Source organism: Tiliqua scincoides, chromosome 3, assembly GCF_035046505.1.
Source record: "Tiliqua scincoides isolate rTilSci1 chromosome 3, rTilSci1.hap2, whole genome shotgun sequence".
Classification (NCBI taxonomy): Eukaryota; Metazoa; Chordata; class Lepidosauria; order Squamata; family Scincidae; genus Tiliqua; species Tiliqua scincoides.
The window spans coordinates 91,785,320-91,857,408 of record NC_089823.1 but is presented as its reverse complement, the minus strand read 5'-3'; the positions used below and the strand labels follow the sequence as shown (position 1 = coordinate 91,857,408).

Genomic DNA, 72,089 nt, shown 5'->3' with positions numbered 1-72,089 from the left:
AGGGACGGCTGCTGAGAAGAGTGGTGATGTTATTGTGGTGGCCTGACATGGCATGCAGGCATTTTGGACTGACATGCAAGATCAACCACCTTCATAAGGTGGCCAGTTCCTCCACAAACCTGTACAGGTTGAGTCTCATTATTCGCGTGGGTTCTGTTCCCAGAACTCACAGTGGATGGCAAAAATCAAACTATAGCAAATCAATTTAAAAAACAAAGTCAGTTTGCTCAGGTGATTTAAAAACAGCCTTGCTGACCTTTGTGATGTTAAGATGGAGTCATTAAGAGGACAATCCAACAATCAGTCTCCCTGCAGGCCCTTAGAAATGATTATCTTTCTTTCAGAGGAAGGGAGGGGGTCACTTGGAGAGAGAATGATTGATGGATTATCAGCTGACTGCCCTCTCTCTAACTGTTGTAAAGGACTGTTTTCCTTTAATTTAAAGGGCCCTTCTCATCCTGTTGAGATAAAAAATCTCTACAACAGTAAGAAAAGTATTTTAATGGGGTGCATTTTTCCCCTTCTCCAGGGATCAGCACATTCCTTCTCATTTGCAGTGGCCATTCATGTTGAGTCAAATCTGTGTATAAAAAAATCCATGTATAACAAGGTTGGACCTGTACTCTTGCATCGGTAGCTGCACCAAGATGTCAGTGGTTACCACAGGGGAGGTTAAATGGTATCATATATGAGGATGTTTGTGAGCATTTATTTCTCATATCCAGAGGACAACAGCTAAATCCTGTAAAGTCTTTGTTGCAGATGGAAATGAGGATTACATTCTGGTGTTTTAAAAACCAGACATCTGCCAAACATTTGCAAAATGGAACAAGGGTACAGAAAGGTCGGATGTGATCCTGCCAAAGAGAAAAAGGCTTGCTTGATTTAAATGGAAGTGTTGAGCCCGCATTTACTTTTTTCTCAGGAGGAGTGGAAAAGTTAACTTTGGCTGCAGCTTGGCCTAGAGCCTGTCACCAAGGAGATTGATTACCCTGAGATTATCTCTGCATTGTCCTCTTGCTCTCCTCTTGGCTTCTCCTGGCTGCTGAGATGTGCCTGAACAGCCCTGACCCCATGAGTGACCTGCAGATAAGGCAAGATTATTTACACTTCTTTTCTTGGCATAAATTTCTCACCTTATAGGCGAGTATCAACAGCATGTTAGACCAAAACACAAAATTCTGAAAACTGAGCTGCTTGCTATCTCTACAACAGGGATGAAAACTCTTTGGTTTGCAGTTTGAGAGTGTCAGGGAAAGGGACTCCTGGGAGAAGGTTGGCTGACCAAGGTGAGTACTGCCTAGTGGTGAGTGCAGATGCATCCCTCCCTGCTCCGTATTTTGCCATTACTAGAACATCAGTTGAATGGGGAACAAATCTTGGTAGGTATAATCCGCTCCCATCATCCCAGGTTACCAAGACCAGGCAGAGGGGAGGCCATTTGGGAAAAAACTCTCCCAAAAACTGCTCCCAAGACAGCACTGAATCCCAATGGTTCTTATTTTTTTTTTTTTAAATCAAGCCTCCAAGTAGCATCTGCAGGGGAAGAGACATGACATTCCACTGAATTACCTGTGAGTTTGGACCAAGAAGACCAAGTTTGGGGCAGAGTGAAGTTTCCAAACAAAGGACAAAGACAGCTTCCAAGGTTATGCCCCAACTGTTTTTAGCCACTGAACTAACATGGGTTTCTGGGAGGTTAAAAATGTCCAAAAATACAGGAAAATAAGCAAAAAATAGGAGGGGGAAAAAGGGGTATTCATCAAATAGAGCAGCCATTTTCAACCACTGTGCTGTGATACACTAGTGTGCCATGAGTGGTTCACAGGTGTGCCACAGGAATTTGGGGGAAGATCATTTATTAGTAGGACCAATGGGGATGTGAACGCCACTGGCAGCATGGTGTGCCTTGCCAGTTGTCAAAAGCCTTGACAATTTCAATGCCTTGTTAGTGTGCCACAAGATGAAAAGGATTGAAAATCACTGAACTAGAGATTGAGATCTGCACTATGGGACATGCTTTTGCATTTGGGCATTTCCTTTGGGCATTTCCTACACACAGGCAGGAGGAGTCAACAGAGTTTAGTATTTTGATTTGGAAGCAGGAAGGTGGGACAAGCATCATATTCTTTAGGGGTGGAAGAGAGCATAGAGGGAGCCTATTCTGCTGGTAAGCCTTACATACTCCAGAACATATTTGAGTTATTGAGACAGGCCTCTGGTTCTTGGAATTTAGAGTATATTGAATAAGTGGCACTAGATCCCAGGGACAAGGATTCATATCTATAGGGCATTTGTCATTTTATGTAATGTATACATACGTCATAGTGCCAAACCAGAATGCCAGATACCAGGGTCAACATCTGGGTGTACATAGCTTTGGGTGCCTTCTTTGTATATGCATGCATACACCCTGCCACCCTGCCTTGTCTCCCTCCCAGGCTTGTTTCCACCTACCTGGCATAGCTTCCTCACATACTGGACACTGGGCCAGCAGGCAGGCAGGTAGTTTTCATGGGGAGGGGCAGTAGGGCAGTTCTTCCTTTCCCGGCCTGCCCTGGTATGGTCCCAGTGACAGTGGGGTGCCATCACCTTTGGTAGCATCTGAGTCACATTAGCCTTGGAGAGGGAAGAAATAGATTTTCTTAAGGAATCTTCTAGAGTACTGCAAGTCCTGCAGCAGCCAATAAGGGGGTGAAGTGAGCTTATCAAGAATTGTGGGCTCGCATCGTTTGCCTGGATAGACCTGCTCTAAAAACAGAAGGAAGCAAAACACCACCCAATCCCTTTCAATTAAAGCTTTACTCAACAGAATTCTAATCTCTGTGTGATCAGACAAATCGACCTTTGGATCTGAGGTCTTCATAGGAAAGAAAACACCTTGATAGTTTGGGCTCATTCTTATTTTTACCCTGCTGATGCTAGTCTTTACTAATGTGGTTCAGAAACTGATCTGAAAAAGTCTGCTAACATGGAATGCAGTTTTCTGGGAACAAGTTGGGGAAAATAATATAACATTTGATTGAAAGTAAGCTCTAATTTTAAAGTCATCATCAGCATGTGATCCTCGGATTTTGGAGTTCTACACCCACAAATGTGGAGATCTGAGTTTTGTTTGCAGTTCTGCAAGATGTTATTTCCTCTAGGACAAACCTCCACACCAGGGGTGTCCAAAGTTTTTGGCAGGAGGGCCACATCAGCTCTCTGACACCGTGTCGGGGGCCGAATTAATTTACATTTCAAATTTGAATAAATTTACATAAATGAATATATTAAAGATGAACTTATATGAATGAATGAAGGTTTTGCAGTAGTTCAAGGCCTATAAAAGGCCTTGCACAAAGCAAGGCTAGCCTTTCCTTTCCTGCTGCTACTGCATCACAGACGTGAAACAACAAGCAATGGAGGGAGTCCTCATCCCACAGCTCACTTGACAGGTCAAACAGTTGCCCTCACCCTGAGAGCAGTTGCATCGGGCCAGTGTGGGCTCCAACAAATCTCTGGAGGGCCAGAGTCTCATTGGAGGCTAGGGGCTCCCTGAGGGCCACATAGGGAGGCCTTGAGGGCCGCAAGTGGCCCCCGGGCCGGGGTTTGGGCACCCCTGCTCCACACTACTGAGGCACCAATAGAATGTGGCCCATCAGTCATGTTTTCTTAGGTCAGTGGTTCCCAAATGTTTTAGCACCAGGACCCACTTTTTAAAATGACACTCTGTAGGGACCCACCTAACTTTATGAAACTTAAAAAAATTTCACTTTACTGGCCGCTCAAGCCTCTGTTAACTATGGGGGATCATCATCTTGAGCAGTGGTTCTCAAAGTTTTAGCACTGGGACCTACTAAAAAGTAGGATCTGGTAAAAGAATTAGAATCTGGTAAGACCCACCAGAAGTGATGTCATCATGCAGGAAAATTTTTAAGAATTCTAGGCTGTAAACCTACCCACATTTACTCAATAGTAAGCCCCATTTACTATTGTTGTTAAAAGCATATATACAGTAGCCTGTTAAAGTACAGAGCTGTAACATTTTCCCAGAAGCAGTCATATTTCATGGTAGCATCAACTCTAATATATTTAAATGAAATGAATGGGCTGAAATCGGCTCATATATTTAAATGAAATGAACCTGAAATCGGCTCAGTCCCAACCCACAGTTTGAGAAACACTGTATTTTGAGCATTTGTTAGTTCTGTGTTCATCGGATTGGGACAATTCTGGTGGCCTTGTGTTCATCTTTGCCTGACCTTCAATAAATGCCAAGGCACATGGACCAAGGCATGTTCACCTACTCACAAGTAAATGTACACATGCTGTTTCTTTCAGTTTTGATAAGGCTCAATGCATTTTCTTTATCAGCGTGTCAGTTTTGTGTGTGTTGTTGTTGGCAACCTTCAGTCTCGAAAGACTATGGTATCGTGCTCTGAATGGTGGTTCTGGAACAGCGTCTAGTGTGGCTGAAAAGGCCAATTTGGGAGTGACAATCCCTTCCACACCGGGAGCAAGTGCAGTCTGTCCCTGGTCTGTCTCCCTGGCTATGGGCCTTCCTTCTTTGCCTCTTAGCCTCAGACTGTTGGCCAAGTGTCTCTTCAAACTGGGAAAGGCCATGCTGCACAGCCTGCCTCCAAGCGGGCCGCTCAGAGGCCACTTGTTGAGGTCCATTCCTAAGGCCTTCAAATCCCTCTTGCTGATGTCCTTGTATCACAGCTGTGGTCTACCTATAGGGCGCTTTCTTGCACGAGTTCTCCATAGAGGAGATCCTTTGGGATCCAGCCATCATCCATTCTCACTACATGACCGAGCCAACGCAGGCGTCTCTGTTTCAGCAGTGCATACATGCTAGGGATTCCAGCACGTTCCAGGACTGTGTTGTTTGGAACTTTGTCCTGCCAGAAATCTGGTGGCAACCCACTGGTGAGTCCTGATGTACAGTTTGCGAACCACTGGCTTAGATGATCCATCAAGGATTCTATATAAACTTGCTTTTTCACTTGCATAGAACTGCATCCTCATGGGGATGCAAAATGGCAGACATAGTTTTGATATAAAATTAGCAAACTTTTCTGCAGTGCTGCTCTCCAAGCTAGTTTCTTTCCATACACATTTTCTCTTCCCCATTCTACAGTGTATCTCGCAAAATATTATTTGGCTACAATCTTTAAACTCCTCATTATGGCCCCATGAACTGCACTCAGCAAAGTAGTTTGAGGACTGCACCCTTTTTAATGTGCCCACCAAATGCCCTACAGACATCCAGGTGAAACATTTTTTAAAACCTCCAAAGTAATGGGAGACCTTTAATGTCTGAACACCCACTTGCTGACAGCTAGGAGAAAGAATCAAATATTTCTTTATGCCTACCTGCTGGCTACATTGTTATCAAAATGCGCAGATAGTGGTGTTCATTTGCCCCCTAAAAATATATGCACGAGTTTTAAACACTTCCAGATATTTGTGACAGCAGTCACATTTACATCTCAGACAGCCTTTTTAATCCATATTCCTAAACAAAACCTGAAGGCAAAGATTAAGTGATAGGAAGCTATTGGATATGAAAATCAGTAACAAAAGAAATTAAACAGTTTTTGCAGGTAGCTTTTCAAAGAGTGTTTTATTTTGTTTCCTTGAGTCTGGTTTCCTTGATGGGTGAAATGCTGTAGCAAAGAGTATTTAGATCCTAGTTTGGCTCCAGTTTGTATAAGTAAAGTCACAAAGTATGTACATAATGAGAACAAAACATTGTGCCTACAACTGCAAATGTGTAGAGTTGACTAAAATTACAGTTCAGCTCATTGGTCCCCTGATCCCCATGTCCAATTATCAGGCAGATTAAGATTCTTACTGGGTTTCCAAATTATAATTTGATTTTGCTTTATTAATTACATTTTACTACACAATATAACAATCAAGCAAGAGGCACATAGGAGCCCACTCACTGCTTGTGGCTCTTGCTGCCATAGATACTCGCATGTCCATCTAGTGGGTCTCCTGTACCGTAAATGTAATTAATGCATGCTAACATTCCGTTTAAGATTCTGTCCAAGATAGGATCAATTTAATTTGGCAGCACAAAAGGAGGCGAGGGGTGTGCCCACCAGCAAAACATCAGGATGAGTCGCCTTAACAATAAATCTGAAGGGTTTCAATAAAATCACCAACTAGGAGAAGAACCAAAATATAGAATTAATTCTGTCTTCGTAAAGTGGTTTGGAGGAGCCTGGTGTGAACGAAATACATTTTAGAGCGATTTCAAATTAAGATTCATTTGGTTGTGAGGTTTGTTAGAAACACTAACTTGCCTTGGTCTCGGTGACAAAACAAAACTGCCCTTGATAATTTGATTAAAAACTAGATGGAAGTTCAAATCCATATGCCCGAGCAATTGTTATTGTCTTTTTCCTGGAGAGAATTTAGACCCGAAGCCTTCAGAAACTAAACAATGCAAGGGAAGAGCAGCCGGTGTTTTGAGACTGGAACAGAGCAAACTATTCACAACAAATAATTTGTGTGATAAATTATGTCTCCCCCCTTCCTACACTCACATGCACACTTTCCACACTATTCTGTGTCATTTCCCCTCTTTTTTTCCTCTATTGCAGATTGATTTCTGAACAGTTATCTGCTGGCATTCAATAGCTAATTATAGTTGTGTGTAACACAGCTTATAAATGTTGCGTTAAATTTTTCCCTTAAGCAAGGCAAGGCTGTTTTATATCTCAGGAACCATATGAGGCAGAAAGAAAAGGGAAGCTACAGCAAGTGTGAAGAAAGCTTGCTTTTTTATGCTTTGTTGTTGCCATCTTTTTTCTGCTATACTTCACCCTTTCCCCCCCCCCCACTTCAAATTAGCAGAGAGCAAAGGCATTTGTACCACCTCATACATACATACATGCATTTCTCCCAACAAACTTGATTGGACCAGCAACTATTTCCTCACAGGTATGTTTTTGGAGTCTTTTCAGGGAAAAGATGCTGGGGGAACATTTAGTCTTAGGACATAGCAGGCAAGGAAATGGTTACTCTCTGCCTCGCTGCCACTTTTCCGTGCAATACTATTGTTAAAAATATTGATGTGCTGCTTTTTTCACAAAAAGTTGTTCACAAAGCAATTTAGGCAGCAAAATAAATGTAATAAAAAATAAAAATAAATAAATAATTCCATGCCCCCAAAGCAAAAGGGCAAAAAGATGCCAGCAATAGCCATTAGAAAAGTCTCCAGGGGATATATCCTCTCTAAGGACAAAACAGCTAGTGAGTTAACTTTACACATAATTCTATGTAACATGTATTTTGTCTCAGTGCACGTGTAGAAAATCTGCTGTGTTTCCTCCTTGACTTATTCATTCCTATCACCTTTCTTGGATATTAACAAGAAATTTTCTGCCACTATATCCTGCCACCATATCCTAACTCCGCTCCCCCTTGCCGTGGAGACCTGACACAGGTTTCCTTGAATCTACGCTTGCTCAATAGCAGGCACAGATCTGAGAAGACCCATTGGGGCCACCTGGGGAATTACACGGAGTAAGGGAGTGTAAGCTCCTTTACCCCAAGTCGACCCCACACCACTTCCCAGCATCATGGGATGCATCAGTAGCTGTTTCGGCGCTGCTGCAACCCTGGGCACTGGTAAGCACAGGATTGGGCTGCCTGTTTTCAATACCTTTTCAGAAGGATCTCTGGAATTTACATCATGGCAGCTGCACTTTTTCAGACTTCAAAAGAGGAAAAATGTTTCTCTTGGTTCATGGCAAAAGATCCACTGAAAGCTTCAAAATTTTGCAAATATTGCCTGCAAATATTTCTCTGTGCAAATTCAAAAAACGTTTTTCCAAGAAACTGCCAAATAAAACCAGGTCAGAAGTATTGCAGGTGGAGACATTTGCACAGAGTAAATCAGATAATCTAACAACAACATCTAAAACTACTACAACAATTACTACTACTGGTGGTGGTGGTAGTAGTAGTAGTAGCAGCAGCAGCAGCTGGAATTTCTGAACAGTTTGTTCGATGATCATTGAACAGTTTTGTGCAATCCTTCCAGTCACTCTACATGATATTAGGTTATCCCCACCTTGGAAATTGAGGGTCAGAGAAAGAATGACTTGCTAATAGTCACCCTAATGAGTTAATGGAAGAGGTAAGATTCAGATTAGAGACTTTCTGATCATCGCTCACTCTCCTAGCCTCACCACTACAATGTGGAAGAGGGAATTGAATCAACCATAGGCAAATAAGAAATATGTATTGTAGCATTAAATTGCCCATGTTCTTAATGCTGAATAATAAAGCAGAGTTCATGTGTGGTTCTTTAGATGGCATCAGAGTGATTTCGGTTCAAAGGTAGGCTTCAAATTCTTAGCTGAAAGGCGTACTGGATGGCCTTTAGCAAGTGAAACAAGTTGGGGAGGCTCCTCTCTTGCTATACTCACAGTACCACCTTGCTGGGCTTCTAGGTCATCCTCTCTATCCACTAGAGAAGGATCCTGTTGCCTAGCTTGGAGTGTCTTCCCCTGTTGCCTCAGGCTAGTTTTGAGAGAGGAAGGGGTTATATACCACTCACTTCTTTCTCCTCCTCTCCACAAGACAACCTACTCAGGCTACTGCCTCCTCCAGTGACTGTGGAGACAGATTCCACAACCTTACATCCAGCTGCTACTGCTTCATCTCTGGTGCTGACCGAACCCTTCTTTGGTGCCTGCCTTATAGGCATGTGCATTCTTGCCCCTTTTCCAGTCCAGAACCCGCCTGCATAGTGTCCCTGTCACCCCAGTAACAGGAAACCTACCTCGGGAGTAGCATAAATAGTCACAGGTCCTGAGTAACCCATCTTGTGCTTGCTGTGGGGTTAGTAACTGGTTTCGTAGCATTATACCACTTGATTGTCTAGGTAATCTCAGCATGCAGCTCAATGGCTGTACACAGGGGTGGATGACAGACCCTCCCATAGGACTTTGGGGGTGGAAGGACAGGGGCAGCAATGCTGCTCCCAGGCAGGATAAAACTGTAGTAAATAAACAGTTCACTGAAATGTGCAGTCTTATTTCTGCCCAACCCACAGGTGTACACAGTTTATCCCCGTTGCATATATGCAACATTGGGCAGAAATTGTTTAACAAGCAGTTGGCTTCTTGTAAGGACATTTAGAGTGAAATGAGACATATGAGGCAACTGCACATTCATTACCTACATGCCAGCCCTATTTGCACATAAAATGTGGGTGGAGAGCTACCTTTTTATGCCTAAAGGAGTGCAAGAGGAAAGGAAGCCAAACCCACCCCCTTCTCAGTCTCACCAACTTTCGCCTTGCCCAGCTCACTTCCACCATAGGTGAAGAAGGGGAAGGGGCAGATTTCACTTTCCTCCATGAAAAGGTAGATCCCCACCTCCTCTTGATTAGCATATGTTTGACAAACATGTGATTAACCCCCAAATGCCTACTTTGGCCCTTTGTCTTACTTGAGATTTGGCTCCAAGAAACTTCTAAAAGTCAGGACTAAATGAATGCACATCATAGCGGTGTTATGACCATTTAATCGTTTTTCCATAAGAAAAGATTAAAATGCTTTAGTTATGCTAGATTAAATGCTCACTCGATAATTGCAATGGACAGTATGCTTTCAGAATAGGAGAATTAAATTAAAAGAAAGACAACTGCGGAAAATGTACTAGTGGTAGAATTAGAGAGTGTTTCATCAGCTCCCAGTGCCTCCACTGTAATGAATCTGTCAAAAGATAATAATATTTTAGTGAAAGGTGCGATTGGATAAGTCACGTTATTTATTAACTGTTACCTTAAAATATCACTTTTGTCTTATTATTAAAGAGTGGTTAGAGTGCAGCAGGGATGCCTGACATAAAGCATTAAAAAAGGATTATGGCTCTAACAGGCCTTAGAGTATATTCAGTGTGCTGTAAACTCTGTAGCATAACTTGCTAATACCTGATGACTAGGGGCATTCAAAACACTGTAAACTAGCAGAGACTGTATCAGACTCTTTTAGATTGCTACCGTAATTCATCCAGTGCATTTAGAGAGTTCCCTGGAGCTATATTTGTCACAACAGTTTTAACCAGCCATCATCAACATCCTTAGCTTCTAACCTTGATTTTCAAAAAGCTGCAATTAAATACACCCTTTTGGGTTACTGAGGTGGGACTTGATAGAAGGGATGCAAGCTTGTGCAAAGCTCCCTGGGAAATGACATCCAGCCTGGATCAGCGAAACTGACAACTGCAAGCAAATCTTTGGAAGCCCAACAGCAAAGGCCCCCAGGCTGAAATTAGTATAAGGGACAGTAACGTTTTACATGGGAAAAGTCAAAGTGCTGAAATATAACTGTCATACTATGATGGCACTGGTGCTGATGATGATGATAATGAAGAAGAGGAGGTGGTAGTGGAGACCAGAACATTTTGGGAAGAAAGAAGGCATAGATAGTAGCTCTCCCCATCCATAATTCAGTAGCCAAGTTCTATAACTCAACTGGGTGTCCTCATAGTCTCCTCGTCGCCTGGTCGCTTAATGAAATACAGTGGGTGAGGTTCATACATGCCAAGTACTCTCAGGATCCATCACCAGAGTTCTGTGTTCTATGGCTCCATGTGACTTGCAGCATTCTTGGTTCCCTTAAAGCCTGTATCTGTAGCAGGAGGGGGAGGGATCTGTCATGACTTCATGAGTCCAATCCACCTCTCCAAGCAGCTTCCCCGCTTACAAACTGCCACCTGCAACTCTGGCACACCCTTCACTACTCCTCGTCCTTGTATCCCCAGCACTGCTTCACTCTCAGGAGTCATAAAGGGGAATTTTAAGGTACAACAATCCACTCCAATTCATGTTTACTCAGAGTGAAGTCCCCCTGTGTGCAACGAAAGTGTGTGTAGGATTGTAGCTTAAGAATCGAAACAAATGTACAGACAACTCATGTGAAACAACCTTTTTGGGGTTGTACCATTTTAGAGTGTAGAGGCAGAAACTGCACAAATTGTGTGTGTATGTGAGCGTGCATGTGTGTAAAATGGAGCAAGAGTGGGTGAAATGAAGAGGCACTGGGGACGAATCAGATCTGTGAAGGGGGCAGATTTGGCGGCAGCTGCGAAATCCGAACCCCCTTCTCTGGCTCAATCCACCTTCATGGGTCAACATGGACTTGTTTAAGTGATATTTCTAGCACAGGTCCAAGTTGACCCACTGGGCCAAAAAGGACTTACCCTGGGAGAATGGAACAAATATTCCCTTCCCAAGGAGGCCTCCCAAGGGTATAATTCTACACTGGTGCCACTCCATCATTGTGCAGGGGTTTGGTAGTATTGGGCCATAAGTCTTACAACTATTTCTGTGTGTTGGGTCCTTTCCAAAGTCAGAGGAGTCTTCCTGATTCTGTTAAGGAAGTAATATTCTTTCCAATATAGGTGTCACAGTACGCTGCAAAACATGCCTTCACTCTATTTTCTCTACAAGCTTGCAAGAAACAGGTATGTACTATATAAGTGATATTACTATTCAATTTATTTTTGCTTAATTTTGATCATCAGGGAAGGAAGCAGGGGGATGCAAATGACATATATGAGGGCTTTTGGGTCAAACTGCATTCTGGCTCCTCAGAACAGGATTGCAGCTGGATTTGGGATGTGTGGTGCACATGCATTCTTTGACACATCTGGGATCACCAGACCCCACTCTTGCGGAACCAAGATCTCACCTGCTACCCCACCTAGATGCAGGGTTTTGATGGAGAAAGGGAAAAAGGCAGAAGGGGAACAAAAGGATAGCCTTGTTTTTGCGATACAAACATTGCAAGTTTGCAAGGAAATTACAGCATTGCGACCGAAATGGGTTGTCAAGTCCTTGTCTCTTGTCAGTAAGACAGAAGTGCTATTTGTACTGCTGCTTGCGGAAACACTGCTTTGGGAAGAAAAAAAAATTGGTTTGAGGGCTTTAAAAAGCACATGCATGTGTGGATAAACCATAGGGGTGGTCTCTTTCATTCCCTTGCTAATTCCCTTCTAGAAATATGTCACTATATCAGAAGCACAGTTAAATTACTTCTCAAAGAAGGATTGCTAGAATTTTAAATTCCCTGAAGCTGCTGGTTTGGATTGCCATCCCTCTAGTATTGGCCTGGAGTCAGAGGCATCACAAGGCGGGAGTGGTTGGTACGGCCCATCCTGAGTGGGGCACTCTGGGGTTCAGTACAACATGGCCCAAGTTGGCACTGTCACTCAAGTCTTTGGCCCTCATCGTATTGTAAGCAACGAGGTCTGGAGCAGTGAACAGTGAGTGCGCTCAGATGTTTCTCCACGTGAAGGGCCTTGCTGCCCACACTTGCCTCCGATTGGCTCTAAATCTGGGCAGTCAGGAAGCAGTTGACATGAAGTCATCATATCACTCCTGAACTTCCAGAACACTGAGCCTCTGCGAGGTAAGCTCCACACTGGGTGCAGGCCAGCGCAGCAGCACCACCGCCTAGAGTCTCCAGGAACCCATCCCAATCTCCAGGTGAATACTGAAAGCAATCAGAACAGGATAAGCATATTCTCTGCAACAAAGTACTATTCCATTTGGTACCCAGTTTTAGCCAAGCCCCTACTCAATATAGCATTGTTAGCATAATGGTTAATCCAGGGATCAGACCAAGCTAAAATGTAACTGTATCAGTAAGTCCAAATAAGCAGATAAATGTTCTAAATGCGATGAAAGCCATCAAATTGGTTTATGGCAGAAGTTCAGATGCAATCACAGAAGTGAAATCAACCTCCCAAATCAAGTCTAGATTTTTTTCCATATATTTCTCCTCCCTCCCCTTTTTGACATAATGCACTTCAAATAAAACTTCTATTAACTAAAGCTCTAACCACAGATTAAATATTTCTTCTGACATTATTTGACTGATAATATCAATTTCAAAGTTCAAATTTTAATAAGGTATTACAAAGCGTGGGAAGAAACAAGCTAATCAAGCCAAGTTTCATATTTCCTCCCTTTGTATAAAATGATAATTGAATTTAAAGCTATGCTTTGTCTCTTTAATATCTGCTAAATATGGATGAATTACTGAATATATATTTATTCTCAGACTCATTTGAAGGCAAATATTTACAAGGCTTTTCTCTTGTAATCTGATTTTAATATCTCAACTGAAAATGATTCATAACATGAGGCTTCAAATACCCTGTAGTTAAGGAGGCCAAAAATTAATTAGCTGATTCTAGCATGGGTTTCTTGAAACTAATGGTGCAGTTTGTCTGATTCGTTTAAATTATTGTTGCTTTCATTAGGTTGCAATGACCTGTAGCCATCCTTGTTCTGACTTCTGAGACTGCTCTATGATTGTCATAATATAGTGACACTTTCTGTACCTCCTGTTGCTCAGCACATGGTGCTCTTCTTTTAGTGCCTTGTCTCAGCTCTGTGATGATATATAAAAACCAGGGGATATTTTGCATGTCGTATTTAATCCTAGCAAAGCACATTTTCACATTGTATTACAGCCACTGCTGCAGAATGGTAGGGTTTATAAACGGCATTCTCAGAATAGGGGGCCCCAGATGGGAGCAAGCACTCCCTCCCCCAGGAGCTTGCCTCCCTTTGCTACACCACCATTGCTGAAACTCTGTGGTAACTTGAAGGAAAGGTATACGGGGGGCCCTCATAATCCACGGTGGTTCCGTTCCCAGAACCTCCACAGATTCCGAAATATGTGGATGATGGAATCTGTGGATTTTGGGGGCCCCAAGCCCTCCGAACCCAACTAGAGCTGTGCTCCAGTCAGGTCTGGAGAACCTTCTGAAGACTGGGGAGGTCACGCATGGCCTCCCCAACCCAGAAGGCTGAAAACCATAACTTTCCGTTTTTGTCTGAAAGAGAGGAAGTTGTGGTTTTCGGCCCTCAGAAAACTTTCAGTCCTCCATGCTTAGGATGGAAGCATGCATGTGATAAACATCATTATTTTTCTATAAGAAACCTAACATGTTGGTCAAAGTTCATTTCCCCTAAAATAGACTGCCCTAAGGAAGTTTGCTGCTGCTGCTGCTGCTACTATTACTTCTACTATTACTTCTACTACTACTACTACTACTACTACTACTACTGACAACAAAAACAACAGCAACAAAATAAGACCAGATCTTCTTTTACTTTCATTTGAATACAGATACAAGATCAATGGTTCCCAAGCTGTGGATTGGGACTCACCAGTGGGTTGCGAAACTGAGAAGTTGATAGTTATAAACAAAATGTATTAAACCCTATGGAAACCAAAACAGAGCAGTACTTGTGCATTTATTCATGAGGAGGTGAACGTGCCTCAGCCCACTTCATTGTGGCCGAGGGAAACACAATGTCACAAGAATGGTCTTGATCCAGTGAATGCAGGTCCTCTCAAATGCCACAAAAAAGAAAACCACCACCCCCAGCTGACCAGGAAAATGTATTGAGCCCTGTGAAAAGCAAAACTGAGCCATATGAGCATGTTTAGTCCTGAGTGGGCAAACACAACTTAGCTCTTACTGAAGGTCAGGCGAAAGGGAACATAAGGCCACAAGAATGGTCCCGATCCAATGAATGTGGAGCTCAACAAATGCTCCAGAAGGCAGTTCCCTGCCTCCCCGCCATAGTAAAAAGGATTAAAACAGGCTTGAGCAGCTGGGGAACTTTTTAAAAAATTTCATAAAGCTACGTGGGTCCAAATAGAGTGTTGTTTTAAAAAGTGGGCCCTGGTGCTAAAATGCTTGGGAACCACTGTACAAGATCATTCTGGGTTTTTGCAGCTACTCTAAGTTTTCCATCCCTTCCAATTAAAAAAAACAAAAAACATTTCTGATTTAAATATGCTTCTTAATTTAAACGTAAGTAGATTTAGAACTTGTTCATTGACAGGCACTTGTTCATTAACTCTGAGCCCAATCTTATCCATTCCATCCCCTGCCGATGTAGTGGTGCCAAAATAGCTACCGCTGCATCCTGCAGTGGGGTGGGGCAGTTGTAGAGGTCTCCTTTGGGTAAGGAAGCAATCATTTCTTCACCCATGGGTAAGCCTCTTCAGCTTGGGTGGGGGGTCTACTTGGACCTGTGCTAGCTAAATAGCATGAACTTGCACTGCGGGATTGGGTTCAGGAACCATTCCCACACCCAATCCACCTGCCCCTGTCACCACCTCATTTCACTCTCCCCACCTCATTCTGCCTTTACACCACCCCTCCCACCTCCCTGCCACCTTATCTTCAAGGGCAGACGGTTCCAAATCCACTTGTGCAGTTTGGAAGTCTCTGGCCTTTCTGGCAGTGCAGTACTCAGTTGTTGCTGGCACACCTTTTACTACTGCTTTATAGCAGTTAGCACCAGCAGAAGAGGCTCTCCCAGAATGGCTGGCCCCTTTAGGACTGGACTGTTAAAATAAATAGCAGCATTAGCAGTTTGAACTACATCAATTTATAGCATTGGCCTTTTGGAAAAGTTTTAGAGATCAATTAAAACAAACATCTACACTGTGATGATGGACTCCCTCCCGACACCAACGGAAGCACTCTTTCACGTTGGCCAAGAGGAAAGCAGTTCTCCTGCCAAAAACCTTCCCTAGCAATTTCAGAGGACAAAGCAAGGTCTCCCTCATACAATGGTATCCAAATTACCCTCAATCAGGCAGATGAATAAAGTTTGGTTTTCCTAATGGTTTGTAATGTTCTGATGAAGGTTTTATTGCTTCCTGCTACAGTCTGCACATCACAGTGCTCTCCTTGCAGCTCAGTCTTCAGATGTTATTATATGCAGTCCAAAGAGCCAATTTTGCCTGCGAGAAGGAACTATAGCAAATAGTCTGAGTTGTTTTTTTAAATAAATATAATCACTGTTCAGTGTCATTGTCACTCTGCCTCTGGCCTTGACATACTATGGTAAAGACAACAGCAATCTATTTGGGACCACATCCCAAAAATTCTCAGCGGTGTTGTTGCACTACCATAGAGGGCAATGGAAGCACAAGTCATCTGGGAGGGCTGAGGACACTGGGGCAGGGAAACAGCCTGGTTATGGAGACTGAGGTAAAGCCCATGTGGAAGAGATGACCAGAATCAAAGTGGGTTGGACAGGGGAAGCAACCTCGTATGGGAGTGGCAGAGAGGTGGGGGTTTGATCATCAGAGTGTCTCTTTTACGTGGTGTGGCAGGTGCTGTGGGAGCTGAAAGGGTGGTGGAACTGCCTCTTTTCTGAGGTCATCTTTGTGCTCTTACTCCAAATGTATTCTTCACTCCACTAGGCGGAGTTTGCTCCAAACAAGCAGCCATAACTGTGGGGTAGAGAAGAGATGAAGCTCTCCAGTGTAGAAAGAGTCTTATACACTGTTGCGGAGGCTGATCCATGGGTAAGAGAATGATGGTCTTTTTACCCAGAGGTAAACCATTGCGGGCCTACTCCCTTTACCCAGGGGAAGGGGACAAAAGTCCCCTTCTCCTGAGGTGCCGTCCGCAGTTGCCTTGGGTGTGCAGGATGCAGTGGCGGCCGTTTTCAGTGCCGCCACAGCCATGCACCCCAAGAGCTCAGGATTGGGCTCTGAGTCAGGTGACTTAGACTCAAGTCTCAAAAATGTGCATTTTTTGCTGACTCGTGAGTCACATGCATGGAAGACTCAAAAAACACGCTAGTCAAGGGCCCCCTGACTCCCCACATGTGCTGACTCGGGCCTGCCTGTGTCTGGTTGTGCTTGCTTACTGTTTTTTCTTGTTCTTCCAAGTTTCGATCAAAAGCTCTGAATGACTGAGAATGTAAAATAAAATACTGGTTATGGCTGACCATGACTTGAAAGGGTGCACAGCAAGTTGATTACCAAATTAGATGTGATGTGAAAAGGAGCCCTTGTTTTTGTTTTTAATTTCAAAGTAAATGTAAATTTAATTCCATAGGGAAGGAGGTGATTTGGTTTGAGGTCATAGTACAGGGAAGGGGGGGGGGGTTAACCCTTTCCCTCTGCACTCATTAGAAAAATAACCACTTTGGAGAGTGATTGAACTCAGGAAGAAGAGAAAGTGTGAAACCCTTTCGCACCATGGACTCATCTAAACCCCCACGCATGTGAAAGAAAGATAATCACTTAGCATTCTTTCCTAGCGCTGAGCTCTGGGTAAAGGGAGAGGTTGTTGGCTTGGAGTGAAGCCTTTCTAAGGGCCTAGAGAGAAAGACTGATTGATGGATTGTCTGCCTAATGAGACTGTCTTACATCACAAAGGCAAGCAAAGCTGTTTTTAAATTGCCTAGCAAAGGAACATTGTTTTTTAAATGGATTTGCTTTAATGCAATTTTTGCCATCCATGTGAGTTCTGGGTATGGAACCCTCATGAATAATGAGACTCAACTTGTAATTAATACTGGCCTACCTTATGGGGATATTGTTAGGATTACTGAGAAAATGTTCATAAAGTTTGGTTACATGTAATTGTGTAATCCACCAGCCTGTGTAACGATGCCCTGTTCCCTTTAAGGGGCAGGGGCAGGGGGAAAGCAGCAAAACGATCCTCAGGATCATGCCCCTGCAGGGGGAGGGGGGCTATTTTTTTAACAAACCATACATGCTCCCAGGGTCCAGGGGGTGTGGGGAGCCCTGCAGAGCGCTTGCAGGGTTTCCCGTGGCTTCTAAACAGTGAAAGTTCCAAGCGTGACAAAACCCAAAATTCAACTTCTGGTTTAATTGCACTTAGTACTTTCACTGTTTAGAAGTGGCAGGGAGCCCTGCAAGCGCTCCGCAGGGCTCCTCACACCCCCTGGACCCTGGGAACACATATGGTTTGTTAAAAAATAGCCCCCCACCCCCTGCAGGGGCGTGATCCTGGCGATCACTTTACTGCCCCTGCCCCCGCAAAGACTTACTCTGGGAGTAAATCTCCAGGGAAGTTTGAGAACCACTGGTGTATTCTTTTCCTTCCCTCCCCCTTCCTCTGTTGACTTCCCCATGGAGACATTAATTTTAATAATAGCAATAACAACAACAACAACAACAAATGGTTAGTGCAGTGGTCCCCAAACATTTTAGCACCAGGACCCACTTTTTAAAACAACACTCTATCAGGACCCACCTAGGTTTACCAGACTTTTAAAAAAAGAGGTCTAGAAAAATTTTTTTATTTATTTATAAGTAATAATAACCCAAAAAAGACCCTAAAACATTTATCTCCCTGTATGAATTCATGCTTGCAAACTTCAGGAGCTGCGCTATTTGCAGGGCAATTAGCAACTACAGTATCTGATTTTTGAATAACCTCAAGGTTTGAGGCAATTCATTATCTGATCTTTCCATCACCCTTTGGCGACCAACCAAAAATCAGGTTGTGACCCACCAGTGGGTTCTGACCCACAGTTTGGAAACCACTGGCTTAGTGCCCTATATACAAACCTGGTGTTTTTATCCCATAATTTGTTTGCCATCCTGTTGGGCCAAGATGAGAGCAGTAGTTGCCCTAAATCTTGTCTCCACCTCCTGATTTCATCTAGATAAAGATTTATTTATTTATTTATTTATTTATTTATTTATTTAATTATTTATTTTAAAGATTTCTACCCCACCTTTCCTCTGCTGAAAGCAGATGCCCAAGGCGGTCCACAATTTATAGATTTAAAAAAATACAATATACAGTAGAGTAAAAAAATAGAAAACACAATACAACAAAAGCAAAAGGAAAGAAAAAAAGAAAAAGAAAATACAATGAGGGGGACAGCAAGTGGAGGAGGGCAAAAATAACTCAAGGAATTGCTATTGAGGCACAGGAGGCAGACAACCCAGAAACAAAAATGTTTTAAACCCATGCCAAAATGCCATGAGGGAGAAGATAGATGTTAATTCCCCCAGTAGAGAGTTCCATAACTGTGGCACCACTACTGAGAAGGCTTGTCCCATGCCGCCATCGCCCTAACTTGGGAGAAAGGTGGCACTTGCAGGAAAGCCCCTTCAGATAACCTAAGAGGGCAGGCCGGAATATAGGAGAAGGCAGTCCCTCAGGACAACCTGGCCCTAAACCATAAAGGACTTTAAAGGTCAAAACCAGCGCCTTAAATTGGGCCCGGAAATGAATGAGCAACCAATAAAGTTGCTGAAGCTGCAGTTTGACAGAATCAAACCGCCTAGCTCCAGTAACCAACCTGGCTGCCGCACTCTGCACTAGTTGCAGCTTCCAAACCATCTTCAAGGGCAGCCCCACATAGAGCACATTACAGTAATCCAGTCTTGGTCACTAGGGCACGGACCACTGTGGTCAATACAAGTACGGCTGCAGCTGGTGCACCAGCCAGAGCTGAGCAAATGCACTCCAGGCCCCCGCTGTCACCTGTTTCTCCAAGGAAAGCTGTGGATCTAGGAGCACACCCAAACTGCGCACCTGCTTCTGCAGGGGAAGTGCAACCCCATTCAGAGCAGGCAGGTGACTCAGTATCTACACTGAGGATTTCCTGACCAAAAAGACCACTGTCTTTTCTGATGCATGACTTGACATTGTGTATCCCAGAGTCCCTCCTGCCAGATTTAATGGTCTGCCATTTGAGGGAGGTGGGAAAACTCAGAGCGCAATAATTTCACAGGAAGCATCTTCTTCCACTCTATGTTACTATAGTAGTGCAGCAGAGGGATATCCATCACTGCTGGTCTGTGAGACAGTTATGTCACTTGCCACATCTAGTTTGGCCCTCATTGAGCAAAATAGCTGAGATCAGAGGTTTAAAAGGTATCCAGTGGGGTTGTCAGCAGCCACTCACCTCATTAACTCACGTGTTTAGATTTCAGTGCAAAAGATCACAGAGGTGGACATTAGAACAATAAATATTCAAAAGCCTCAAATTTAACTCATCAGTGTATAATTAATATGCAGTGTGTTGTCTGCAGAGAAGGGAAAGGAGGAGATGGGCAATTCAGTTATCGTTTTCACTGAGAATTGTGAATCCGAAAAAAGTTTTCAATGCCAAATTATCATTTATCCCCTCTTTTATTTTCTGAAAACAGGCTCAGTGATTTTATTTTTTAAAATGATCATCCCTGATCAAACTAGCACTCTCTATTTAGCAACACGAAATCAATGCATAGCTTTGTTAATGTACAGGCTCTCTTTACCCAGCAATGCTCAGAAACCTGAGTGCCTGAAAATCTGACAGCCGTTTCTTCAGTCCATAGCACCACCTGGTGACCAGATATTAGATGAGCATATGCTGGATCCCCTGCTGCTCAGCTCAGCAAGGGGCTGTGGAGTGCAAAATGAAGAGTCTGGGGCAATCAGGCAGATTGATTCTTCTCTTTACCTTCCAGACTTAGTTTATTCTCTTATCACATGGGAAGCATATCTGTGTTGGCATGATTAATACTCTTGGCAGAGTCCCACAGTCTTCAGAAGCCATAATAATATTTTAGTCACATACCCATGTTTGAGGTTCAGAGGTCAGAAAAGGGTCCAAATACTTATAAGTAAATCCATCCCTGGTGCAAGTGACCTTACACCAGGGGTTGAATATTGCCAAGTTAAGCTGAGCATTAGGCACAATAGGGCTAAGAAATTTGAACCAACTGTTGTGGGCTCTCTTGACATGAGTCAGATATCTCCTCTTAGCCATTTAGCTTTTTCAATGCTATCTGCACTGCTGAGTCCTGCAGATCCAACCCAGGAGGAAGAATTATGAGAAGATACCGTGTCTTAAACAAAAATCATGCCATGCCAATGTAGGAAAAAATATTGGGGGGGGGGGTATAAAGAGGATTCTGGCCTGATTCAGATATCATATTCCGGGTAGAACAATTTTTTTGAGGAGTTCCCCCTTCCTCTCCCCTCCTTTCATCTTCTCAAGCGCCCAGCGTCAGAGAAGACTTGCTGGTTTGTTAAGCCCCAGTTTGTCAGTACATCCAAAAATACTCAGGAAACAGTGGTTTAAGCACTTCCTACTAACTAACAGCCCAATCCTATTTACATCTACTCAGAAGCAAATGCCGTCACAGTCAACAGGGCTTACTCCCAGGTAAGTGTGAATAGGATTAAAGCCTAAGGGCCCAATCCTGAACATTGCGTTCCAGCTCACCACCAGCATACAGTGTTGCAAACATGCCATAAGGCATGCCTGCAACACTTACAGCCTAACCAGAGCAGGCGCTGAGCCAGGCAGCTCAGGATTGGGCTGTCAGACTGCAAGCCATGCTTTGATCCTGGTTTGACATCCTGATGTGTTTGGATCATTTAAAACACAATTCATTGGTTCTGACAGCACAGCAAGTTGTAGTTTCACAAACAGGTAGGGAAAATGGGTGTAGAAGGGAAGAAGGGAATGTGTTGGAACTGGATTGTGATGTTTGAACTGAGCCTTTAGGAGGGCAAGCTCCATCTTATATGCTGTGGCAGTGCTCTTCAATCTCACACTACCCAGTCCTACAGTCACATGATGTTAGTGCAAGACTAATATATGCTGTGATGTGCACCTGGGGCCAAACCCTCTTGATGCCTAAGGTAGCATGCGAAATGCTGCCCCCCTTGGTGATGTGCCAGCCTCTGTTCCCTCCACTCTCCAAAGTTCTAGCTCAGCAGTCCCTTCCACCTTTCCTCTTCCTCTCTGCCCCTTCTTTCTTTTCCAATCCATGGAGCAAAAGGAGAAGGAGGAATAGTGGAGGCAGATAAGAGGGCAAAAATGGGCACTCCCCATCAATCTCTTGCCCAAGGAGACCACTTTGGTTGGCCTCATGAACAGGCCAGCCCTGTATTCACCCTGCAGTTATGCATTACACATCTGCATTCATCCCATACAGAAACACATCTGTGTTCTTCCTATGAACACAGGCATAGACATTCAAACTCTGATGCTATCGCACTGAGCATCTCAAACATTATTCTTCATCAGGCTCTTCAGTAAGATAATGGCTTTGTGTGCCCCATTTCAGATGTACCTACTAAACTGGGGTCTTCATAACTTCTATATTAGTTGGTTCCCTGCTGCAGTGCTTTTGCCCATCTCTTAGCAATTGAACTGTTCCACTCCTGACTGTCCGCTACTTCAGATCTCTTGTACAGTTAATCCTACAAAAGAAGGTACTGTCTCCTTTGACAGTCTCATGGCTCCTCCCTGGAAGAAAAGGACAGTCATGATCAAATGCTATGTCAGTCTCAGTGCAAAAGCAGAGCATGGGTACCAAAACCGAAAACCTACTCTCCGCACTACATCTTAATTTAGGAGAAAGATAACTTTGGAAGACAAGTGACAAAGTATTTTCAAATAAATGACAACTATAATCACGTATTTTACTAAGCAAGATAGTAATTTATGTGATGTGTTTTTGCTGTGAGAAATTAGGGGCGTGGAGAAGGAAAAATTTAAACAATGCGAAGGGAAGCTTTGGCAGTTATGGAATCGCACACAATGTATTGTGTAGCAAGTGATATCAGAACTGAGGGATTACAGCAAGAGATTTCTAAAATGGGACTACATTGAGATTTTTTGTTCCCTTTGTGGCTGGCAGTATTTTGCCCCCTGTAGGAGAGAAGGATTTTTAGTTTTTATTGTATAAAACTAAACCCCTGCAATGTTCAAGAAGCCAGGGAAATGAACTACTTTGCATTATGTCCTGTGTTTGTTAAAAAATATAGAGTATTTCTGCAGTTTGTGATGTTTTCCTAGCTCAACATTTCATATGTATACTTAGTGAGATCTATAAGTTAAATACATGTGTGTTCACATGTCTGTGTATATTGAACTCAAGTTGTTTAAAAGAAAAACTGAAACAAATTTGTTTTTTTCTGAACAAAATTCTTAAATATGGATGCATTCAGATGCTTCATTGCATCTTAGGCAAAAGCAGTTCTGAGACATGTAGTTTTCAGAGTGCCCATAGCCCATACTAAGTACTCAGACATCCTACAAAAAGTACAACTCCCAGAGTCCCCAAGATGCTGCCACTGCAATGCTCAAGAAGCCAGGAAAATAATTGAATTGGCTTCTTTCTACATTGTATGTTTAACCTTCCCTATTTTTCAAGAAGTAGTTGCATTTAGACCAGTATTAAGTCTTTTGCTTTCCTTCTCTCCACACTACAGTGACTTAGAACATAATTCATGGTATACTTACCTGGGGTTGGTTGGAATGATACTTTTATCACCCGATTAAATGCCTACCCTGGGGCATTTGGTGGGCCACTGTGAGATACAGGAAGCTGGACTAGATGGGCCTATGGCCTGATCCAGTTCTTATGTTCTTATGATTAGCTCCATACAATATTAGACATGCATAGTCATGACATGGATACATCCCAGCCCTTCCTGCCCCAAACATCAGGATGAATTCTGGACACTTTCCGTAGTTGCATGGAGGGTGGTTTATCTGAACCATACCCTGACATGCACTGTTAAGCCTAGTTTTAGAATAGGCTGTGTAGCACCTGTAGGGAGGTGGTTCACATGAATTGCCCCTCTCTGAATCTGATGAAAAGGCCCACTCAGAAGGGATGCTGCTGCCGTTGAACCCAACCCCTTCCCAGGCCTGATTGACCTCTCTAAGCCTGTAACTTCCCCATTGCACCCATCCACCCTGTTCAACCCCTCCCCACCTCCCTCCTGTTCCCTACGTGGTCCTACCTTGGGAAGCGGAAGTCCAGTGTCTCCTTGCACGGAGCCTGCGGTTGCTGCTTCCAACAGCAGCCAGCCTGCACGCTTTGGTGGGTCACCTCCCATAATAGCTCCAAAGTGCTTTGTGTTGCTGGAACACTTGGCAAAATGTGCTGTCAGGATCAAGCTTCCCATTTCATTGATTGTCTGAAGCAACTGTTTAAGTGGGTGTTTCATTTCCGTGGTAGAGGAAAATCCTGGCTCTTCTGTCTGTTTCACTGGAATGCTTTATTCTGAATTACTGCAGCTCTGTTATTGTTCTATTTGCCCACTATTGCATTGTTATTGGTGACTATAGTGACTACTATACCATTTTATACTAGTGTTGTAATTTTTTATATTGTGAGCCATGTTGAATGTTTGTTGTGGACAAAAAAGGTGAAATAATAAATATTTTAATAACAAATTTCCACCTCCACACCCCCTTGCAAAACGAGAGGTGTTCCCCTGGTTAAGTGCAGCATCATGAAAATCAAACATTACAATATGTGGATTTTCAAAGATCTCTTTTCAAGGAGAAATGAAGCCCTCTGGTGTCAGCTACCAACATTACAGGGTTTTGCTTTTTAAACCTCTATTTGTGGACCTCATTATACTGGGATCTTTCGCCATTCTAATTTGGCGTCATACAGAAATGTGGTCACTCAATCCTTGACCCTGCATCATGTATGAATAACTTAAATATCACTGGTTGGAAAACAGACCTTTGGGTGAACCCCCCTCTTGACTTCCTATTGTGAAAACTGTCAGTTCATTTCTACCCTCTTCTCCCTATTCATAAACCAGTTACTGTTTCATAAAAGGTCTTATTCTCTTATACCTTAACTGCTGAGTCTACTCAAGGACCTTTAGTGAAGGACCGCATTGAAGATCTTTTTGGAATCTAGCTATGTCTACCGATGAAATGTCTACTGATCTTTCCTAAATTAGGCAGACAGTATCCCAAAGTAGCAGGCCTATGAGGTGAATGTTTTATTGAAGTCCAAGACTACAAGTAGTCTTACTAGGCATGAGAAAGGCCTCTCATTGCTGTGGCCTGGTGGGTGAACCCCCAGGTAGTAGCACACCTGACTTGAACTGTCATTTCTCCCAGCTTTCTGTATGCACAGGTGCAGGAGGCAAACACATTTAACTCTAAGGGAATTGATGTTTTTTTGTGTGTTCAGGGGTGAAAGGGGAGCACACAGCAGCAGTGCACCTTTTATGATGCCTCTGTGGGCCTTATAGTGGTGGACCGGGAGTTCTGCCACCACAAGTGCACAATAGGATGGGTCATAAGCCTTGTTAGTGTTCCGAGGTGAGGACTGGGCAGATGAAAGTGACCACATAACTCACTGAAGGGGCAATCCTGTTCACACTTATCTGGGAGTAAGTCCCATTAACTAAAATGGAACTTACTTTTAAGTAGACATAGATAGTATTGGGCTGTGAGTCTTCTTCATGCTCCTGCTTATATTGGAAAGCACTGGGCATTGTTTCAAGATCCAACACCTGCTGTTGAGGGGCCCAGTTTGTTTGATGGGTTCTTCCCTAACATTTTTTTCCTCCCTTACTAATTAATGGAGGGGTATAATAATATTAATAGTTACTGTTCAGCACACATATGAAAGCCCCAAACCTACTATCTGAATATCAGTGTAGACCTGCCTGGAAGGTGTGATACACACCCCATGGTCATTGTGAGTCACTTGCTGCTGAAAATGGTGCTCTCATTGAGTGTCCCATTATCAGGAAGCACCTCTTATAGGGGCTTTACACACTCCACCTGCTGTTCATCTACCGTTGTCTTCTTGCTGTCAATAGCAGAATTGGTGTCAGCCATCTGCATTATTTGGCTTGCTCAGAGTTCTTACTTATATCTTAACAAGACCTATAAAGCTGATTTTCTCCATCCATTGGCATATTCATTGCCTCCATATCCAAAAAGAACCATTGCCTCTGGCAATACAAAATCCTTCTGTATGCATTCATTGAATTCATTAAAATAAATCTAAAGCTGTGGTGGCAGTGACTTGCATCCACAGGATTACACCCTGTGGCAATGAATTGCACAAAGTATGTGTGGTATGAAGATGTACCTCCTTCTGTTCATCCTGAAGCTGCCAGTCAAAGTTACTGATGTTGAATTATGAGTAAGAGAATGGATCTTTATATATGCTCTTATTCATAATTGTGTAGCCCTCTATGATGTCTGGCCTTACAACCTACTTTGAAAATTTTAAAAGCCCCAAAGTCTTTCATGTTGTCTGCCTTTCCTGAAAGAAGCCCATTAAGACATTCTATATACTGTAGACTGTGCCCAGATACAGTGCCCACCAGAGCATGCTGGAAGGTTCCACCCTTGCACCAACACACTCTTAAACCTTGCCCCCCCCCGCCAAATTCACCCGCTCCTGTCTCCAATCCACTCCCAATCATACCTCTCCACTGTCAAAACTCCATCAGTGACTTGTCTGTGGGGCACTATTGGTGGTGCACAGCCTCTTGGGCTTTGCACTGTTCTGAGAGACTGCCATGACAGTGGACTGTGCAGATAAGATTGGGCTGGGTGGGACAGAGAACTATTTAAAGATTTATTTTGCTATGTAAAGCACTTTGTGAACCCCTTTTTGTTGAAAATTCACATATAAATATTCGTAATAATAATAACTAACAGCAGAAAGATCTCCCCCCCCCCCTCTCCCCAACACCATGTATTGATTGTGTAAACTCAGAGACTCAGGCCAGTATGTTTGGAAACTGGAAGAATTTTGTAAGTCATTCACAAATACCCTTGACAGGTCATTTCATTCTCTTTAGCACTTTTTTATTCTCTGTGGTTTATAAGCTCTTAAGCAAATGTAAGAGGGAGGAAAAGCTAATGTATCTGATAATTCACTACATCTGACTGACAACCTCACTGAATTTCCCCTGTGGCGCTAGCAAAACACTGTTCCAAAAAAGTAATAACATACAAAAAAGAAAGGATCATGGGGATCACGCCATCAAATTTAATTTCAGAGAACAAAAATCTGTAAGATGATTTCTGTTTAGATCAGTTACATACTAGTTGGGAATGCTGGTGCCAAATGCTGCAATGGGGTAATGTGATCTGAGCTTAAAATAGCTGCCAAATGTACCATGTGGTGACTGGCACTATTAAATGTGTTGCAGTGTGAATGATCTGTTTCAAAGTAAAGCCACATAACATCAAGTCAGGTTGATGTAAAAAATGAACTGTTTTTCATTTCTTCTTAATTTCACACCCCTATACTTTTTTCAGCCTTCTTAAATAGATGACAATTGAATTCAGACACATTTTCTAATTTGGTTTTGGGCTTAAGTTCCCTGCCTTTTTTTCTTTTTCTTTTGAAACTTAGTATTCCAATGGGGCCCATGCTTTGTTTGCGTAAAAATTGCACTGCTGGCTTCCTTCGAAAAGAACCTTGTCATCCACTGACCCATGTGGCCCTTAGGTCTTGATATAACCACTGCATCATGAGGTCCTGAAAAGTGAAAACCACATTGCAGAGGCAGGGTGGGCACTGGCCACATCCTAAGAGCTCTTGTGGATCAGACCAAAGGCCCATCTGATCCATCTTCTAGTATCTCACAGTGGCCCACCAGATGCCACTGGGCACACACAAGACAACAGGCTACCTGCATCCTGTTGCTACTCCCTTGCACCTAGCATTCAGTGATAGACTAGGCAGAGATACTCACATCCGTTGAGAAGGTCAAGTCAATCCATGAAACCTCAGTACCAGTGGAAGTAGTAGCACTCCATGTAACAATCAGTAGGCACCAAAGGTTCTCTAGTGCTGGGCTTTGCCCTATAGCCACTAGCAACCTGACACCAGCACTGTGAAGTGGGTATATGAACTGGGCCAAAAAGCACATTTATTAAGTGTTTTGCAAAAGTAGCCACTGGCATTAACCTACTCAAGTCTTTCCAATATCCTATGTCAGTGGTTCCCAAACTGTGAGCCATGGCTGCTCAGGGAGCTGTAGAAACCAGCCAGGGGAGCTGTGGAATCCTCACTAAAAACCTGCTGCCTTATACAATGTTTAAGATTGTAGACCTAATGGGGAGCTGTGGCCAATGTCCCAGTAGGTCAAGGCAGAAAAAGTTTGGGAACCACTGGGACAATCCTATGACTTGATATGCTTGATACGCACTGAGGCCTTCATGCATTACCCCTATGAATGATGCCCTTTATCTAACCCCATGATACCAAAATGCATAAAACATCTCTTCAGATAGGAAGCAAGCTTCTCTGTGAAACTGAAAGGGAATTTGAGATGCGCAACATCTGAAGGGTGCAACTGTTTCTTGATGCTTTCCCCATCTCTCCTTGGTGCTCCATGTCTGCCCCGAGAAAACAGCACGAACAGTCTTACGCCTCACTATGCTGCGAAAAAGATTGAGATCTCCTGATATCATTAACAGAAAATAATTAAGAGATCTGTTGCTTTTATTGGTAGGACAGCAAACCCCGTGTGTTAGGGTTGAGGCAAAACCAGAAGGTTAGCAGTAATATCAAGTTAGCCGAGTTCAGAATAAAAGCAAAGCGTTTTTCTGTGCCATGAAAGGACCACTGATATCATCACAAACCTATAATATTCTTTTATTAACAGTTTACTAGCTTATTAAGGGGCATTTAGGGGCTTTTGCCGTTAATAGACATCCTATAGAGCAAGAGAAGCAGCCAGCTTTCCTACTGCTAAAGGAGATAATTCCCTTTCCTCTTTCACTTATGCCTAAATCCATTTCCAGGAACCTAATGAAAAGCTCCGCAAGAACTAAAGAATTACACCTAGCAGCTAATGACCCAAGGGAAGTTATTATGAAATTGTCTACAGTGTCTGTACCTTTCTTATGAACCAATAAATCCACAACTACTTAAGGTGGTTTATTTCCCTTGGGAGAGAGTATGTTATGTACACATTCTTGGGTTAAGCAGGTGTTGGCTCACACATGTTGTAGTAGTCTGAAGGCACTTGTTACAGGCAACAAGCTTTATCAGATCTAGGGTTGCTAGACAGTGGTCTAGAAGGGAGACCTCCTGTAAGCCCAGCAGGCCTAGATTAATGTAGTATCAAAAGTAGCATCTGCTACAGGCCTTACATTTTTGAGGGCCCTGCACCAGCTTTCCAGCTGCACTGAAGATCCATCAGGCAAGTGGGCAGTAAGATGGAGGTATGCAACTGCAACCCAGTTGACTGCTCTTTGCTTTCCTGCTGCTGTCCAGTTTTCTCCCTGAGGACTCCAGTAAGATGGTTTTGCCTCACCTGCCATCCCCACACCTCACATCCATGATTTGGCATGTTTGTTACCAGTTGTGACTAGCAGCATACCACACTTGGTAAACTGCACCTTCTGATTCCTTTCTCTCTGTTCAGCTCCTTAAAATTTTTACTGCCATGCCCTCCTCTGAGCTTCTTGATACTTCTCCTAGCATCATGGCTCACCTCCCAACTCTCTCTCCCCAAATCTCTGTTCCATTCACTGGCTATTCCTATTCCCCTTTTTCTGGTGAGTCAGGATGGTGTAGTGGTTCTAGTGTGTGACAGGCAGCCCAATCCTAATCTGCACTGCAACAGGCAGGCTTGCTACAGCGCAACTCAGAGTAAGGAGACTTATGTCCCCTTACCCCGAGTAATGCCCCAATGGAGCTACTGGGATCTGCACCAGTGAAATCACTGATGCAAATCTGAACTGCCTAGTGTAAGTGTAACTGGGCTGTAGTGTAACTGGGCTGCTCAGAGGAGGGATTAGGATATGGCCTAAGTGCCAGAAGCCAGTCCCACCCCCTTCTTGGGCCTGGTTTGCCCACCAGTCCACCTGCCACCCGCCCTCTTCCTGCCCCAAAACTCCCCTGAAGTGCCCTCCCCTGCCCTCCCAAGCCACCCATGAGCTCCCTGCACCCCCAGGAAGCCAGCACTGCAAATAGTAAGTTTTTTTTTTAAGCCTTTAGTTCCTGGAAGTGATGCAATTGCTCCCCTTGCCCTTCTCCTGCAACAACTTACGTGGTTCCCTACTTCCTTGTAGAAGTTTGGGAACCACAGGTCTACAGGCTGTCTTCCAAGGAAATCCTCAAAAGTTTCAAGGTTTTCAAATAGCAGGAAAGGAGTGAGTGACCTTGATACAGTTGAACAGTCCAATCCTAACCAACCCTGATCCAATGGGGCCAATGTAGCTATTCTGTATCTTGGCAGGAATTGAGCAGGCTGGAAGTCTCCTTGAGGTATAAGGACATTTGCCCTGGAGAAAACCCCAGCTGTGGCAACAGGTTTTCTTGAACCCATGCCTACTAAATAACCAGTGCATGTCCAAATAGATTTGTGTTGGTGGATCTGGCCCAGGAAGGGGGGTAGGATACAGTGTGCACTGCTTCCACCAGTTCCTTCCCCCTCCTGCCCCCCACCAAGCCGATCCCCACCTCCCCCTCCCCAGACCCACCCCCTTCCCAGACCCAATCTGCCCACCCCACCTCCATCTCCACCCTCTCCTACCCCATTACACCCCATCCCCCACCCCTCCACTGCCCGGTGCAGAACTTACATGTTGAGGCTTCCACTGGTGCCGACAGGATAGCACATGCATTCCCGCTGGCACCCCTATCTTCTACAACAGTGGTTCTCGCGCACTTAGCACAGGGACACACTTTTTAGAATGAGAATCTGTCAGGACCCACCAGAAGTGATGTCATGACCAAAAGTGACATCATCAAGCAGGAACAGTTTTAACAATCCTAGTCTGAAATCCTACCCACATTTAACCAGGAGCGAGTTCCATTTACTATTATTGTTAAAGGAATATACAAAGTAGCTTGTTAAAAGTACAGCTCTATAACATTTTCCCAAATGCAGTCATATACCATGGCAGCATCAAGCCTAACATATTAAAAATAAAATATTGAAATGAATGGGGAACCACCTAAAATTGGCTCACGACCCACCTAGTGGGTCCTAACCCACAGTTTGAGAAACACTGTTCTACAGTGTCATAGCATGCTTCATGGCATATTTGCAACAGCACATGCTGATGCAGCAGTTGCTCGGCTATCCAGAAGCGAATGGGATTGCTCGGCTATCCAGAATGCGAATGGGAATGCTCGGATTCCCAATGCGAATGGGATTGCTCGGATTCCCAATGCGAATGGGATTGCTCGGCTATCCAGAAGCGAATGGGAATGCTCGGCTATCCAGAAGCGAATGGGATTGTGCCACAAGTAACTAACTATACTAAGACATACTAAGACATACTAAGACATACTAAGACTAACTATACTAAGACAAGGAGTTGACACCAGTCATTGAGGAAAAGAAGAGAGCTCAAGCAGCATACAAAGCCTGTCCCAGTGAGCGCAACCTGCAGGTCCTCCGAACTGCTCGCAGCAAAGTCCAACAGACTGCCAGGAGATGTGCTAACGACTACTGGCTCCAGCTCTGTTCCGAGATACAGATAGCAGCTGACACGGGCAACATCAAGGGGATGTATGATGGTATCAAGCAGGCCCTGGGTCCAACACAGAAGAAAATTGCCCCTCTGAAGTCTGCCACAGGCGAGGTCATCCAGGATCGGGCGCAGCAGATGGAACGCTGGGTGCAGCACTACTCTGAGCTATATTCCAGAGAAAATGTAGTCACCGAAGAAGCACTGAACAACATTGAGTGCCTGCCTGTGCTGGAGGAGCCTGACAGTGAACCAACCCTAGAAGAACTTCACGTGGCCCTGGACTCCCTTGCCTTTGGCAAGGCACCTGGAAAAGACAGCATCCCTGCTGAAGTCCTAAAATGCTGCAAAGAGATCATCGTCACTGAGCTGCATGAAATCCTCTGTCTCTGCTGGAGAGAAGGTGGAGTACCTCAAGACATGAGGGATGCAAACATCATCACGCTGTACAAGAACAAAGGTGACAGGGGTGACTGCAACAACTACCGCGGCATCTCTCTCCTTAGCGTTGTAGGAAAGCTGTTTGCCCGAGTTGTACTAAAGAGGCTCCAGGTACTTGCAGAGAGCGTCTATCCAGAATCGCAGTGTGGATTCCGAGCCAACAGGTCCACCACTGATATGGTATTCTCCCTTAGACAACTGCAGGAGAAATGCAGGGAACAACGACAGCCACTCTTTATAGCCTTCATAGATCTCACAAAGGTTTTCGACCTGGTCAGCAGAGACGGCCTCTTCAAGATTCTCCCCAAGATTGGATGTCCACCCAGGCTCCTCAGCATCATCAGATCTTTCCACAAGGACATGAAGGGCACTGTTGTCTTCGATGGCTCCACATCAGACCCTTTTGACATCCGAAGCGGAGTGAAGCAGGGCTGTGTTCTTGCACCAACCTTGTTTGGGATTTTCTTCGCTGTCCTGCTGAAGCAGGCCTTTGGAACTGCAACAGAAGGCATCTATCTCCGGACCAGATCAGACGGAAAGCTCTTCAACCTCTCCAGACTGAGAGCAAAATCCAAAGTCCAGCTGAAATGTCTGCGTGACTTCCTCTTTGCCGACGATGCAGCTGTCACTACCCACTCTGCCAAAGATCTCCAGCAGCTCATGGATCGTTTTAGCAAGGCCTGCCAAGATTTTGGACTGACAATCAGCCTGAAGAAAACACAGGTCATGGTTCAGGATGTGGACTCACCTCCCTGCATTACAATCTCTGAGCATGAACTGGAGGTTGTCCATGACTTTGTGTACCTTGGCTCAACTATCTCCGACACTCATTCTCTCGATACCGAGCTAAACAAGCGCATCGGTAAAGCAGCTACCACGTTTTCCAGACTCACAAAGAGAGTCTGGTCCAACAAGAAGCTGACGGAACATACCAAGATCCAGGTCTACAGAGCTTGCGTCCTGAGTACACTTCTGTACTGCAGCGAGTCATGGACTCTCCGCTCACAACAGGAGAGGAAACTGAGCGCTTTCCACATGCGCTGCCTCCGACGCATCCTCGGCATCACCTGGCAGGACAAAGTTCCAAACAACACAGTCCTGGAACGTGCTGGAATCCCTAGCATGTATTCACTGCTGAAACAGAGACGCCTGCGTTGGCTTGGTCATGTCGTGAGAATGGATGATGGCCGGATCCCAAAGGATCTCCTCTATGGAGAACTCGTGCAAGGAAAGCGCCCTACAGGTAGACCACAGCTGCGATACAAGGACATCTGCAAGAGGGATCTGAAGGCCTTAGGGATGGACCTCAACAAGTGGGAAACCCTGGCCTCTGAGCGGCCCGCTTGGAGGCAGGCTGTGCAGCATGGCCTTTCCCAGTTTGAAGAGACACTTTGCCAACAGTCTGAGGCTAAGAGGCAAAGAAGGAAGGCCCATAGCCAGGGAGACAGACCAGGGACAGACTGCACTTGCTCCCGGTGTGGAAGGGATTGTCACTCCCGGATTGGCCTTTTCAGCCACACTAGACGCTGTGCCAGAACCACCTTTCAGAGCGCGATACCATAGTCTTTCGAGACTGAAGGTTGCCAATACAATAATATAAGTATTGAGTCAACTATATAAATTAAGGCAGACACACATTTTGCATACTCAAGAGTTGAAAATTCTCCCTGGGGTATGAGCCAATGAGCCACTGTCAACTCCAGCCAGCAGCAGTAGTGACTCAGCTATCCAGAGAGAGGTCTTTCCCAGTTACCTGAGATATCTTAATTGCAGATTGTGCTACACAGTACATAAAATAAACATGACATAAAATATATACTATATATACTACTATATAAACAAAATATACTACTTGGCTTCTCTCCACATAGAACTCTGTACACATCAGGATGAATCTAATTATGAGTGGACTTAAACACGTCTCATAGTTGACATGGCATTCAATTATTGTAATATTAAATTATATTTTGTTCTAGAATATATGTACAAAGGAACAGATTGAATTAGCTTTGACACTTCCTGATAAGCAAAAATTTAATCACACAGCCTTGATATTATATGCCTTTCAATGTGTGTTTGCATGTTTGCACTGGGGCACATTTGCACAATAATGCCAAATTCATATGAAGTCATCCTAGAATCACTTTTTTTTTTAAATGTTGCAGTTATTGCCAGCATTTACCAGCTTCAAGTTTCATTCCTGTTCTAAAATACAAAGGACTAATCTTGATCATGGAAAATGAAATAAATAGAAAGGGGAGGTTCCAGAAATCTCTCCATCGCAAGGCTCACTAGATTGGAAGTAAGAGGCTTGCTATCTCACAACTCTTTGGTGGTCACTGTTTTCTTGACTTCACTATTCATAACAGCTGTGGAATGTCTGAAATAGCATTCACTAGAAAAAAAGGCAACATGTAGTTAAGCTTCTTCCAGCTCAAACTACTGTGCCTAAATTCAAACAAACTGTGCAGCGTTGCCCCATTCTCAGACATGCTTAATTGCTCAACCAGAGCCATTACTACAGAAGAAATGTTACCATCTTTAAAGAACTCTATATGTTCTATAAATGCTTTCCCATTATCCACGCTGCTGTATGTATCTAATTGAGTCAAGGTCTAGACTTTCTCTTCTCTTTTATGCATAGTTCAGTGAAATTGCTATCGCAAACATGAATGTCTGGTTGGTTGGTTGGTTGGCAACCTTCAGTCTCTAAAGACTATGGTATAAGCCTACAGCACCTGGTATTCTCAGGTGGTCTCCCATCCAAATACTAACCAGGCCTGACCCTGCTTAGCATCCGAGATCAGACAAGATCAGACATGTGAAGCTACCATTGAATGTCTATCTTCCTGCAAAATCCAAAGATTCCTATTGTGTTCTCATCCTTCTTGACCTGTGCTGCATTTGACAGTCAGTTGTTCTTTTCTTTGGCTGCATTTATGACGTGTATCTGCAGGATTTTATTCTCAAGTAGGTCTCTTCCTACCTGTCTTACAGCCCAATCCTGAGCTCCCTTGGCACGCCGCTTCAGAGGCACCGAAAACAGCTGCTGCCGGATCCTTTGCGCCAGGCTACCGTGGGTGGCACCTCAGGAGAAGGGAACGTTCTGTCCCTTCTACCGGGTAAGAGAAGTACCCCACAATGGGGCTACTCATGTAGGGTGCCGAGCCCCACCTGAACGGACAGGATCAGGTGGAGCAGAGCTCCTAAAACTTCTCCCTCCATCCCATATTGTATCTCCAACTGCCTGCCTGACATTTCAGCCTGGTAGTTCCATTGTCTTGAGTTCAGTGTTTCCAAGACTGAACTTCTTCTTTCCTCCCCCAACACGTACTATCCTTTGACAACGTCACCATCATCTTTTTGAACAGGCGCAAAGCACTGGTGTATTTTGCTCCGTCCTTTGTTCCCTGCGTCATAATAAGGCCACTTCTCCCTGTACAGTATTGTAACAAATCAGCTGTTCTTCTCTGCCCCCCTTGGCCAAAAGCACTGACTGGAATGGGGCGGACTGCGGAGCAGACGTGCCTCGGCTGGGCTCTCAGCTTGCCACCCCAGCCACGCTTTCCCGGGAGCGAGCCCGTCATGGGACTGACTCCTGAGTAAGGCACGACCGGCACCACGTGCAGGGCTAGCGCCCCAAAGCCTCGCTGTGCCCGCCTTCCCCCAGACGAGGAGGGAGGAAGCGCTCCACTGGGCAGAGGGGCGGGTGGCGTGAGAAACGCCCCCACGCAGTGCCTCTCAGCCTTCCTCCTCCCGCTGGCCTGGCTGGGTGGAGGCAGCGCCGCAGGTGGGCCTCAGACTGGCGTCCAGTCGCCTCCTGGCCCTCACCTGGGCCCAGCCGTCAGCCCCTCCCCGTCCCCCTGGAGGAGGCTTCAAGGCTTCCCTCCCCCGGAGCCGATGGGGCGCCTTGGGAGTACGCCCGGGCCTTTGGGTCAGCCCCCCGCCTGATCTCCTCCGCTGTCCGCTCCTTCCCCCTTGGCCCGGCTGCTGCCGACGCCTCCCAGGGCTCCCCCTCACTCTCCTGCGGCAAGTAGCCCCACCCCCAGCTGAGGGAAGCCGTTGGCTTCAGGCCGCCCCCAAGGCAGAGCAGGGTAGACCCTCCCCGGCTGACGTCAGGGGCGCTTGCTGGGACGCGTTAAGCAGCCCCTTGGGAAGGGCAGCAGCCCGCAGAAACGACGGCCCCGCAGGCGTCTTGCGGCCTCTCTTGGAGCGGCCCGCCGATGAGCGCTCGTGGCGCGCAGCCTCTGGCGCGCAGGCTGCGCTGCTGCCGCACCAGGCCGCTCGTGCCCACTGCCCGCCGGCCGTTAACGGTCGCCCCCTCTCCCGGCACCGCGTTCCAAAAGCCTTGGAGCCCAGCGCTCCTCCTCAGAAGTAAGCCCCATTACAGTCAATGGGGCTTACTCCCAGGCAACTGTGGCGAGGAGCGCAGCCCTGCAGCCCAGCGCTCCTCACGTCCCTCAGAAGTAAGTCCCATTACAGTCAATGGGGCTTACTCCCAGGCAACTGTGGCGAGGAGGGCAGCCCTGCAGCCCAGCGCTCTGCATTTTTCCTCAGAAGTAAGTCCCATTACAGTCAATGGGGATTTTATTTGGGATTGAGAACAGCAGAGAATGAGTTAAAGCAGGGTTTGGCCTTGCAGATTAGAATATGTTGGAGATCTGACGACTGAACACTGGTTAACAAAACCATGACTTTTCAGTGATGTTTTCTGGGAGTATCTGGAATCTGCACAGGACTCTGAATCTGACAAAACTAGTTGGGGAAGGACTCATCGTGATCTCTTTTTGGCTTACTCCAATCTGGTTGTAATGACACTTTCTAACAGAAGTGTAAGCCAAAGCAAAGAATCCCTTGAAAGGTATTTAGATTCTCCCATATTTAAAAATTACAAGGTATTTTTGTAGATTATGGAGCTCCTTTAACTATGACATTTTTTGACAAGAAAGCATCTAGAGCAGGGGGTCTTCAAACCCTGGCCCGGGGTCCAGATGTGGCCCGTAGCAAGCCTCTTTCCGGCAGCCAACCTCTTGTCCCCTGAAAGCCTCTGGCCCACTCAACTGAACATGACCGGAACTGTGCTCTGATTGTGTCTTGAGGGTGTTTTGAGGGCCAGAGATTAAATGAATGAGCCAATTCATTTATTCACTTATCAAAGTTCCATCTCTAATTTATTTATTTAAATTTATTTTCTGGCCCTCCACACCACGCCAGATATTTGATGTGACCCTCTGACCAAAAAGTTTGGTGATCCCTGAGTCTTGCATTATGTCTGCCGCAAAGTCCCTCTGTTCAGTTGAATTTTTTAATTTCATCCTGTTTTTTCCTGTGTTGCTCCTTGTAAGTTTGTATGCAGTGTAAAGTGTAGTAGAGGAACAGTAAAGGACAAAAGAGTTGAGGAACAAGTTCTTATGTGTACAAACTTGCTGTTTGGGTGAGTATCTTCTAACACTGTATTCAGTACTGAAACTGCTACTGACAAGCATCTGTCTTGTAGCTTTGATCCTGGACTTCATTCAGTGCAACAGCATACAACTGGAAGTGATGAGCTGTCTGTGACCTTCCTGGAAATGAGAGGCCACATCTACATGCAAGCTGGAACTCTTCTATTGAAAAAGGCACAGCAGAGTGAGGTGCATTGGAGAGCTGTTTCTGAATTAGCAGTGTTGTGTTATCTTATAGCTTTTCATGTAAGCTGCTTTCAGGCAACATGTGTTGTCTTCCATATACTTTCATTTGATTATGCTATTTATCCTGTAGGTTTTTCTATTTAAAGAGCTAAGGAATGTTTCCAAATGTTCATACTGTAGAGCAGATGTATCCAAACTTTTTGGCAGGAGGGCCACATCATCTCTGACACTGTGTCAGGGTTGGGGGGGGAATTGATTTACATTTAAAATTTGAATAAATTTACATAAATGAATATATTATAGATGTAACTTATATGAATGAAGGTCTTGCAGTAGTTCAAGGCCTGTAAAAGGCCTTGCACAGAGCAAGGTCAGCCTTTCCTTCACTGCTGCTGCAGCATCACAGATGTGAAACAGCAAGCAGTGGAAGGAGCCCTCATTCTGCAGCTCACGAGAAAGGTCATACAGTCACTCTCACGCTGTGAGCAGTTGCATTGGGTCATTCTGGGCTCCAGCAAGTCTCCAGAGGGCCAGAAGCTCATTGGAGACTGGGGGCTCCCTGTGGGCCGGGTCCCTGAGGGCAGCAAATTGCCGGGGTTTGGGCACCCCTGCTGTAGAGGTTTGAAACATACAATATTCCTACATACTCTTAACAGTATCATTCTGCCACTTTAAGCAACAGATGCTGTAGAAAATTGAAGTCTGGCTCTGTGTGAAATCTATGTTTATCATCAGGATAGGGGATCCTGTGTCTAGAGTTAAAGAAAAGAAGAATGAATATGGAGTTATCAGCTATGGCAGTGGTTTCCAAACCTTTTCAACAGCTGGCTCCCTTGACCTACTGGGCAATTGGCTACAGCTCCCCATTTAGGGCTATTTCAAAGGAAATCAAGCTGAACAAGAGAAGTTGGAAATGTTAGCCTGTGACCGACAGAGCCAATCTGGTAATAAGAATACATTTTGGAATTCATTTTAAAATCAAAGCTGTTGGCATTTAGTAGCTCCTTGCAAGCATTGTATAAGATTTCAAGACTTAAAATTAACTGCGTAGTATATGACTAAGAATTTGAAGGACAGCTTGGCTATGGTAACATTTGTATTAGATTACTGCAACATGCTGTATGTGGGGCTGCTTTGAAGACTGTCCAGAAACGGCAATTAGTGCAGAATGAGGCTACTTGTGTGGTAGCAGGGAGTTGATTTGACTCATTCAGACTACTGTTTCGGCAGCTACACTGGCTGTCAGTTAATTTCTGGGCACAATTCTAGTTCTGACTTTTAAGGTCTCTTGTACCTTGGAACCAGGGTATCTGAGGGACTGCCATATAATCTGACCCATCCTCTGTGGTCATCGGCCCTTTTAACCATGCTGACATTGATGGAGGTGAGGGAGATAGTGGCGAACAACAAGGCTTTCTTGGTGACGAGGCCCTAGTTGTGGAATTCCCTCTCCTTGGAATTAAGGATGGCTTCATCCTTGGAAATCCTTTCAGTGGGATCTTGAGACCTCTTTATTCAGAGTGTCATTTGATAGCTGATAAGATGGACTGGTGCTTTATTCAAATGTAATTTTTAGTTTTGTTCATCCAGTTCAGTAAAGTTTTTCTCTTCATCATTTTAATTTTTAATATTGTGATATACTAATTTTGTAAGTTGCTTTGATTGCCCTTACTGGGAGAAAGGTAGGGTTGAAATTCTTCAAGTACATAAATAAGTAGCTTGGGTTTGTAAATGGATGTAGCATTGGCAATTACAAGATACAACTTAGTACTCCATGAAGTGAGTTGAGAGAATATCTGTTGATCACACGTTTAATCTTGCAAATATTTCTTGCAAATGTTTAATTTTGCAAATGTAATCATGATAAAGTTCTATTATTGTAGTTGATAGTGTGTGTGTTTCCCTTTCAGGACATATGCTGCTAAACCTAAGCCATGGAAAACAGGATTTCATAAAAGAGATCGTTGAATCATTTGCAAACAAAAATGGGCTATCTGCCTTATTTGATGCACTTTTTGGAAGTGGTGGTTGTCGCGAGAACTCATTCCTTGGCACAGACAATATCCAAAACGTTGGCATACAAATACCAGAATGTGCAGCACTAACTAGATATGATATTGGTAAGAAGTTTGGGTTCAGAATACTGTGTTTTCGCAGGTCTGTCATTGTATATATTGTGTAATTAATGCATAGGATTTAGACCATGTGAAACATCCAAAATTAAAAACACTGTAACGAGCGGTCTGTAACAAAGGAAAGATTATTTAACTCCATTTTTTTCCAAATAATACTTTTTGTCTGTATATGTATGTATTTTATAATGTTCAAGTTGTTTATGCACATGATGCTGAATCTCTGTAAAATGTGTTAGATGAGATGGCAGATTATGGTGATATATCAGAGTGTATAGTGTTTGTTTCTGTTATCCCTTGGAATGTGACATTTGTTGCCAAATGTCATCTAAACAAGCACCTGGCAGAAGTATACATCTAACTAGTTTTCTGCTTTGTGCTTTGCACTCAAAAGTATGTGAACTAAGATTCTTAGATGTCGAGGACTAAAATGGGACAATCAAGACTTAGGCTTTGAATGGGCGAAAGCTATAATTATGTAACAAAAGTGTATCTTTGGACTTCCCTCAGTACTTTGCTTGTGTTTATGTGCCATTAGGGTGCATGGCAGTAGTCTCCAGTACCTCACATGGCTTGGTCTGCAGTGGAATTCTCTCTCAGCTTTGCAAGGAATTCGCAAATGGTTAAAACAGCTTTTTCATTTGGCTCAAGAAACATCACGACTTGGGATCAATGCTCCTGAATCGATTCGCATGTTGGATCTTGAAGAAAACAATTTAAGCATCAAGTATAATATACTCAACATAGTATAAAATAAATCTGTATGACTTTAACGTTTGACTTTGCAGGTATTTCTTCTTGGAGTGATATTCACCAGTCATTTACAATTACAAGGGAAATCCAACATCCCATACAGTATACACCAACCTCGATTCCTGCCACTACCAGTATACAAACAACTCTGTACTGAAAGGCAGAAGGCCTGGTGGGATGCTGTTTATAATCTTGTTCACAAACGAGCTGTGTATGTATGACTATTACTTTATTCTGTGTATTATGCTTGCAGATTTCATGCCTATGACTTTTTTATTTCTTGAGGATACTTCCTTCAAATCTCTTCTTGAAACCCATTTTTTTCTTAAAGCTTTTGGCACTAGGCTTGGTCCCCATTTCCTGTTGAAACTGAAGCTATTGCACATGCTTCTCTTGTTTTACCCTGCCTCCATCCTCTTCTTCCCACCCCATTGTTTCCCTTGTGTCTAACTAGATTGCAAGCTCCTTGCGTCAGAAACCTTTCTTTTCATTCCTTGTAAAGTGTTATGTATGTTGAAGGTGCTATATAAATACAATATCATGTTTTATTTCCATATTTTAGATGAGGACTATGAAACAGCAGTGGAACGACTTAATGGAAAGTTGCATCCAGATGAACCTCAAAAACATACACAACTACAGGAAATTGACACAGGTAAATCAAATTACTTCAAGAGTGGGCACTAGAGAAAGCATTGTAATGTGGCAAGCATTGGAAAGAAATTCTGGACTATGTTCTAGATTCAAAATTGCAACCTAACATAATATGTGATGTGTCGGATTACTGTCACTGTTGCTGTGCAATTTTCAGAACAAAGATTTGGAAAACCAAATCTGTAATAAAATTGTAAACTGAGTTTGCTATGAATGTTCTTACGGCAATACGCACAAAGCCTAATACCTTTATAAAGTGTCTCTATAGCCCTAAGCAGCATTAGAAAAATCAGAGCAACTTTAATATGCACATATTTCAGAATCTGATGTAAACTTTAAAAAATCCCTTGGATACTACCATATACCCTGAAAGATCTTGCTAGAAACCTAGTTTTAGTTAAAGACTGAGAAGGTTGGCTGTTAAATGGTAGTGAAGTACATAATGGAAGACAAATCGTTTTTCACTTTTTGAGATGTCTAAAGTGCATTTTGTGACTCTTATGAAACTAAAGTCATGTATTGGGTTGATATTTTTGAAGAACACTTTTGCATTGTTTGTTGGCAACCTTCAGTCTCGAAAGACTATGGTATCGCGCTCTGAATGGTGGTTCTGGAACAGCGTCTAGTGTGGCTGAAAAGGCTGATTCGGGAGTGACAATCCCTTCCACACCGGGAGCAAGTGCAGTCTGTCCCTGGTCTGTCTCCCTGGCTATGGGCCTTCCTTCTTTGCCTCAGACTGTTGGCCAAGTGTCTCTTCAAACTGGGAAAGGCCATGCTGCACAGCCTGCCTCCAAGCGGGCCGCTCAGAGGCCAGAGTTTCCCACCTGTTGAGGTCCACTCCTAAGGCCTTCAGATCCCTCTTGCAGATGTCCTTGTATCGCAGCTGTGGTCTACCTGTAGGGCGCTTTCCTTGCACAAGTTCTCCATAGAGAAGATCCTTTGGGATCCGGCCATCATCCATTCTCACAACATGACCGAGCCAACGCAGGCGTCTCTGTTTCAGCAGTGCATACATGCTAGGGATTCCAGCTCGTTCCAGGACTGTGTTGTTTGGAACTTTGTCCTGCCAGGTGATGCCGAGGATGCATCGGGGGCAGCGCATGTGGAAAGCGTTCAGTTTCCTCTTCTGTTGTGAGTGAAGAGTCCATGACTCGCTGCAGTAGAGAAGTGTACTCAGGACACAAGCTCTGTAGACCTGGATCTTGGTATGTTCCTTCAGCTTCTTGTTGGACCAGACTCTCTTTGTGAGTCTGGAAAACATGGTAGCTGCTTTACCGATGCACTTGTTTAGCTCGGTAGAGAAAGAGTGTCGGAGATCGTTGAGCCAAGGTACACAGTCATGGACAACCTCCAGTTCATGCGCAGAGATTGTAATGCAGGGAGGTGAGTCCACATCCTGAACCATGACCTGTGTTCAGGCTGATTGTCAGTCCAGAATCTTGGCAGGCCTTGCTAAAACGATCCATGAGCTGCTGGAGATCTTTGGCAGAGTGGGTAGTGACAGCTGCATTGTCGGCAAAGAGGAAGTCATGTAGACATTTCAGCTGGACTTTGGACTTTGCTCTCAGTCTGGAGAGGTTGAAGAGCTTTCCGTCTGATCTGGTCCGGAGATAGATGCCTTCTGTTGCAGTTCCAAAGGCCTGCTTCAGCAGAACAGTGAAGAAAATCCCAAACAAGGTTGGCGCAAGAACACAGCCCTGCTTCACTCTGCTTCGGATGTCAAAGGGGTCTGTGTGGAGCCATCAAAGACAACAGTGCCCTTCATGTCCTTGTGGAAGGATCTGATGATGCTGAGGAGCCTGGGTGGACATCCAATCTTGGGGAGAATCTTGAAGAGGCCGTCTCTGCTGACCAGGTCGAAAGCCTTCGTGAGATCTATGAAGGCTATAAAGAATGGCTGTCGTTGTTCCCTGCATTTCTCCTGCAGTTGTCTAAGGGAGAATACCGTATCAGTGGTGGACCTGTTGGCTCGGAATCCGCACTGCGATTCTGGATAGACACTCTCTGCAAGTACCTGGAGCCTCTTTAGTGCAACTCGGGCAAACAACTTTCCTACAACGCTAAGGAGAGAGATGCCACGGTAGTTGTTGCAGTCACCCCTGTCACCTTTGTTCTTGTACAGCGTGATGATGTTTGCATCCCTCATGTCTTGAGGTACTCCACCTTCTCTCCAGCAAAGACAGAGGATTTCATGCAGCTCAGTGACGATGATCTCTTTGCAGCACTTTAGGACTTCAGCAGGGATGCTGTCTTTTCCAGGTGCCTTGCCAAAGGCAAGGGAGTCCAGGGCCACGTGAAGTTCTTCTAGGGTTGATTCACTGTCAAGCTCCTCCAGCACAGGCAGGCACTAATGTAGTCTTCCTTCATACTACCTCCCTAATCAGAACCAGGCAACAGAAAGGTGATGTCTTATACTCCCTACTTCCTCCTTCTGGTAAGTCTCCTCCTGAGCACCTTGTTGGCTTGCCAAGAGGCTGCAGAACTCCAAAGTATTCATCCATTGATGCAATTTTTTTTCTTCCAAATTCCAGATACACCATGCCAATACTGTTTGAGGACAGGGAACCCGGGAATTGTAACATGGTGCCAAGGAAGAAGGGGACGTGCTTCTGCAGATGCACTGCTCCCCACATACTTTCAGTGAGTGGTTCCATGGGCCAGGGTCAAATGGGAAGACCTACCAAGAGAGTCTTGGCAAGGGTGAGGTCTACGATATCTTAGGAATTTTCTTCTTCTGCATGAACACCTTCCGTTCAGCATTAGAAACCACATTGTTTTCTTGCCACTTGCCGTTTAATGGGTTATTCATGACTTTTTCAATTCATTACTTTTTCAATTGCAGCACCTGACAAAGTGACTTGACCTCCCAAGGAGGAGGCGGCGGCGGCGGCAGCAGCGGTGTGTCAGGGAGGCAGGGGGTGGAGAGAGGGCAGGTGGGAGGCGTGCTAGGGGGAGGGAGTGGGGTGGCAGAGAGGCGGGTCCACCGGATCCTATCCACTGGAGCTCCATCAGATCCTGTTCATTCGTGTAATGCTCGGCACCCTACACAAACGGCTTTACCTTACTGCTGACCTTTTGGTTGGCGGTAAAGTGAGTAGCCCCATTGCGGAGCTGCTTCCCTTACGCGGGAGAAGGGAACGAAAGTCCCCTTCTCCACAGGCACCGCCTGCGGCAGGCTGAGGCACATAGGATGCAGCAGCAGCCATTCTCGGCACCGCTGCAGCCGTGCACCCCGGGCAGCTCAGGATTGGGCTGTCTGTGAGTCACCTTGGAGGTACTTAATGGAAAGGTGGGATATAAAAGTTTGAATAAAATAAATAAAAATTAATGATAAAAATAATGGCTAGACCTGGGACCCAATAACTAGGATAATCAATAGAATTCTGTTCATACGCACACTACTGTGAATGTGAAAGAAGATGTTTTGTTTTCTAGGTATCTGATATCTTATTAATATGCAGATGGCAAAGAAAACTGTACAGGCATGCATCAGTGATTGCATTTATTACAGTGGTCAAAACACAACAAAGTGGCTCTTAATGAGGCAGCCAGGTCTCCCATAGCCTGCAGCAGAGTGTGTATAAAGGCTCAATGCAAAGAAGAGGCAATCTATCTCCAGTAGCCTGTGCAGCCAGCTAGTGTCTGGCAGAGAGTGTCTGTTTTCGCACTAGATTGGGCTGAATGTTCGCTTAACAACCTAATTGCACAACAATGGGAATCAGAGAATGTATCCCTGTCGTTAAGTGACGCACACCTGTATATGGAAAAATAAGGCAGGCAACCGAATAGTTCTATGGAAAATTGAAATGAGAATGTGCTCCTGAAACTCCATAAATTGTTCTACATACTAGAGAAATTGTGTCTGAAAACCAGCATAGGTGTGATTAGCGAGAAAAAAGCCACATCGTGCGGAGTCTCCCGTTCTTAATAAAATAAAAGGCCACCAGAGCAAAGAGAGACTGAATGAAGTAAAGAATAGAGACATTCAGGAGAGAATGCATGGAAGACAGATGTGTGGTTGTTCAAGAGTGTGGTTCAAGATGCTATGAGAGAGCTCCTCAAGGCGAACAGAAAAGCAGGTCCAAGATTCTGTAGGGAGACAATAAACAAGAAAGATTGCTGGGTCCTGAGAGGCATTCAGGCTGCAAGAGGAGTTCCTTCAGCGCAGTTACTGCCTGCAGTATTAAAATGGTACATATTGATGCCAGAAGTTAAATTATCAACACCCAAACACCTACTTTGAACATTTCATGCCAGCATAGATGTGATTAGTGCGAGAAAAGCCTCATAGTGCAGAGTCTCCCATTATTAATAAAATAATAGCTCAATAGAGCAAAGAGCGGCTGAATGAAAAAAGTAAAAAAAAAAAAAAAAGAGTGCAAAAGGCTGGGAGAGAGGGCAAATCCACCAATCATCTGGTGGAGCATCAGAAGTGCAATATCATCTAAAGCTAAGGGGAGCCATTCAGACATCCATTCCTGCCCATCTTCTCAACCAGTCTTATACTGCAGTACCTACAGGTTCTATATAACTTGCTGTACATACATGCTACATGCCGTAACAGGACCAGGAATTTTCCATCTTGTTCCATTAAGATTACATCTGTGGATATAGAAGATAACAAGTAAAATTAAATATATCTGGTTTCCATAGAACAAGATGCAGATAGGATTGGGACCTCAGATATTTACCATGATGGAGACAGGTATAACCCAAGCAGTACTGAGCAGAACGCTTAACTGGTACTACATCAAAAAATCTGCATAGTGAGATTTACTGAATTCCGCTAAACCAGTGATTCCCAGACTGTGTGCTATGGTCCCTGAGGATGCCATGGCAAACTCACAGGGGCATAAGAACATAAGAACAGCCCCACTGGATCAGGCCATAGGCCCATCTAGTCCAGCTTCCTGTATCTCACAACGGCCCCACCAAATGCCCCAGGGAGCACATCGGATAACAAGAGACCTGCATCCTGGTGCCTTCCCTTGCATCTGACATAGCCCATTTCAAAATCAGGAGGTTGCACATACACATCATGGCTTGTAACCCATAATGGATTTTTCCTCCAGAAACTTGTCCAATCCCCTTTTAAAGGCATCCAGGCCAGATGCCGTCACCACATCCTGTGGCAAGAAGTTCCACAGACCAACCACATGCTGAGTAAAGAAATATTTTCTTTTGTCTGTCCTAACTCTCCCAACACTCAATTTTAGTGGCTGTCCCCTGGTTCTGGTGTTATGTGGCACCACAGAATGTCCCCAGTGGCCTTTTCAGCTCTCCATCACCATTTGGATCATGTAGAATCTTGTGTGTTCCAGAGTGGTGGTACCCCAGAGAGTCAGGAAGAAGTATCCACCATGAAAGAAGAAACATAATTTGCAGAATGGGAGTGTAGGCCAACTTTAAGCCCAATGTCTGCTCAGAAGAAAGTCCCATTATATTCAATGGAGTTTACTCACGGTTAAGTGTGGATAGGATTGCAACTTTAGTAAACTTGTAATGCTTCAGCCCTAGCCATGAAAGGTACTAAGGAATAAATGAGTCAATACCAATGAAAAATTTCAGTGCATTGCTTTCAGGAAATTTGTGATGGAGTCAAGAACATCTGCAATGTCAGCAAGCACCATCATGGTGCCAGTTAATTAAGCTGTTGCCTAATTAAATTGTTGTATACTTCAATCAAATAACTAGGACAATAATATCCAGACATTCTTGGAAAACCTGTTTTTATACAAGTAATTGTTCTATATCGTTTATTTTACAAAAATCAATAGACAACAAGTTTGGAGAAGACTATGAATAACACTGACAATTAGAAATTGATATTCAACTGAATCAATTGAGTCAAACTTTTTTCCCCTTGCTTTAGCTTTTTCCAAACCAACAGCTCCTACTTCCTCCTCAAGAGCATGCTTATGTAGCCAAACCAGAAGGTGTGGGGGGAACTGAGGCTGCAGTTCTGCAAGGTAGTGCATGGATTTACTGGTAGTTTTTGGCCAGCAGAGGGAGGTATGCAGTTCACCACATATATACAAGAAAATGTAGCATGCGCTGAGCGGAAAGTAAACTGGCATCTACTGGTAAATATCTTACAGCCTGATGTATGAGACCAGCTGCCCATCACCAACACTCCAGCCTCACAACTGGTGCTGGGCATTGTAAAAGTGCCATAAGGTGCCAGTTGTGAGGCCACTGCGCCAGCAGAAAATCCCACACCAGTAGGAGCTGGGCCTCAGTGCTGTTGGATGTGTCGCTGGAGTACTGGATGGTAAATTTCCCTGCTAGGTGGCAGGGAGGCTTTTCGGCACAGGGGAAGGGCAGGATGAAGTTTGGGAGGGGATAGAATGGGCGGGGAAAGAGTGGAAGGAGGGGAGGATCAGGCACAGGAGGTGATGGGGATCGTGGCAGAGTCTGCCACTTCATTGTATACCCTGAGTTGTGAAAATTGGGCAATTTAATATTCAAGTCTGAATTTTAGGTCTTGGTTTTCAACAATGGAAGGAATAACAAAGCAGTCATTAGAAACTAGTTTCTTAACCTGTGTTAAAAATGCGCGCGTGCGCGCACACACACACACATATTTGGGCCACTACTACCCACTTTTTAAATTCCAGCCCTATTTCTGCTTATGACTCTGTCATTTAGGATTTTTGTGGTTCTCCATAGCTAGCAACTGATCACAACTGCTAAAAAGTTTTAATTTCAATGAACAATTATTAGAAACATATTGGGCCAGACAAGCCAGTAGCTCATGAAAAGTAAGTCACTTGGACTTTGTGCCACATCAAAGTAGAATATGTTCAAATTAGAAACTCACAATACATAACTGCGAAGTTACAATTAACAGTATTCTGTGCCTGGGAAGGACCAGAATATCGTTAATTTATTGGCAATAGTCCTTGCAGATGGAATCTGCATGGTAACTATGTACATCTGAGTAGTGGACTGAAGGGTCATGGGATCCCCCTCCTCCCAAAAGAATACCAGTGAAGTTAAGGACTATGTTGTGGAGCTGAGCTGAGACAGTCCTTGCCAGTTTGCAATTGTGGTACATTTTTGTTTTACCTGAGATTAGTGTTACATACACACCAACATGGATCTGAGGATAGTCTGCCTTCTGTGCCAGCAGATCTCTCCACATGGTTTCCTGATGGGGTCCTGGACATGAGAAAATCGATATGCATGATCCCTTGAAAGGTAGGTGACTTTGCATCATTAAAAAGCCATGGCATTGTCAGACTTCAAGGGACCATGTAATGGTCTTTGATTCCAGTCATATCCACCATCAGAACAGGCAGAAGATGTATGAGACCAGCACAGCTTGTGAATGTCCTAGCTCAGCATTTCTCAGGGTTTGTCCCTGACTGTACCACTTAGCATGGCCTTATTGGAAGGAGCTCTGGAAGTAATGGGTGATGATATCATTGCCTGTTACTTCCAGATTGGGAGGCCAGATGCAATGCCACAAACACCAGTAAGGCTCAGGGTGGATAGAAGAACTTTCTCACATGCATGAAAAGCATGCACTGGTGCTCTGCCCACCAAACCAAGCCTCCTACTGCTGCTTGACACGTTGCATTGCTGATCTTGGTGCAAGGTGGCAAGGGTCTGGAGGTCTCACATATACCACTGGACACCAGCTCAAGTGCCACTGGTGGTGTGAGCACCACTAATGGGGGACTGTCCTGGTTGAGTAACTGTCTTAGCTGAACTCAGCCAACCACCTGCACACAATGGTCAAAGAGCAACTCAATAAACCTTCCATTTTTTGCCTGGGACTGCCAAAGTAGGGCTCAGGGGTATCAAACAGGGCCTAGGAGAGGGGGGTAAAGGGGGTAATTTGTAGCCAGGCCCGGGTCAGAAAGGGGGCCCAGGAGCCAAAGGAGGGGGCCCAGAAATTTCTTGGGATCTTACATTTTCCATTATCACCCAGACTGACTGCCCACGTGGAATGCTGGGAGCATTACCGTCGGCACATAGCGGTGACTACTGTCACAAGCCATACACACCAAGGCTAGGAATTCATACATTCTTAAGCCATTTAGGAATGTAGGGAGGGAGGCGTTTCTGGGCGGGTGAGGGTGGGCGGTGGCCAGCCCCAGGGGCGGGCAGGCAGGGAGCAGGAGGCGGGGCTGGGATCCGTCAGATCCAACCTCTGTTCCCAGGGAGAACAGAGTGGCTCCAAGCCGCTATGTGTCTGAGGAGACCCATAGGGGCCATTGGCCCTTACCCAGGGGTAAAGGGAAAAGTTTTCCTTTGGCTGAGCCGCTTATGGCCACAATCCTGCGCTGGTTACAGTGCAAGCTTCTTGGCTTGCTTGTTCAGCGCAGGATAGGATTGTGCCCTAAGGGTCCAATCCTATCCAATTTTCCAGCACCAGGGAAATTTCAACATACAGAATTCAACATACAAGTTCTTAAATACAAAACTCAACATGCAGACTTCAGACTTGTGGTTTTTGTGTGCGAGTTGAAAAAACGATGATAATGATGAAAAATATGCATCCATACACATGGTGCTTTGCAGAGAATGGTAGAACAGGTCTCCACCAAAGAGCCTACAATCTAGATTTGAGTCAAGAGAGGGCACCATCTTCCCATAGCACTCAAGAGGATGCATCACTTAAACTTGTTGCTGAACAAACTCCGACATGTGTCATGTGGCCTTGGGAGAGGCTGTCTGCATTGTGACAGGCAGTGATCCACAAACCGCCATTCGACTGGACAAGGCATGTGGCGCCAGAGGCTCACGGCGCCTGTGCAGGGACTGGGACGACCGCCCTTACTCACTATAGCCAGACCTCCAGGGCCAAGATCTCCCGCGATCCCCGCACACTTGGGTGGAACATGGGCAGAGCGGTGCAGGATGAAACCCTGACAGGGCGAACCCCAGAGAGCCACACACGATTTGCCACGAGGCAATGCTGCGCGTGTGCCTTCAAGGGAGGGTGGAGCCAAGAATGCTGTTTCTGCCGCCCCCTGGGTGTAGCAGAGGGAGGCCCCACCCCGTCTGCACTGCAGGGAGGGAAGGAAGTGCCAGTCGTGGGCCGTGGAGGCATCGCAGATTTGAATGGCAGTTGCAGTGTGTAAGCCGAGGCTTGTCTACTCAGAAGTAAGGCCCCTTGCAGCTTACAGCTGAAATCCATACAAACGGACAGTGTGACTGGGGAAGTGTCTGGTGTTTGCTTTGGGGCGGGGCACAGTCTTCTCTGGTCTCATGCTGACATAATCCACATTTCAGGCTCTTCTGTCCAGCGCTCTTACTGCATAGAAGTGCCTTCCAGAATCCCTGGGCCATTTCTGTCCCAGATGGAGTTCCATCTTTTCTGCTAAATATTGGGCTCATCCCCCTTCATCCTCAATGCTGACAAAGCCAGAGTGCAGGGACGCATTGCTATCATCACCCGCTTTCATCTCTCATTCACTAACAGACCGCACTAGATGACCCATAAACCTACTGGTTCTCTTGCCATGACCATTTGTAGCTTGGACCACATGGAAGCAGAGACATTGTTCTACATATTCAGCAGCATTAAAGCACTATTCTGTTGACATCGTCTCCTGTATTGCCACATTTGCTAGCGCACTACATGGACAACTGTACTCTATTTTTAAAAGCAGAAATATTTGTTCATATTAAAGCTAATGCCAAGTATGAAATGGGAAGTGAGAACAGTGGATTAGGGTACTCTCCAAAACATTTGTTTTGGCCTGTGTGAGCACATCCCCCAGGATCAGTTCCCTTGAAGAAACACACCTGATCGACTTGGTCTCACCTAGATTACCCTCAAGGAGAGGGAAACAGGAGACAGTACAGGCAGTTGTGGCTGGCTGTATAATTACAGCACTCCCCCCTGCCCCATGTTCCCAGCAAGGTAAGATACCAATGTTGGTAGTACTGCCACAGATACACTGCAAACTTCAACCCTCTGTCAGCTGGACCTCCCTTACACCACAGGCTCTCCTCTGCAAGTGGACTCTGAGGGTGTGAGAATCCAGTTCTATGTCTCATCCAGAAGAAGCAGCCATTGCCAGAATGAGAAGTGCCACTCTTTGAGGAGGGCAAGGCTTTGTGATGGATGTGTGGCAGGACACTGCTTCACTGAAAACATGGTGCAAGAGGACTTCTAGGCAAGTGCAGAACAAATTTACTATTTGAATCCAGTATCAGTACTGAATCTTCAGCTGTCACTGCCTCCAGCCATTTCCTTCTTCCAAAGGCAAATATATGTGGAGAGGAAGAGAGGCTTCATGACCAGTGTTTCTTCTTCAAAATGATAATTTTTGAATTAACCCTCCACTCAACCCTAATTCTTTTTTGAACCACTTCCTTTATATTCTTTTTTCCCCTTGTATGTTCGTCATCGAAATGCAAATAATAGATGTTTAGAGGTGTTTGTTTCTGGTGAGTAAGAGAGGATTACAGCCTAAGTGTTACTGAACACAATGGGCTTACTTCTGAGCAAATAAGTAATGCCATTTTCAAACACCTCTATATATGTTACGTACAATAAGTGTTGCATGCAATTCTTGAAGATCTGAAGGACTGAGGCCCAAATCCTAACCCACTTTCCAGCACTGGCATAGCTGTGCCAACAGAACGTGTGCTTCATCCTGCAGTTGGTGGTCCTCATGGAGCCCTCCTTAAAGTAAGGGAATGTTTATTCCCTTACCTCAGATCTGCATTGCCCTTATGCCGGTGCTGGAAAGTGGGTTAGGATTGTGCCCTGAATCGTGTTGTTATTCCAGAGGGAGGTCATGTCCTTTTGGACAAACATATACAGAGTCACCTAAGCAGATCCAGAATGGCACCAGCAAACACTACTGTAGAAAGGCTTGTAATATATAAAACTTGGGTTTTTTTCAGCAAAGCTTCATCTTGATTTCAATATTTTAAAAAATCAAAACACTTGGGATCCGATTAAGCAGAGTGCAAGTAGATGGTACGCCCTATCAGCAGGAACAGCATTCCTGAGAACATAGCAAAAAATATTCCCACCGGAGCCAGTATAAAAGACCAGCCATACTGCACAGAGACGTAAAAGTCTGGACAGTCCATTCTCTTTGTAATCTTGTAGTTTTGAAGATCTGCCATTGCCTGGACCCAGATGACGTACATCACAACCACCAGTGTGAATAAAATGCCTGGAAGGGGAGGAAAAAAAAACATTTTAGTAGAAACATGCAGCTGATTTCATTTGCATCACAGAAATATCAGAGGAAATACTTGGTATGCCAGTGAACGGTTAGACAACGTTGGATAGCTTTACAAGAGTGACTAATCTAAAGGGCAGGGTCTCAGGCCACACGATACAGTTACATTGCTGGAGCTATAAATAGGGCTGTTCTTAAACATTTTTATTTTGCACGCTTACTGTTTTTTCCCAAGGAGAAAAGTACAGAAAGAAGTTTTATGCATTTTTATTCCAAGGGCACATTTTTAAAAATTATAATTGCTTTAAAAGTGTATTAGGTACGTGATATAAAGGTGGTATCGTGTCCACAGATGCAGCCACAGTCATCACCCTTGTACACCCCCAGTCCAGCCCCACCAACCTACAATGACCAATATGTAGCAGTATTAGAAAATGGTTTTTTTTTCAGATTTTGAGTTTCTTGTTGTTGTTTTTATAAAAATAAGTGCAGAATGTAATGTTATATGTTTTTATTTCATTAGCACAAAAAAAAAAAAACCCACACACCTCTAGCTATGATTGTCTAGATCTGGTCAGTGCCTGGATGAGTGACCAGCCACTTGGGAACCCTATGTACACTGCCAGTTATCTCTTAAAATAACCATGAGAGCTTAATCTAGTATAGTTTCTAAGAGGACAGACTTTCTAAGTGTAGTGGAAGTGATTTCAAATGCACAATCTGTTCCTTAAAAACAAATGTCACCAAATGTGATAAGTCAAGTCACTCAGGCATTGACTTGAGTCTGAGGCCACTGATTTGGCATTCAGTCGAGTCTGTGTGCTTGCTTACTTTTTTTCCAACGTGAAAGTTCTTGTGGGGCATCATTCAGACTGGACGAGCAACTGAAAAGTTCCAGTCAGGAGGCATGGAAGGATTAATGTTTTGGTTTTGCATCAAGCAGGAGCGGGGAACAGGGTATCTTGTCCATCTCTGAAGGAACCAATGGTCAATGGATGAGGGATGGGTGATCTGAGTTTTTCTTTAGATGACATAGGGCAGAAAGAGGAGCCCAAGGGGGTTATTGCCTTGGAATTGGCTGGAGAAGCCCAGGGAGGTGGAGAAAGGAGGCGGGGAAGCTGGGGGGAGGTTCCTAGCAATCATGCTTTCCAATTCCATGGCTCCTTTGGGCTTCGTTGCTACTTGGAAGGACAAAACGTCTTTGAATTACAGATGCTAATGGGACTACTTCTGAGTAGAGCTGCATTGGGTCATACTGGTAAGCCTCGCAGCTGCTGCGTGTGACCTTCTTCTTACGTTGTTCCTTTTGCCGCTTCTGTCCTTGCTCTCACACAGTCCATCCCCCCCCCAACTTGTTTACAGATGGGATGGGATATCAGAGGAGTATTAAAGGAGAACTCAAATGCACGCACACACACACCCTGGCAGCAGCTCCATTTTTTCCAACAGAGCTGTGGGTGACTTTTTAAAGGGAAAGACTCATGACTTGAGTCTTTTCAAGTTACCAGAATACTCTGGGTGATTTGGAAAGTCTGCCCGTTATGACTTGTCTTTGAGTTGAGTCGCAGGAAGGCAGAGGCTTGTGACTCGACATGAGTCAGGCCGTGCTTGACTTGCCCATCCCTGCAATTGCCACCACTGGATTCCAGTTTCGGCCTGAATCTGATCTTTTAGCATTCAAGAAAAAATTCACCACCATTAAAGTCTTAGGAAGGCTCATGCCCAGATCTTAGAAAAATTAGATGAGATCAAAAGAACATCATCTTCGTAAAACTTTCTTTTCAAAGAATACCATTCAGTCAAATAATGTGCTGAAACCACTTTGTTTCATCCCCATATCCTCTACTATCACTATTTGCTTGCCTGTGTCTGCTTTCAGAACATTAGTCATGCTTTAGAAGTCTGGAAAGCATCTATTGCAAGTCTAATTGTAATGTCAGTTCATTATGAAGGGGGATGTGCCAAATGGAATGTATTTATTTTGGGGCGACTGTTCTTAGCCTCTTATTGCTGATAATTGTCAAGAACAGCCACAGCCAATGTTTTCAAGCCCAGTGGCTGAGATTAACCTCATCCCTGCCATCAACTAAGAAGCAAGCCTTTTAAAGAAACATCTCAGGCTGCAGCGTATTCCTTCATTTTCAGCTTGCGAGACCTTTGCTCAGGGCACAAATGTCTGTTGTTTAGTGGAATAGAATTAAAAAACGCTGCAATGAATCACAAACAACTGGGGGAAATTATTTTTAAAATGTAAAATATGTGTGTGAGAGAGATTAGGATAAATGCACCCTCATTCTCTCCCCCACCCACCCCCACCATGCTTTTTCTGTTTTGCTATTTTATTTCTAAAGTAGACCAATGTTTGCTATAGAGCACTGTGCAATGAGATAAGACTAGGGCCTTCTCTGGGGTCAGACATTTCTGTCATTGACATCTGTTCTTTTGAGACTGTTTCATACATATATTTCTGCTTGTGGAGGAAGAAAAAAAGAACACAGAACCTTTAGAAATGCCCATGAATTCAAGAGCCATTTCCTGGCCTTTGGTGTTTATTCCTTCCACGTGCCAATGCCTCTCATTCCTCAGTCGTGAATGACTGTTTAAGGCACAAAACTTCCAGGACACAGACATGAAGTCAACAGGTGCTGAACCAAATGACAGGAGCCCCAGGCTGGTGTCTTTCATAAATTTAGAATGACATGGATTTGAAAACACTTGTTTTGTTCACGTGTCAACCTCACAGATGTCCCTCCCACTGTGGGTGCTGTCAGGGTACACATTGATACTTTTTAGATATACACAATGCTAAGAGACAAGTCCCGAAGTCCTTTTGACTTAAAGAGTTCAAGTTGTTGCAGTAAGAACTGGCAGGAATATCTAAGGCATAATTGGCACGAACTAAGCAGCAAAAGATTCCAGTTACACCTTGTAAGGATAGAGACTGATAGCAGGATCAAGGGAAAGAACCTAAGGCCGAAACTGATTTCTATTGTCACTGTGGGAGTTCTACAGTTGAAACAAAGTACATTTGTTGCATACTCCAGTATGTACATTGTGCCATTCAAAGACAAATACTGCAGACCCCGTCTGCAAAACAAATTTTAAATTGTTAACCCTCTGGGTGTGAACTGCCTCACTACCGTGTCCTATACAGAACTCTGTACAGATGGGACATTGGTATTCACTGATTTTGTATCCACTGATTTGACTCACCACCGATACCGAGGGCCACATTTAAATGCCTTGTAACAAGAAAAAAAGCATCAAAATCCAATTTCCTAACTTCGCGCTGTTAAATAATTATAATTTCATTCCACTAGATTCCATTATTCACCCCACCTAGTGGCTGAATACAGTCTGGGGTGACAATGGAGGAGCAGGAAATCTGGAAGTGGGTCTTAAAAGCTATTTTTTCCACTGATTTGGTATCCATTGATTTTTTTTTTTAAATCCACTAGGGGTTCTGGATACGTCTCACCATGAGAACCATGTGATTTAAGACTGGCAATTAATTACAGAAAAGTACCTTTCATGACTTTGGAAAGTTCATTAGGATCACTAAAATGTTATCCCACTATTTCTAATTTACATGTGCCATTATTTCTTATGTACATGGGCACATATAATTTTACATGTTGAACTGTCTGACTTTCTAATATAGTAAATCTAAATACTGTATGTATATTGTCTAAAACCAAAAATAATTATACCTTTGATTTATGACCTGGTCCAAATGTAAGTGTAGTCCTTTAAACACTGAACAGTTTATTGTTATAAAAGAGCTATTTGGTACAACAAACTCAAGAATTCTTGCAGCTCAAGTCCTGATAAAATGAACTAGAGATGCCATTACACACTCTCTCTCTCTCATTCAGTAGCCATTCCTTTTAAAAAGTGCTATGTGAGAATAGTTTCCTATATCTTTTAAAAAGCCATTAACCAGCTCAGTCCTAGGCATGTTGACTCAGAAGTAACCCCACTGATAGCCCAAGCCTGTGGGCGGCGGGATACTGCCAGAGGGAAGAGAGCATTTGCTTCCCTACCCCAAGTAGCCAGCAGCTGGTTGCAGTGGGTCTCCTCGGCTCTGCAGTTGTGTTTTAGCAGCTGCAGAGCTGAGGAAACTCAGGTCAGGCTACCCAGGACTGAAGGGAGGATAGGATACAACAGCAGAGCCTGCCACTGTCTCCGCCCCCCTCCCAGGCCTGAACCCTCCTTCCCTCTGCCCCATTCGACCCACTCCTTGCCTCCCCACCCCCAAAATACTTACCGCTGATCAGTGCTGCATAAGTGCCATCTGTTCGTCAAGGTGGCGCTGAGGCTTAGCGCCATCTGTTGCTAGCTAGTGACCCCTCCTCTCCGGATGCCATGAACATGCTTTACGGCACATTTGTGACACCCAGTGCCAGCACTGGAGTCCTCTCTAGAGCAGCAGTGCCAGCACTGGAGCCCTCAGGATTCGGCTGTGAACCAAATGAGGCTTACCTTTTAGTAAATACATTTAGGATTTCAGTCTAAAATAATGTTTTGTAACTCAAGTGCACCAAATTCCCCAAAATGCTGATTTGTTTTTCTTTTTTTAAAACACAGTGGACAAAACTTGAGGGCAAAGTCTGCTGGCTTGCGAAAGTAATGAACGGTCTGAATTTGCATTGAACAAAAGACTTACCAGCCGTGATGAAAAAACCTCCCCCTGCTTTGTAGAGCACATGGCTACCGAAAGGTGCGGCACAGATGATGAAGAAGCTCGCAGTGACCACAGTGACCACTCCCAGGAGCATGAGCACTGACCAGAAACCTCGGTAAACTAGGCATTCCCAAGGAGAAAAGAAACAGAAAGGGGATTTAAAAAATAATAATAATAATAAATCCTTACAGTAGAAGACAATTTTATAAAGCTTTTTCTTCCCCCTCTTTAATTTTTTCTCATTAGCAAGCTGAACATTTATTCCAACACTGCTTCCTGTAATCTAAAACTCCATATGTCCTTCATTAGGCTTGAATGCCAAATCCTATCAGATGATCTTAGAATATAATGATGTATGGTGGTGGGATCTGAAACCCTTTTGCTTGATATCTGCAATACATGCATGCGGTTAATAAGTTCATTTACTTGGTCAATGGAAATGGTTCATAAAATGGTGCGCTGAACTGTAGCCAAGATACTTTTGGATAATTATACAGTCCCACTGGTACAATTGATTTCACAAAAGTAGAAACAGAGACAAGAAAAGAAAGTACATAAGGAAATCCTTAGGCTGGAGCCAAGACTAGTGCTCAGAATTCTTTGTCCTTAAAAATACAACCTTAAAAAAAAAAAGTACTAGTTTTATGAAACTTACATTTCATAAAAGTGCATTTATCTACTTTTCTTCAAAATAAAACTGGAATCCACAGAAGAATCAGGCAAAACAGGCATCTAAAGAGCAAGTCAATTTTGCTCTCAGCCGCGCTGTTCAGACAGTAAAGTTCTTTGGATATTATTCAAATCAAACTGCAAAATTACAGAATCTCATTGAGCCAAGGGCAAGCAATGCAGAATTAATGGAAGCAGCTGGTGATAAATGGGCTGGGGGTTGTGTGACATATGGTGGCCCCCCCAAAAAATATTCATAACAATAATTTAGCTGGTTAATTGCACATCTATTTTCGGAAGACACTTTACAAAGACTGTAGTTGTGGAAATAAATTCATTTTATACATGATGAAATGGGCATATTAATTCTTCTCGTTAGTCAAATTATGAGTTGTTATGGTCTGTTGTCCTAGAGCTAAAAAGTATGAGAGAAACCAAAATGATAGACCCATGTATCATAAGCGACAGCTTAACTTTAATAAGTGGGCATCAAAAGTAATTTAATACAAGGTATGGTGTTAATTACAGTGAGCTAAGACAGCCTGTACTCTTTCATCTTATGAGAAAGAAGATGTCTGATAAATTTTCCTGCATATAAATAATCATAGCAATCCATACTGTATATTAACTTCAATGAATACTAACAGCCCAATTCTATCAAAATCCCTGGGCAGCAATGCAGTAGAGCCAGTATGGCTTCCACTGCATCCTGCAAGGGATTTCTTGCAAAGGTCTCCTCGGCATAGGGGAACATTTGTCCCCTTGTCCCATGGTAAGGCACAACAGCCACTGTGGATCAATTCGGACTAGCATCAACAATATCGCTGGTACTAGACGAAGTAGATCCATGCATGTGGATCTGGCCTTGGGATTCAGCACATGCTAGCGCCACCATTTCTGCCTCTCTCCTGGGCCCAACCCCATCAGAGGCCCTCCAGAAAGGGCCAGTATGGAGTGCAGGGGCTGGCAGGGAGAGGGGACTTGCTGAAAATCAGGCAGAGACACCGTCTATGAGCATAATTCATCAAGGGGAATTTTACTCATACTTGTATTTCCTCTCCCATCCATTTTTCTGGGATGAATAGGCAAAGTCAAAATCATAAATGCGTTTATGCACCTTTGTTATTTAAAGAGAGTTTTTTTTTTAATGAACCATGTCATGATGTCATCAGCCGTGATGGAAAGCATCCATATTCTCACAATAGGTTGTGCTGCCCTTCAGGAAAACAGGTTGTCAAGTACAACTTGGTACTCTGGATTTTTCACATTGCTCAACCTATTTTTGTGCATTGAGTAAATCTCACAGTATCAATGGGCAAAATACTGTACAGCTAAAGTTAAACACACTGAACTATTGCTTCAACAGGTGAGATTTAAGGGCATACTCAGCTCTTTCACAAACAGTTACAGGACTTAAAAGCAACGACTTTGGGCTAGATCTTGCCTGAGCATCTTAGGGCCCAATCCTGAAGCCAGCAGCTCCCAGGGCTCCAGCGGCACCAAAATAGCAACTGCAGGATCCTGTGGGCGTCGCAACTACCGCTGAGGTCTCCTCGGGATAATGGAGCATTAGCTGCCTTCCTCTGGACAGACAGCAACAATGGGTGTCCACAGCTCTGCATCTGGGTTTTAACAGTTGCAGAGTTGAGGAGGGCTGTGTTGGGCTTCCTGGTTCACAAGGGGAGTTCGGGATGTGGCGGCAGATGCTCCCACCATCTCTACTCTTGCAGGCCTGATCTTACCCTCCCTCTGCCCAGTTTTGCCCTCCTTTTGTCTTCCCCTCACCCCAAAAACGGTGCCACCCCCTGGAGGTCTCACCTGTGGCAGCAGCATGGCATCCTCTTTGTTGCACTGAGGCCATGAGCCAGCACTCACTCCTTGCTGGGTGCCACAAACATACTTTATGGCACATTTGAGACACCCGGAGCCAGCACTGAGCCAGCTCTGGCTTTAGGATTGGGCTATTAAGAATCATAGTATTGTTCTGTACGTGGCATCTTTCCCTTTGTTCCGCTACAATTGTCCAGAACTTCAAGAGTGCACGTGATGTGTTTCTGATGGTTGTTCCTCAGCTTTGGAAGTAGTCTGACACATTTTTAATTCAAACAATCTTTCAGTGACCAGAAATAGGGAGTGATAGGAAGAGGATAGAACAATTAATTTGTTGTTACTCTTTCTGAAACCTTGGGATGTACAGAATATAACAATCTCAGTACAAAAAATTCCACATTTGTCCACATGTGTATGTGGAGCGTAACGGTAAGTTGTTTATCAATTGTTTTCAGAGGACTGAATAATAATGAAGTTTAGGTGCTATACTTAAATGCTATAAAAATTGCCTCCCCATATATAAAGCAGATAATTGCATATTTGTTTTTAAGGTATCTCCCATAGTAAAGGCAGCGTAGTGTAAGAAAGTAGCTTGAGTACTCTGTGTTGCAATAGGATCACAGAGAATAGTTACCATAACTTAGCTCTGCAACAGTTTTCTTCAGCACGTCCCAGCACTTGCTTTGGCAAAGTTACACAAAGCTAAAAATATAATGGAGCCTGGAACAGTACAGGATGATAGGAGTGGAAAGACTGTGCATAGGTCTGATTTCTGCCGGTGCATAGGATCACCAGCCACAGCAACAATAAATGACCCATTACACACAATCACAGAACTTGCAAGACAAGAAGCAATCCTGAAGTTCATGTAGTCTTGTGCCATTTTGACCAATCCAACGGAAAACTTATTAGTAGCATATCTAGCGATCCACTGCCATAAGTCACCATGTCCCAGCAGAAAACTGTCATCATATGTTATGGAGCCACCGGCAGAAATGGCTAGAGGCTCCATGCGCATGCCAGAACCACCCAGAAGTTCCACTGGTAAGCTGGCAGAGGGGGCAATTCATAGGTGGCTCAGGGTGGGGAGTGGGCTGAATCAAAGTGGGTACACTGAGGGAAGAATGGGTGGATTTTGGCTGCAGATGTGCACATTCCATCCTAGCCCCTTTACCCAGCCTGGGCCCACTCCTTGAGGACTCTGAAGCTACTTTATATGCCAAAACAGCTGACATGGGGCAAAGGAGCCCCCTTGGCAACCAGGCAGCCTTTAGGGAGGCAAGTAAAAAAATATTCTTACTTACCTCTTGAGGGGCCATGTGGTCACTCCCCCCCCCCCATCATTGCATGTGATGCATGCCACCATCTTGGTGCATTGGTGAAGCTGCACAGTATCAGATTGTAGGGGATAGGATAGGGCTGAAAGTGTGATGATAATGTCTTCCTCAGGATACTCAGAAGGATATTTAGATAGTGGTACAACCCACCATTTGCCAGTGTTCTAGATCTACAGCACTAGTACTTGTGAGAACTGCCCCTCCCCCTTGTTGCACAGTATGGTTCATGAACAGTTTTCCTGGTTGTTGTTGCAGAACACCAGAGATACATGCAGCTCATCTTTCTAGTCATGTAATTGATCTGTCTGTTCTCTCCAAACCCCTTCTCCCAGACAAGTTTCCAGAGACTTTCCTTGTATTTGAATTATCCTTTTCTTACTTTATTTCCTGATGAGGGCTCACTATAACACATTTTGAAGATATTTATCCCTAGGCTTAAGCCCTGCACTGAGCAGTCACATGTCAAGTTTTCTCTCCTACAACACTCCTTCCTATACAGGGCAGCCCTCTGTATCCACAGGGTTTCCGTTCCCAGAACCCCCTGCAGATACCAAAATCCATGGATGATTGAATCCATGGATTTCAGACCCCCAAACCCCTTGAACCCAACCAGAGCTGTGATCCAGTCACATCCGAAGGACTTTCTGAGGACTGGGAACGCCTTCCCAAAAGACCTTCTGAGGCCTCCGGAAGGCCAAAAATTGTGACCTTCTGAGGCCTCCAGAAAGCCAAAAATTGTGACTTTCGGTTTTCAGCTGTGCTCCCACCACCTCTGGAGGGTACAGGTTGGACCCACCTGCAGGTTCTGAATCTGCAGGTAACACGGGCTGCCTGTACTGCTCTTCTGGTAAACCATCTTCATCCTGAGTGTAATCTTTACAGTATCACGTTAAAAAAAGGTTAAGGGCCCAATTCTATCCAACTTGATAACACTTAGGCAGTCATGCCAACAGAGCACACACTGCATCCTACAGTGGAGGAGTCACAGAGGCCTCCTCATATTAAGGGAATGTTTGTTCCCTTACCTCGGATTGTGGCTGCACTGGAAGTTGGATAAGGTTGGGCCCTAACATGCATAAAACATTCACATGTTTTGGTGTGAAAAGTGCAGCTATCTGTACCACGTTTTCGGGCAATGGGAGTTGCATAATCTGGCTGACACTGTGCAAATGAGAACTGTGTATTCTGGCTAGCACCAGACCAATTGTTTGCTACCAGGAAATATTTCAGGAGGGAAAACAATGGGCAAGGCAATATGCCCTAGATGGAATGCCCTTCATGGAAAGGCCTGTGGTTCCCAAGAATGGGTCACAACCTGACTCATCCTCCAGAGAGTAGTTCCTCCCATCATCCTCCACCACTGCTATATAGACAGAGAGATGGCAGCAGTGGTCACTTACGCAGCAGGCTCTGACCTAGTGCCCTGGTGAGTACAGTACGGTGAACAAATTTACACTAGTACAGGATTATAATTATTTCCTATTGCTCTGTTTCAAGCAGCAGGAAACCAATGGCTGGTGGAATATTTCCTATGGTACACAGCATATGCAAGATATAAGTCCTGGAAAGTCCATACTTAAGAGACATTCTTGATGCTGATTTTAGCTGAAATCTGGTTCAGATGCCTGTGGTTTCTGTTCTTAAAAGCAAAGTTAGGATTGCTTCAGCCTGAAAGGCCATTATCTGCTAACTTTGGAAGTAGAAGGACAAAGCTATTTTTAAGTTTCTTTTTAATCAAAGTTGGGTGGACAGCAGGCAGCCTGCATTTCTGTGATCTATTACATGGGAGTAAGTGCCACTGGACATACAGGTCCAGCCTATTTATACAAGGATTTTTTATACACAGATTTGACTCAACACAAATGACCCCCTGCAAATGAGAAGGAATGTGCTGATCCCTGGAGAAGGGGAAAATGCACCCCTAAAATCAGTTTAAAAAACTGAACAGTCCTTTAACAGTCCTTTAACAACAGCCTCCTTAATGAGAGAGAGAGAGAGGACAGCTGGCTGACAATCCATCAATCCTTCTTTCCCCAGCGGACCCCTCCCTTCCCCCCTTTTCACCTGAAAGAAAGGTGATCATTTTGCATTGGTGAAGGGAGGGGCTGAGTGAAGCTTTCATGAGTGATTGGAATGAAACCCACGCAAATAATTAGTCTCAACCTGTATTTACTTGGAGTAAGCCCCACTCAACACAGAAGGCATACTTGTGAGTAAACTATGAAGGATCAGGCTACGAAACCTGTAGTTCTTGTTTGACATCCAGTTTTGAAAAGGACTTTTAAATGTGGCTAATGTCACTGTATCTAGAATCCAGAGATGTAACCCGAGAGATATTCTAAAGCGAAATGGAATGCCAAGTATCTGTCTGTGACAAACATGCTGAGAAATGGAAGGCACTGAGGACTCGGTACATATGTAATCTGCAGTGCACACACATTGTAAAGAAGGGTGACAAATACTTGACCACTTCTGTCATTAGGAATAAGGCATAGCACTGTGGAATGGGTTCTGTGAGGACACAGAAGGGGATTCTCAAAGGATAACACAGGTCCTCGTAGACAAACATTAATAACGGTCTGTGTAATGATTTCATACCTCTATTAATTACACCACAGTAATGATTTCATTCCTCCTTAATCATGAAATAATGTTCAAAATGATACTCAAGCCTTAAAAATAAAGGTTATAGCTGCACATTTCCAGTGGTCCATGGAACACACTTATTTTAAATGCTGCTTAAAATGTGTAGTGAAAGTCTCAAAATCATCATTAAGCAATCACCTTAACCCATACGAAGAAACCAAAAATGGGTGTATCTGGATTCTTTTCAAGTACTGTGAATGCCTGTTAGAAAGCTTGCAACTTTCACCAATTTCTCATGATATTTTCTGTTGAATCAGCAATAATTTTATGGAATAGGTTAATAAATAGTTGTGTATAGGAAATATAATCTCCTAAAAAGAAAATAGAGACATACAGCTAAATTCCACTTTATACATTATAATGGAAGAAACGTGTCATCAGATCAAAGATAAAGGAATTCTATTTTGATTAGTGAAGTCTTGGGATAGGTATGGAACTAGACCAACCATTTTTCAACCACTGTGCCATGGCATACTGGTGTGCCACAAATGGTCTGTAGGTGTGCCTTGGGAGTTTAAGGGAGGGTCATTTATTAGTGGGGCCATTGGGAGATGTGAGCCCCCCACCAGCAACATGGTGTGCCTTGTCAATGGTCAAAAAACTAATGGTGTGCCTTGACAATTTTTGTATCTTGTCAGTGTGCCGTGAGATGGAAAAGGTTGGAAGTCACTGAACTAGACAATGTCCTGAGGAATCTTCAGTGCTGCCTGCAAGCCACTCACCATGTTTCAATTCACATGGAAAACTAGGTTCATTTACATTTTTAACCAAATAGATACACTTGGTTAGAAACAAGACATGGCTGCCACATACAGAAATTAGGGAAAAGTTGGATAATATAAACCTACCAAGATAGATTTTCTTAACAAATGAAAGGAAAAGACACATGATAAAATGGCAACAAGATCCAGGTAGGATGATATCATCAATGATAAAGGAATCCTTATGGAAGACAGGATCTAATCTAACAGGTATGTACTGCATAACAACATGTCAGTCAATGATCGACTGCAGTGGTCTCGTATGACCACTGTATGAACATATGTCCCATATGACAGTGGTCCCATAATGGAGCTGCTGTTCCCAAACTACAGGTCGTGATTTTTGGGTGGGTCATGACAGGCTGTGGTGGTGATTTGTGGTCGATTATGGTAGGCTGTGCTGCCGCAAGGCATTCTGGGGTGCTATCCAAGCCACTGTGGCTACCGAAGGTCGCACAGTGACAGAATTGCTTAACAATGTATTTGGAAGAATGTATATCTCCTGTCGTTAAGTGACACATAACCGTATTTCTAAATATCAAACTCAGGTGGTGAGAAGCACCTATCAGGTTAGAAGGAAAATGGGGCCACCCAAAAATAAGTTAGGTTTTTGTAGAAATATTGGGCTTCTAGAGCATGCAGAAGTATGTGACTCTGTTGCTTAAGAGAGAAAGACATGTTTAACCTTCCCGTGGCCCCCCCCCCCATAACACTGTGAGCTTTTAGGGCCCACTGAACATTGAGGGCTTTTAAAATAGGGTTAAAAAGTGGGGAGGGTGAAATGGAGGCAAGGTTAAGGAGGAAATTGAGCTGCTCAAACCCCTGACAGTTTATAGTAAGTATGCTGGAGGAGGAGATTGGGGTTGAGACAGGTTTACACTATGATAATGTTAAAGAAACTCCCCTCTCCTCAGTATATAGCAGGGGTGCCCAAACCCCAGCCCTGGGGCCACCTGCGGCCCTCGAGAACTACTAATGTGGCCCTCAGGGAGGTCCTAGTCTCCAATGAGCCTCTGGCCCCCCCGGAGACTTACTGGAGCCTGCGCTGGCCTGATGCAACTGCTCTCAGCGTGACGGCCAACAGTTCGACCTCTTGTGTGAGTTGTGGGACAAGAGCTCCCTCCACTGCTTGCTGTTTCACATCCGTGATGCTGCAGCGGCAGCAAAGGAAGGCTGGCCTACCTTTGTGCAAGGCCTTTTATAGGCTTTGAGCTATTGCAAAACCTTCCTTCATTCATATAAGTTCCATCTCTAATGTATTCATTTATGTAAATTTATTCAAATTTGAAATGTAAATTAATTCTTTTTTTTTTTCCAGGCCCCCGAGACAGTGTCTGAGAGATGATGTGGCCCTCCTGCCAAAAAGTCTGGACACCAGTGGTATATCGGTATGAATTCTCCAGAATTCCACTCTCAATACTATTTAGCAAAAAAGGTTGCCTTTCCCCAGTTCTGACTCATGAAACTACTTTCTCCTGAGAGGCCTGAACAGTGACAAGGCTCCATTTGAGGCTGTTTCCAGTGCTGGCACAATGGACTTCTTAGCTCAACCAGGCAGGTAATTCTTATGTTAACATTTAGTACTTGATAACTGTCACTGCACAGGGCAGTATAGCACCAAATCCAAAAAGTCCCCAATAATGATAATTTGAACTTAACTATATGTAAAAACTAATTTTGCTGGGGGGGGGGAGGGACACAGGCACTGCAGACACACACACAATCATAAAAATGAACAAAAGTGCTTACTGATTGCAGAGTTATAGGTAGTTGAATTGTTCTCATCTTGGAAGAAGGGAAATGGAGAGAGATAGGCATGGGTGCAATTTTTAGTAGGTGCCTGGTTAGCTGAAAAAGAGCAACACAAGTTAAACATTATAGATTTGTATACAGAACAGTCTCTAAGAGGTTTATAACTGAAACCAATTCTAAATCTACTTGCAAATGTTTCCAATTTGACATTTCATTCATCACACACTTCAAATTTTAAAATAATGAAGCACACAGAAGTATATGGCAACCCCGCCCCCCCCCCAAAAAGCATTCACTGATTTTCACTAATGCAAAAAGATAAGATCCATTTACTAAATCCTAGTAGGCATGATTTACTAGTTAAGATCTTCACATGGTCTAAAGAGCCATGAGAGGCTCTTCCTTCATTACAAGTTCCAGTCTTCCCAACATCTCCAACCCACCTCCTGCCATCATTGCTTTTCCCAGCCATTTTGCAGTTCCTTGTCCTCCATTCCTGTTATCCTTCCCCCCCCCCCATCCTCCAGGGTAGCCAACAGTCCATGGTATCCCCAGCACATCATGCTATTGTTTTCACTGCTTTTCCATTTCCATCATGCTTGGCTGAAAGAAGACAAAAGCAGGAGACAAGGGCAAACCTTTCGGGAACCCAAGCATATACATGCACTAGACTAGACAATTGTTCATTAATTTTTATGAAATGTTCTGCTGCCATACTTAGATTTCCCAAGAGCAAAAAGCAGGTATAATTTGATCACTCTTGTTCTGCATTCCATCTATTTTCATTAGCATGTATTATTTTTAAAGCACTCAAAACCATCAGGCGATATACAAAAATTAATAATAAAACAGACTTACAATCAAATGGCCCAACCCTATCCTGCGTGACGTTGTAGGGCTGCTGACACATTGGCTACTGCCTCCTGTGGGCCAGCTAGCCAGGAGAGGTGAGTAGAGAAAAAAAATCTCTCCAGGTTCTCAGTAGTTCCCTTTGCCAGCTCATTTGCTGGCATAGATTTCTTAGGCTGAAAGGGGTGTGTAAGGCCTGGGATGTGGGGGGGGGGCAGGATTCAATATCTGCTTCTGCCACCAAGATCCGCCCCGGCCCACCCCTGATCCACCCCCAGTCTGACCCAATTCCCACCCTGATCTGCCCCCACTACCACTATGACTATAATAACATTAGAACATAAGATGTGCTCTGCTGGATTAGGCCAAAGACCCATCTAGTCCAGCTTTCTGTATCTCACAATGGCCCACCAAATGCTTCAGGAAGGACAAAAGCACAATCTGCATCCTGGTGCCCTCCCCTGCATCTGGCATTCCAAGGTACAGGTCCAGCCTATTTATACAAGGATTTTTTATACACGGATTTGACTCAACACGAATGGCCCCTGCAAATGAGAAAGAATGTGCTGATCCCTGGAGAAGGGGAAAAATGCATCCCTTTAAAATCAGTTTTAAAAACTGAACAGTCCTTTAACAACAGGCTCCGTAATGAGAGAGAGGGTAGCAGGCTGACAATCCATCAATCCTTCTCTCTCCTTTGGACCCCTCCCTTCCTCCAGTGATCATTTTGCATTGGTGAAGGAAGGGGCTGAGTGAAGTGCTGATGGATTGTCTTCTTAATGACTCTTATCTTAGAGTCAAAAGGTCAGCAAGGCTGTTTTTCAATCACTGGAGAAAAAAACTTTGTTTTTTAATTTGATTTGCTATAGTAAGTTTTTTTAAATCCACATGAGTGCTTGGAAGGGAACCCACGGGAATAATTAGTCTCAACCTGTAGTCTACTTTTAAAATCAGGGGCTTGTGCATGCCTGTCATGACTTGTAACCCGTGATGAAATTCAGAAATTTGTCCAGTCCTCTCTTAAAGGCATCTAGGCAAGATGCCATCACCACTTCCTGTGGCAAGGAGTTCCACAGACTAATTGCACGCTTTGTAAAGAAATATTTTCTTTTGTCTGTCCTGACTCTCCCAACACTCAATTTTAGTGGATGTCCCCTGGTTCTGGTGTTAAGTGAAGAGCATCTCTCTAGACACCTATCCATTTTGTATGTCTCAATCATGCCCCCTCCCCCCCCCCCACATTAGCTGGTTGTGTAGTACTGCAGCTAACATGTAGTATTCCGGCCTTTGCACCAGCAGCAGCACTCTGCAAACCAATGGAGAGGCTGTCCTGTCAGTGAACCTCATGATATGCTGGCAGACCTTGTGGTCTGCTGGTGAACCATGAGAATAGGATTGGGCCCTAAGAAAAGGAGGGAAGGTAAAAGAAAGGAAGTAAAATAAGAGCTGTAAGGTTAACCCCAAAGCAACCCTTTGGCATGGGGAAGGCAGTTTTCAATTCAATTTTACATCTCGGGCTAGAATACCATCCGAGAAAAGTGAAATGAATACTAAAGATGTTCTGCTTGCCCACAAGCTTGCAGAAGCTGAAATCTGACAACAGCTGTAGCATGTCCTTATGTGAGAACTGAGTGAGCTCTTGCTCAAGCATGTGCAGAAATGCACTAGCAGCTTATCTTTCTCTTCATAGTTTTGACAACCCAACCTTATGACTTGTCCACAAACACAGCCAGTTGGAGCCAATGTTATTCAAAGCAAAAGTGATTTGGTGGCCAAGCAGAAAGGGATCCCTCCACAGAACATTGTAAATATGTATATTTTGGGAGTCTTATTTGAATGAATTTCTACTGCCGTGATGGCAGCAGCTTGAAAAACTGGAAGCATAATGTACTGTACCTGTCTGTCTGTCTGATGTGAATAGGTAGGTAGACATATATAGGTAGACATATATAGAAGATCAGTACCCAGTCAAACAAAAAATTGTATTGCAAAATGTAAGATACTTACTGTACCAGTACTTCCAAATACTGTCAGTGCTCCCATCTACATTCCCATCATACCAGCACCTCCAGAAGAAACCTTCATGGTGGTAGATAATCTTCTCTTCCTGCCCAACAGAAACACACACTTTACAATCTAAACAAATACATGCACTGCTTTGCAAATGTAGACAAGTGCAGACAACAAGCAAATAATAGCATTTTTTATTTAGGTTGCTGAAGAAACACCTATATAATTAGGTGTGATCATATGCGAAAACAGGTGTGATAACAGATATATGTGGGATTATCTCCTTAATACCATTTGGTTCTGTGATCAATATATGACCAATACAGCAACCAAAGAGAATCATCATCAACTCATCTTAAGGGGATTAAGGCTCTTACCGAACTATCCATGAGAGATCCCTCTAGGTGAGGAATGAATAAATGCCTTGGTGATATGTCTGCAAGGGGTCATTCAGAGGAATAAAAAATTTATACAAACCCTGGTCTGATTCAAAGCTTCGGAACAATTTCCACCTTCTCTAGCCAGAAGCCAATAATCCGTTCCAAAGGCAACCAAAAAGAACAAAATTCCTAGAGCGCCAAAGAAGCCGCCAAAAAAAATCCCAACGCTCAATTTCATTGCTGATTTTTTTTAATGTTGTATACTTACAAATATATATATGTATATAGGGGGGGAAAATCCCCTTGAAAAAGTTAATAAAGAATTAAATAGGAAATGCTGTTGGAAAAAGTCTTTGGATCGGTTGTTTTGTCTTTTTATCTGTCGGGATGGCTTTTTCCACCCGTGCTGTTGGTTGATATGTGTGCCATTAAAGTGCCTGCAGCCTGACAGATGGACAGGGACTTCTATTTTGGAACACCCTATGGAAGGACTTCACCGTTTTCCCCTTAGCTGGGCGTGGCCAGCCCAGAATAGCTGACCTTCCCTTAGCTGGGTATTGACTTGAAATATTGTTGCACTTGGTGCATCAACAGACTCCGAATGGGGATGAAGTTACTATACCCTTGTCATTCAGCACTGGTTGGGTTTCAGTATCCAGCAAGGGCAAGCACTTCCAGCGTGCACACCCTGCAGCCAATGTATCTCGTCCCATAAGCAGGCAAGGAATGCTCACACTCAATCACAGATTTGCACATGCAACTTACAGAGCCAGCCAGACCCAGAAATATATCAGCCACACTGAAAGTTTATCATAAGATGCATAAAAATACTTGGACCATACTGACCGTACTGGCTGAAGAAGCAGCAAATGCCAAGGAATATCTAAATCGGTGTTTCTCAAACTGTGGGTCAGGAACCACTAGGTGGGTCGCGAGCCAATTTTAGGTGGGTCCCCACTCATTTCAATATTTTATTTTTAATATATCAGACCTGATGCTACCATGGTTTGTGACTGTATTTGAGGAAATGTTACAGACCTGTACTTTTAACAAGCTACTATGTATGTTCTTTTAACAATGATAGACAACGGGACTTATTCCTGGGTAAGTGTGGATAGGATTGCAGCCTAGGATTCCTGCTTGATGATGTCACTTCCGGTCATGACATCACTTCCGGTGGGTCCTGACAGATTCTCATTCTAAAACGTGGGTCCTAGTGCTAAATGTGTGAGAACCACTGATCTAAATCATTACAGTACTCTTGGGAAAGAGACAGCTATTTGTGCTGGAGGCCCCTTTGTGTATGTCAACAGAGAGGACCTATCACTGGTGGAACGCTAGGTCCACTAGTTAAAGGTATCCTTAGGTTTCAGCCCTTAATTTTACTGTTTTTTCAAAGACCCAGATACTCCATATTTAGCAGTCTGTTAATATGTTCCGGGGGGGGGGGGTGTCCTGAATTCCACGGGCAGAATCACAGCATCTGCCCCTCCGGTTGTTTTGTGACTTCTGTCATAAGCAGATATTTCTATTCCCCAACACTGAAGCATTGACTATGGGGGGGGGGGGGCTGTTTTATCCCACAGGTTCTCCAGGTATGATTCTCTGAGGAATGTCAGTTGCACATTGATTCTCACATCCCAGGACTGATAGACACTTTCTAACTTTCCACAAGCAAGGCTTTCACAGTTAAAGGATGGAATCTAGGACATTCAGGTGATTTTTTTTTCCCCAAAGCAGTTTATCTGCAATTCTTGGCCATGAAACTGTGCCTGAGATTTAAACCTACCCACATCAGTTGCTTTGCTATGGATAAACAGTTTTAGAAAATAATGTTTGTAAGATAAGTTCAGGCATCCTCGTTAGCATGGAACAATTGGTGATGGTGATGTTTGCACCTATTTGTGCACCATATTTGGGGTAAGAGTTTGGCCATTGTGGGAAACCAGCTTACAGCTGCAAGGAAGTTGGCAACATGCCCCTACCCCATCCTGTTTAACTCCAAGTTTCCATCACTGCAATTCCTCTTTCCCTCCCCATCCTGAAACCACCCTTGGGATGAAGCCATCCAGCCATTTTATTATCATTATGTTTAAAATTCTGTGCTCTGGAAGTAATGCCATTCCCCTTTAAACACGTATTTATGAAATTAACTGTCTGCACTGTCCATCACATGAATCTTTATGGAAAATCTGGTTGTGGTGGCTCTTACACAGAAATTAAGCCCTCATGTTTCATTCTAAGAAGTAAATTCATCTCCTGGTGGGACGGCTATTGCCTCCAGTCTTATAGAAACAATTTATTCATTTTCCTGATAAAGATAAAATCTTATATAAGATGCAGCTGTTTTTATGCAGGAGTTACTGGGCCAAATTTATCTCTGGTGAAATACTACCTCATTTCATCAGTTTAGGAAGTTTCAGTGAGCTTCAGTTTGCGCAACTGTATTTTTCTTTCAAGTGAGTTTTTATGATTCTGAGGGCGCAAAACTAACCAACTTTCCAGCACTGAGGTCAGGGCAATGCAACTCTGAGGTAAGGGAACAAACATTGCCTTACCTTGAGGAGGCCTTGGTGACTGCCCCCCAACTGCAGGATGCAGCACATGCCCCATGGGCACAGCTATGCCAGTGCTGGAAAGTTGGTTAGGATTGCACCCTCAGTTCTTTTAGTAGAATGGGAAGTATAGAATTTGCTAGCACTTTCAATTCATATTTTAATCCTTTGCTAACTAGTACACATAGGTATAAAACATACCTTTTTTTTAGGTTAGCGGATGTAGCAGTAGTTAAGCATTTTTAAAACATCCTCTTCTTTTCTTCCCATTGAAAAAGCATCCGGAGTTTATTAATGTTCTTGGTGAAGGTGATTTATTTTCTTGTTTATGAGTGGGTGGGTGGCTTGTGTACCACTTTTGTGTTTGCCACCCAACTTCTGAGTACTGTATTGCTCCAGCATTACTCTGAATGCACTCTGAAGGGAAAACAGGATCATACCTGCTGGCTTTTGCCTCTCCCCCACACGCGGCATGATCACTGGAAGAGCCTGCATACATACAAACTGGACATGCATGAACAAGGACTATGTTCATTCAAGGGCAATCACGGCAGGCATTCAACAAACAGAGTGCCGTCCACCAGTGGCGTAGCCAGGGACATTGCTGCCTGGAGCGATGATATCATGACACCATGCAGCATTGCAACACCACATGATATCACATCCAAGTTCAGATGAGGGTGGCAGCCTCACAACATGGCTGCCGCTGCACACCCCCCCACCCCCCCGTTCCTTCTCTAGCAACTTCCCAGCCAACTTTCAGTTTCCACTGAACCACTGCAGGTTCCTGAGCACAGCACTGTGCTTG

General features: G+C 44.1%; 1 protein-coding gene and 1 long non-coding RNA gene across 5 annotated transcripts; one reads left to right on the top strand and one right to left on the bottom strand.

Annotated features, from left to right (window-relative positions):
• Positions 1 to 35,184: 35,184 nt before the first annotated feature.
• Positions 35,185 to 40,804, top strand: LOC136643703 (uncharacterized). 4 transcript variants are annotated; one of them, XR_010794042.1, is made up of 6 exons: positions 35,288 to 36,042; positions 36,981 to 37,116; positions 37,849 to 38,057; positions 39,024 to 39,233; positions 40,034 to 40,209; positions 40,561 to 40,804. It is a non-coding gene; the product is annotated as an uncharacterized lncRNA (long non-coding RNA). The 4 variants fall into 4 exon arrangements; XR_010794043.1 differs by lacking the exons at positions 35,288 to 36,042; positions 37,849 to 38,057 and adding an exon at positions 35,185 to 35,273; XR_010794044.1 differs by lacking the exon at positions 37,849 to 38,057 and having other exon boundaries at positions 36,981 to 37,173.
• Positions 40,805 to 46,364: 5,560 nt separating this feature from the next.
• On the bottom strand, positions 46,365 to 69,181 carry TMEM182 (transmembrane protein 182). The gene is made up of 5 exons (XM_066618960.1): positions 68,824 to 69,181; positions 68,344 to 68,443; positions 65,485 to 65,583; positions 56,475 to 56,612; positions 46,365 to 51,799 (listed from the first exon to the last, which is right to left on the bottom strand). The coding sequence occupies exons 1-5, from the start codon at positions 68,962 to 68,964 to the stop codon at positions 51,576 to 51,578; spliced, it is 702 nt and encodes a 233-aa protein (XP_066475057.1). The 5' UTR covers positions 68,965 to 69,181; the 3' UTR covers positions 46,365 to 51,575.
• Between the last annotated feature and the right edge of the window lie 2,908 nt (positions 69,182 to 72,089).

What these genes read in the sequence shown, in the direction of transcription:
- TMEM182 (XM_066618960.1), bottom strand. Translation starts at nt 68,964, where the DNA reads ATGAAATTGAGCGTTGGGATTTTTTTTGGCGGCTTCTTTGGCGCTCTA. An exon ending in TATTTGGAAGTACTGGTACA is followed by an intron (nt 65,584 to 68,343) that starts GTAAGTATCTTA and finishes GCTCTTTTTCAG; the next exon opens with CTAACCAGGCACCTACTAAA. An exon ending in TACCTATAACTCTGCAATCA is followed by an intron (nt 56,613 to 65,484) that starts GTAAGCACTTTT and finishes GGGAATGCCTAG; the next exon opens with TTTACCGAGGTTTCTGGTCA.